Raw genomic sequence first — 72,089 nt, 5'->3', positions numbered from 1 at the left:
CCTCTGCTCACGTGTACCGCACACACGATCATCGCCAAACACAAGCAGATAGGGTGAGCTTAATAAAATCAACACACAAACATATTGATATACATAGATGTAGTCATTTATAAATTTTATGCAAACATCCAAATAAAATCTCTCACTCTATTCCAGATCACATGGCCACAAACAGATCATTCGTGTTTTACCTCTTTTAGTAATTACCCCAAGGTAATTTGCTGCCAAACCTATCGGCCACAACCGATAGAGCACGTGCGGGAAACCATTGCTACGGATCATACACCGTAACGCCAGGTGGAGTTCCCAAATACAAACATAGTTCGTAACGTTCCAAAACTACCAAACTCGTTAGCTATTTACTGAGGAGGGCAATTTATCTGGACTCATCCGTACTGGCCACAACCAGCACACTTACATCGGCAACACTCGCCAACCCTAGCTCAACTCAAGGGTTCCTCGTGTTCATCCGCCATCCCGAGCTCAACTCGAGGGATGCCATTCCGAGCTCAACTCGAGGAATGCTACGTGCTTAACCCCTATCCCGAGCTCAACTCAAGGAACCCAACAATCTTACCTTTGAAGCATCACCAAAAGCCTTATAGATCACGCCTAAAAATTCCAACAACTAGGACTTACAGCAGCCAAATCGCCTAGCGAGGGACACGTACCGCTAGGTGCTATCAGCGTCCAAACTGCTTGGCGGGGGACACGTACCGCCAGGCACCAAGCGCCTCAAAGCTCTCAAACTCAGCCACCACCGCCTGGCGGGTCAGCCTCCACCGCCAGGCGCTAGCGCTCCAGTACCCACTATTTTTGTCTTTATCGCCTGGCGGGTCGACCCTCGCCGCCAAGCGCCACGAACTCCCAGTCCCTCCTGCACTGACTCTATCACCTGGCGGGTTGCACATTGCCACCAGGCGCCATGACAGTAATTACACAATGGCCATTTTGAATATACTCAAGCATCATTCAGATTGTCCAACTATATTGCCACTATTCTAGGGTATCACTAACTGTAATTTTCTACCTACAATGTCTTCCTTCATCTTAGTATCACAAACGTGAATTCACTCTCTAATTATGACCATAGAGACACCACCAAGCATTCACACTCATTCTGTCTTTTTAGAATTTCCAATTACCCCAACCATGACAGCATTATAACCAAGTTTCCCTACGTTAACATTCTAGTACTCTAGACTCCTTACCCTTCCAATTGGTCCAATTAATTTACCCAACCATTCAAACTACTACTTGGACTCAAGCATAACCTATCCAATCAAAGTAACCATTTTATACTTCAGCCATGCCATCCTTAAAGTACCAGGTTTCTAATCCATTATGGACTCCTCAATTTATTTCATTCATCAATCTCTCTTTTCACTAATATAGCCAACCCATAATAATGCTACTTTTACCTATGATACTCTATCACATAATAGGAACCCGAATGATCACCAAAATTCCAAATCATCAATTTCCAGCAGTCAAGCACACCTTACTGGTTTTGCAATGGCGCCTGGCGGCAAACCCTGTGCCGCTAGGCAGTTCACGTAATTTTGGGTATGAATCCCAGCTTCTCAGTGCCTACAACTCAAATCCATTCACACCACCCTGGTTTTAAACACTTTCACAATCCTTATCATACGATTCTCATTTCGAGTACCTTCGTTCTCCCTTTTTAGTATCACTAACTACCAATTTATCATTAGGATAAGAATCCCCAAATTTTCAGCCTTACAAAAATATCTTTCCATTGTTCCATTCAATCATGCCATCAATTAAGTAAATTCGTATACTATTTACCACCACAACATCATTTAACAAGTTCCCTTATCTTTCCCTCTGATCAGATTTTCCCCAGAACCCAAAAAACACAAAAATTGAGCCAACATGACTCGTGTCGCCTGGCGGGTATTCATCACCGTCGGACAACTCATCCAGAATCCAGAAAACTTGGTTTTCCAACACGCGTCGCCTGGCGGTTGGGAGTGTACCGCCAGGCGGTTCCTCTTCAGGAACCCAGAAATAGGCAAACAGATATTCAGCTCCAATTCTCTACTCAAACCTCATCACTCTCTAATTTTCGTGCAACCCTCAATACCTCTAATGTTCAGACTCCAAAACCCTCCTCTCTCTCACAATTAGCCTTTTATTATTGCCCTTAATGCTTGTTTAATTACCAAAAACGAAAAATAAACTTAATGGTAATGTTTATTACCATTCATTGATCCTTTATGGTCTATTTTCCAGCCACTTCCAGGCTTCCAAGCTGCCCATTCATCTAGGGTTTCCACCAACTTTTCATATTCCAGCCAAAGCCAAAAATATCAAAAATAAGGTTTAATTTGGGTTCTTCAAGGTTTAAACCCACACCCATGCACATGCCAAGCCAATGCCAAACCATCATACCAATTCATGTTTCTTGCTAACTAATACAATTCAAGCATTATCTCATAAGAAACATGATCAAACATATTATTAAAACAATAATAATTAAATAACACACAATTGGCATACATAGGACTCAAACCCAAGTCCTCTCACACAATCAAAGTACTCTCAACCATTTGAGCTAGTACTTTTCCACATCATACCAATCAGAATTTAATGTCATAAAGGCTTCTACTACCCACATTTATTAATTAATTATTTATTTAATTAATTAAATTTTGCGGGTCTTATAGCACTTACTACCCTGATCTGGTACGAGCCTTCTACTTCAACTACAAATTTAGAGATGGAGTGGGTTTTACAAAAGTGAAAGGCGTCGACATCATTCTGGATGATGATATTTGGGAAAATGTTGCTCAATTTCCCATTCATGATGGCACATCTCCAATCTTCACTGCTGGCATTGAAGGATTCAACAGAATATTCGCCTATAGAATCATTTATGCGAAGATCGGATCAAGAAATAGGCCGACAATTGCTAGCAGGACCTCTCAAAGTTGATGAGCGTTTACTTCACTATCTTATTGTCTGGATTTTATGTCCACGTGGTACAAATCATGCACAGTGCAGTGAAGTTGATCTCATGATTATCTATGCTATGCTCAATGACATTCCTATCCATTGGCCAAGCATTATTCTTGACACAATGCTCAAGGCCAAGCGATTGCCTCAATATCCACTCCCGTATTCTTTGCTAATCTCTCGTATTTGTAAGTACAAAGGTATAAATGTCTCTGATGAACAATCTCATAACACCACTGATGCAAACAAAATTGCGGAAAATTCCTTGAAGCAAATGAAATTTATTCCTTTTGGGAATACTTACATTCACAAGGATGATATGCCTCCCTCGGACCATGAAAAAGAAGAGAATCCTCCCACTGCTCATATCCCTCCTATTGACACCAATATTGGCTCATCAAGTGAGGTTGGTGGCTCATCCTCTTCTTTAGAGGATCACATTTTAAACCTAAACCAGAGACTTGAAGAATTCTTTCTCATCTCCACTACCCGACATGAAGAAGTCACTAGCTTAATTAGAGGACTAGATTCTAGGATTTCTAATCTAGAACATAAGTTTGACAAATATGATGAAGATGATGACATGAGTCAAGAATTTTAAATGTCTACATCATTGTTATTATTTTTATTGCTATTGTAAAGTGTTTACCATTGTTATTATTTCTTAATAAAAGTCCATTTTATTTACCATTGTCTAATTGAGGGGGAGCTTTTCTCTTAAACTTTTTTTCAAATGATCAAAACAGGGGGAGAAAAAGTTTAAAAGTTTAAACCAAACAGTGCTACTAACAAATCTATTTGTGAGATTTTTTATTGCAGATACTTTAAACATATTGTTTTGATCATCATCAAAAAGGGGGAGATTGTTGGCAAAAGCAAATACAAGTCTAATGTTGAAGCAAGATTTTGATGATGATAAAAGAACCTAAAAGCCATCTGGAAGTCAATTTGAAGAACATGTATTTTTATGTTTAAAGCTATCTTGTAAATAGTAATTAGATTAGTTAGAATCAACATGTTGAAGAGATTAACAACTGGACGTAGGATCTTTTGATTTGAACCAGTATAAATTAATATTTGTACTATTGTGTTTAAAGAAATTAATATTTGATTTAATCGATAAAATTTGGAAAAATTTTAAATTATTAATTTTATTGCTTAAAACCAATTCACTCCTCCTCTTGATTTTTGTCCAAACACTAAAACATTCTGATGTACGATACCAACACTAACAAATTTATAAATTAGCTTGTAGAATGTATGAGCAAATAAGGGAACATGAAACTTTTATAAAAGGCACATCAAGGTGAGGATTAGGAAAGTAAAACTGAGTCACTATATTTGGTGATGATTATGATTCACAGAAAAAAAGGAAGCTTTGGTTTGTGGAGGTTTGATGCAATGGTGTGATGTTATCTACTAAAATGGTTTGATGCAATGGTCTATAAAGAGAGGAAATATCTGATGAAATATACATTATTATAATCTAAGTTCCAATCACTAAATTATCTAAAGATAACAAAGATATGAATTCGAAACACGTTTTTTAATTTATTAACATTGAAAAAAAATGAAAATTATGAATAAAAAATTCAATGCAAAATATGGGCAAATGGGGGAACAAACCGCTTCTGTAAAAGGCATAACAAGGTAAGTATTAGGAAAGTAAAACTGAGTCATTGTCATTCGATGATGATTCACAAACAAAGAAACTTTGATACAGTGGTCTACAAATATGATTCACGGATAGTTTCTTTGGTAGTGAGGATAAAAAAAACTTAAACTTTGGTTTGTAGATGGATGATTTGATGCAATGATCTACATAGAGAGAAAATATCTAATGAAATATATATTATTATAATCTAAGTTCTAATAAGTAAATTATCTAAAGTTAAAAAAGATATAAACTCGGTAAACATTTTTTAATTTATTAACATTGAGAAAAGGGCTATGAATTTAAGTGCTTAACAAATTAGCATTAACATATCAAAATATTAATTAAAAGGTTAAAAAAGAATTAAATGTGATCATTTACCAAATTAACTAAAGTTAAATAAAGATATGATTTGTTAATATTTTTTAAAATTAATTAGAATTGAAAAAAATATTATTATAAACAATTAAATTAAATATATGATACATGTTGTGATAGTTAACTAAATTATCTAAAATAAAGAAAGATATGATTTGAATATACTTTTTTTAATTTATTAACATTGAAAAAAAAAGGGAATTATGAATAAAAAATTCAATGAAAAAATGTATCAAAGAAATATAGGATATATGCCATAAAACATAAAACATACCGTAATGTCGAATTGAAACATGAAACATTCTTTCTATTTCTTTTACATTCCAAGGAGTTTCTTAAAACGATAAAGACCACCTAAGATGCAAAATAACAAAAGACATACTAAATAAAACATATTAAAAAACAATACTTAAACATATTACAATTACTTATCATTGATAAAAACATCAATTTCGACATGCCAACACACCTTCTGTGCATGAAAAACAATACATTTTCCTCCTTCAGTTGATAAGCACTACAAAACATCTTCCAACCAGCTCCAATTTTAGTGGACCTCCTCGAGGAATTTTGGATGAGTATCTTGCACTTAACCTTCTTTTGGCTACAATTGGTAGATCTTGACAAATTTCACAAACATATATAATAAGATAATGAAAATGAAATCAAAATTTATTGATATTAAGCCAGATTCAATGTCAGAAAAAGTCATTTAAAATAGCGTTACCATACATTGCACTTCAGTGAGTGTAATCCAAAATACAAAAAGTATTGTTTGTCTCGCCTTTTCAAGGTAGAACCTCTTTATATGTGAGTCCTTGCATTGGCCTAGAAGAACTATTATTTGGAAGAAAATAGCCGCCACGTATCTGAAGAAAAAAAAAGTGACAACAAAATAGTCAAATGTAAAAGAAATACAAATGAATATAAAATGTTTTGAAAAACAATGAAATAGAAAAAGAAACCTAAATATGATATGTTGATCTCTTGAGATGTTAAAAATTTCTCTAAGGTCCCACCAACCTTCTGTAAGTTTGGGATGATACACATCTTTGTTGTACATATCCACAACTTTGTTACCTGGATCATTTGTCAAAAACCATTCTTTTGGGAGTCTTTTGAAAGTGAAGCAAAAACCATATCGACAACACCTTCATTCTCCATCTTTCAAAAATAATTCAACAAATATTTAGCCAGAAAAAGGAAAGGGAAAGAAGAAATGTTGCAAACAAAGAAGAAATCACAACTCTAACAAATAAATAACAATGGAAAGGGAAAGAACAACAAACATTTTTGTGTGATTAGGAAAAATAAGAGTAAATTTCAAATGTAGCACAAGTGTCATTACAATAATAAATATACTTAAAGTAGTAATTGAAAAATTGATATTTTAATTGATTTTGAGATGAATTCTTCTCCTTGTGGTACATGTCGAGATTTTTTTGTTTGTATTTCGTATTTTGTATTTTTTATAGATTATATACATATAAAATTTTATATGAAGGCAGAACATAAAATTAATCACCAAATTACTATATATATATATATATATATATATATATATATAATAAAATTACATTTATAACAAATTATAAAGTTACTTTTGATAACACAGTTTTTTGTTATCAATTTCTATATAACACTTACATGAAATTAATATTGTAAGATCCACTTATTATTTTGCCCTAATTTTTAAGGCCTGCCCGAATCAGTTGGGCCTAAGGCTGGCCCATAGGGTGCCCAAAGCCCCTAAATCAGTCTAACACTCTTACTCTCTACTCACTTTCAGAAAATCAGCTTCTCAAACCCTCTCTTAGAACAACAGTAGTGCTCGTCTAGGGTTTAAACCCCATTCATCATCAAGCTAACTCAGTCTCGTTTTCTAAGTCACGTAAGTGGTTTCTATCCTTGCTTTTCCTCTCTGGTTTAGTTCTTCGTAATTACTGTTAGGGTTCCCTGTAATAACCTCGTGCTCCATCTATAATAGTGTTTCCAGCTCGCAAATATGCTCTGAGAGCTATCATACTCACTTGCTTGGGTGTCGTAGTTTTCTGCTAGCATTTTTGGGTAAGGGAAGCTAGGGCTTTTTCTGTTTTTGAGTTTTAAAGTACATTGCTGGTTTTATTCGACTTTATTTCGTGCATATGGTGATCAAACGATGTTTAACATGATATGATTGTGTATTGTGTATTGTGTATTGTGTATTGTGTATTGTGTATTGTGCATTGTTCTAGATGAATCTGTATATTGGCCTGCACGAAAAGTGGAGGAAATATGATAATCTCGCCCAAGTGAGTGGAGCTCGCCTAAGCGAGAGTATCAGAAAACCCTCCCACGTGTTGCGCGAGCTATCGCTTAGGCGACAAGCTCCAGTCTTGAGCGAGAAGCCATCTCGCTCAGGCGAGGAGGTCTCGCCTAAGCAAGAGAACGTGACAACACCATTGTTCCTCTTTCGAGCTCTCGCCTAAGCCAAAGGAGCTCGCTTGAGCGAGGTCTTTCAGCTTGAGTGAGAATTGGGCGAGAATGTGCCTAGGTCCTATTTTCTCCTCTATTCTTGGATGTTTGCAGATGTTTGACTAAGTTTATTATGTTTAAGCATGGAATGAGTGATTTCTGCATGTATTGGATGGTTTATGGGCTGCCATTGATGAGTATGGCATGATCTTGGCATAACATGAATGGGATGATTGGTTAAAAATGTTAACATGGAATTGGCATGTATAATGGCTTTATTTTGGTTGGAAAAACATGATATTGGTGTGGTTAGGACGTAATTCCACGATGGTTGCGTGGTGGTACCTCGTTGGTCCGAACGTAATTCCACGATGGTTGCATGGTGGTGCCTTATGGTTAGAACGTAATTCCATGACTCCTGTTAGTGGGAGTCCATGGTGGTGCCTCATACTTAGGACGTAATTTCACGAAGTTCGTGGTGGTACCTCATTATATAATTTAGTGAGAATTCAAGGTAAGGATTGCATCCTGACACTCTAAAGAGTCAATTAGTCTCATGTAAAGTGTATTGACTCAAGTGGTGAGAGTAGCAGGAGGCCTTAGATCTTTGAAGGCTAACCTTGTGAGTGGTAGGGTGAAACCCATTGGCAATTGGCTCTGCAGAGCAGTAGAGGCCACCATAAGTGCAAGCATCCGATGAATCTGACTAATTATATGTATCCGGATAAGTCGTATCTTGAGTCTTAGTGTATTGTTTGCGAGTCATTACATGATTGGTTGATGTATGTATCTTCGATTATGAATTCATGTCCAATTGTATGATAAAACGTTTTTCTACTCTAACTTATCCTTTCTGCTTGTTTGTATGTTATGTGTGTAGCTCTTTTTGCGATGATCATCAATTTATTGATAGGAGCAGATGAGAGGACTCCTCGTGGTCGTCAGGGTGATGGAGGCTCCGCTGCTTAGCTTTGGGTTGGATTCTCTTGTCCAAGTTTCTTTTAGGGTTGTAGCCTATGTATTTGTCTGCCTCTTGGACAATTATTTTGGATATTGTCGACCCTTGTACTTTGTTTTGTATTGGCATCATGGTGTGCTCCAATATTTCATTTTAAGTACCTTGAATATTTGTAAGGAGTGACGTTATACTCCATACTTTTGTTTCTTATATTATTTTGTGTCACATTAAATTTAATTAAGCTTATTATTTAAATGGGGTGTGACAAATATCTTCAAGATATCGTGAATTTAACTAGTATTGGCAATATTTACTAAAGTTATAAAATAAAAAAGATATAACATATTTTAATATTAGTGTGTTCAAATATTAAAATAACAGCGATCACATTTAAACACTTATTTAGATCTTAAAACTTTTTTCATTTATTTTTTTTTTTTATTTCAAAAACTCAAATAATAGTACTTTACACTTGGATACTCTGTTTTATACATTTAAGTTTCCAGTTAGGTAAACAATTCCTAACTTTGATGCTGGTTCACCAGCCTCTGTATTCCTCTGTTCCAGCAGAATCTAATGGCACAATTTTTTAATTATATAAAATAGCCTGCAACCATCGATTGGTAATGAATGTTTTAACCAACAAAAGTTTTTTTCTTTGATTTCAGAAAATATAATTTTACGTCCCTGCTCTTCTATGAAAAAGTTTAAACAAATAGACTCAATGAGTGAAATGATACCTTCCCATTTTTTTAAATAAATAATATCTTATAAGTTGGTTTTTGGACTTTTTTTTTTTCCTTTTTCTTTTCTCTCTACTTTATTTTTTTATATGGGTTGAGACAATTTTATTGTCTCTTTTTAATTGATTTGCTATTGCTGTTAAAAAAAATAAAGTATAAGTTGCTCTTAAAAATACAACATGATGATGTAGTCGTTGACAAATCTTGATCATGTTTTTTTTTATTCAACAAGAATTCTCATTGTCAACACTCAATCTCGTAGATAACAAAAAAATTAATAATTAATTAAAAAAAAGAACGAAAAAATATATTATTAATTTGAGAGTGAATATATATATATATATATATATATATATATATTTATTTCGTTTTTACCTTTTTTTTATTTTTATTTTTTTGTTTTATTTTCATTTTATTCCACCGTATTCTTTTTTATTTCTATTTACTTTTACCTTTACTTTGTTTTTTTTATTTTATTTTTCTCTTTTCCTTTTTTTGTTTTATTTTATTTTTCCTTTTCTTTCTTTTTTTTTCTTTCTTTCTCATTCTTAAACGGTTTTTTTTAAGAAAAAAAGGAAAACAAAAAAAAGGAAATTAAGGTGGCTGAGGTTATTAAGTGGTTGGACTTAAGTAGACTAGCTTCTCCATTATTTGGGTGACGATTAGGCATGTAGAGTCTATACCTGCAGTGAGTTTTATACGCAAAAATGGAAATTGTATTGTTTGGAGTGGTAGGGTGGCTGAGGTGTAGGAAGCAACTGCCCTTTAGCACAAGGCCCAAAACGCTACAACAGGAGTAGATGGATTACAAAAAAATTAAGAACAACAGAAAAAAAAGGAGGAATTGAGAAAACAAATAGGAGGAGAGTCGTTTAAAAAGGGGGACAACTTTCTAACACAGGCGGCTCACTCGCACGAGAGGATTTTACCGTTTCAAAATACAGTTGATAACACACAATAACAAGCAACAAAGGGAATGACGAGAAAATTCCATGAGGAGAAAAAAAAAGAACAAGGTAAAGAGGAAAAAAGAGTGGAAACAGCTCGGGCAAGAGGAACCGCAGACTTGAACAAGGGAACTTAAGACCACCAGCACAGGTTAGTACTGGACTTTCAATGTTTTTTGACTAAGCACATTATCTGATATGTTCCATTTAAAATCCTTGAATGCCATGTATGAACATGATATGATGTATTTGTGTGCGTTCTCTACATTATCTATTTATCCATGCGCATGCATATATTGCCCACAGTTGTTACTTAAGTGTTGGGAAACATAATATGTTTGAACACCACCTTCATACTTTACACACTTCCTTCTCTTTCTTCACATGTGCACGCATAATCCTCAAACCAATTTCATCCACCACTTCGTCGTGATCAACCCAAAGCTCAACGTACACTAGTTTCATTTTCCTATCCCAAGTTCACCATTCTTCACAAAATTCACACTGACTCTCTGCTATCCCTCGTCTCAGACAAAGCATACCACACCATTTTCCATCTCCACAAAATCAACCCTTTTCAGCAACTTCATCACTGCCAATTTCTCCCTCACCCTGCATACGCATCACGTCTTCTGCAAAACGAAAACAAAAACCAACCAGATCACCACTCTTCTAAGCTCACTCGACATCCATCAACCAATACACACAAAACCAAATTCAACTACATCCCTGCCAAAACCACCAAACCGTCACCCCCATCTTCCACAAGGTTCACCGTCAACAACCTTTATTCACCCCTCTTCAACACGCATTATCATCTTCAACATCCCACGCATCCAACAGATAGTAGTGAAACTGGGGGAGGGATAGGAACAAGGAACTTGCACACAGAAAATACACAAACATCAGATTCCCCATAATCACTTTCTTCACCACTAATTTCAACCAACAAAATCAGAGCAGAGAACAGAGAGAAGAATGAGGAACCCAACAACGGTGGCTCGGGCGAGATGGGAAAGACAGTGTGACAGCGCTTCCGATATGGGCGACGTCGTCCACAATGCTCTTGGCCGGCCATGGCGAGGAAGAAGCTACGCACGAGTGCCTGCCGACAGCTCCGTCAACGGTGGTCGCCGTCGTCGTCGGCGTCTAAGTTTGTGCAGACACGTGTCTCAGGGGCTGAAGTCGTGTTATTGGTGTCGAGAAGAAGGATTTGTCATAGTAGAGAGAAAAGGCTTTAATTTTTAGGTTTTAGGGGTTTTACGGGTTTGTGTTTGCTCAGCACACCTCTTTATTTACTACACGCACCCCATATCATTTTATTTTTTGCACCTCTGTCTCACTTCCCGCACCCCACTTATTTACTTCGTACACCTCCCACATGTGATAGTCCTGCACCCCATGTTTTTGTCCATTGTTTTTGGCCTATTGTTGTGTTTACTTTGTGCACCCCTACTAATCACTCATGTACCTTCATATTTTGTTTTCCACTTTTATCCTTCTTAAATAATTACATCCTTTTCTTTTTTAGTTATTTTATTTTATTTTATTAAAAAAAATATATTTGAAAATTATAAAAATTACAAATATAGAAAAAATAAAAAAATGTTCTCTTTCATTCTTATTGTGTCTGTCCAACCGCTCGCGTAATGTGACACTTTCGTCCAAATAATCCAAAAAATATTAAAAATAATTTTCTTTCTCTTTTAGTGTCTATATGACCGCTCGCGTCGTGTGACACATGTTTTCAAGTAAATTAAAAAATACAAAAAACAATTAAATTTTCAAAATATAAAAATATCAACATTTTCAAACAAAATAAAAGTTTAAAGAACTACTGAACCCTGATTTTTCATGTTGAATGAGAATACGTAGGACCAAGGTCAATCCTTGTCGAGCCCAAAAAATCAAAAAATATTTTTGTTTCTTTTTACTAGTATTTGTCTTATTATTTTTGGGGAAAATTAACATTTTAAAAACCACATCGACTTTGCATTTTTAATTAAAGGTTTCGACCTCGGGCGGGAGTTGTAGGGTAACACCTTCCCTACGCGTAACCGACTTCCGGATCCAAAATCTGGTTTTTCGTAGACTTGTTTTATTTTCATGGTTTTCCATAGTTTTCCAGAACAACTATGGTGGCGACTCCAAATCTCTTGTTAAACCCATTTTCTTTTTGGTACGTCATCCCGTCGCGATTTTGGTTGCGACACTCATACTTTGGCTTACTTTCCCTTTTTGACACATGATATGATGGTTTTGGTATTTGATCTCAATCTTCCTCAAATTCTTGTAGGATTGCGACCATGGTCGGAGTTCTAAAGTGTGTGCTCATTGTGATCGCCCTAGTTACACTATCGAAACATGTTATAAGAAACATGGACTTCCTCCTCACATGTAGAATTCTCATTCTACTCAAAATGTTCAATAACTTGAAGATATTAATGAAGGTGCTGATACTGTCACTATCTTTTCTCAAGCAAGAATAACTATGAATCGGACCCCTGAGCAACATCATATCTTAATGACTCTTGTGTAACAATCATTGACACAAGAGCTTTTATTAATGTTTGTAACAATTTTTCCTTGTTTCAAAGTCATAAACAGATTGCTCTTATCCATGTGAAACTTCCTAAAGGTATTGAGATTCAAACCAATATTTTTGGTATAGTTTTTTTATCTCTAAATCTCTCTTTCACACCAATGTGCTTTATATTCCTAATTTCACTTTGAATCTTATTTCAATTTCTCAACTCATTCATTCATTCCTTACCATGTAATTTTTCCTTTTTCATTCATGGTTATCGGATTTTGGATTAAAGCTCTATGAGGATGGTTGGTGTTGTTAAAGTTCAACATGACCTTTACACAATGGAGTCTTGTCCCAAAACCATTTATGCAACGGTGGAACATTGTTGTGACATAGGGGAGCCATAGCTCCCCCAAAAATGTTTTAAAATTATTTTTTATATATATTTATATAGTTTTTTAAAATATATTTATATATTATTATATTATTTATATTAAGTTTATATTATGGAAAATTATAATAAAAATTAAAATAAAGATAAAATAAAAAAATTTAATGGAGACATTGGTTTATAAAAGAGAGTAAGGTTTTTTTTTTCTAGCTATAAGATTTTTTCACTATGTAAGTTATTATGAAAGTGTGCAAGGAGAAAGAAATGTTAAGATTTATGATTGGAGAACAAAGGTTGAGAAACACGTAGATTGAAATTGAAGTATACATTCTCGCATGATCTCTCACAGGTCAAGGTTAGTATCTTATTATGACTGATGTATGTTAGATTTATGATTCTTTTTAGGATGTTTCTCCCAAATTAGTATAAACCCTAATTATGATTTTAGGGATTCTTTTATGAAATTAGTATGAACCCTAATTATAATTTTTCCCAAATTAGTATAATCATTACTTATGAAATTTATGGATTTTGTGTTTTTCACTATGTATGAAATGTTTTAAAGTTTTGAATTTATACAATGTTGCCTATTTAATTAGAGTGGTATGAGTTTTGTTATGTTTTGCAATGTGATAATTGTGATTTGTGAAGATAAATTTTATCCTTTTCTAAATAGGTGAGAGGTGATAAATTTATATTAGAAAGATTACGATAAAAAGTAAAAGAATTGATTCTTTTTTCAAAGAGGAAGGGTTGTGATAAACATGAAAAAAAAATGCATTTGGTTAACTAGACTTAAGAGATTTCATGAGAACCAAGAATTCATGACAATGAAAACAAATCTCTAAAGTTCCTAGAGTAGCATATAATAAATTTAAAAATTCATTAGAACGCGATTCGTGAAAAGCATCCTCAATTTGTCAATGCCCACTAAATCAAATTGATGAGCTACGAATAGTTTATCTAAAATGGAATAGTTTATCTAAAATGGTATTCGTGGTTTGGTATCATAATATAATAGTGAATGATAGTCATATTTTTCTTTTGGATTCTATTATTATGTGTGTTTGTTTTAAGTAAAGGAAAGGAAGAGAGAAAATGAAAGTTTTTTTTAACTAAAAAAATAATTATATATAAAAAATTTAATTTTGCACTCCTATATTTTTTGTCCAAGTTTCGCCACTGCATTTATGCATGGTCACAAATATTTTCTTACTATAGTAGAACACATTAGTCACCACTTGGACCTATTTTATACAATTACAATAAAAATAAAAAAATTGGTTTTTTAGTTCAGTCTTTTGTTACTCTTATTGAAATAGTTTGTAAACCAATTAAATTTATTTGGACATACAATAGTCCTGAATTTAAACCTTCTAAGTTTTATGATGAAAAATGGATCATTCATCATAAAACTTGTTTGGAAACACCGTAACAAAAATGTCTAGTTGACTGCAAACATCAACATATTTTAAGTATTACTAGGTCAATGTTGTATCATTTTGGTTTGCCACACTATATTTTGAGTTATGTTGCTTATTTAGTTGTTCATCTAGTTAATGTAACACCTTCTTCATTACTTGACGACAAGTCACCTTATTATGTGCTACATAATACAATTCTTGATATTTTACATTTACATGTATCTTAGGAGTCTAGATTTTGCCTCCATTATTGCTTCTAAAGAAAAAAAAAGATTCCAAAGCACAAAAATGTATTTTTCTTGGCTATCAAAAAGGTGTTAAAAGCTTTGTTATACAAGATTTAAAAAATAAGGAAGTTTTTCCTATTAAGAGATGTTCAATTTCATGAATAATGATAAATGTATGTATGTAAAACAGTCGGTGTTTATGCTATTTCTTTCTTATATGTAGATGACATATTAATATTTTGTAGCAATATTAATAATATAAAAGATATGAAATATTTGTTGTCTAAAAATTTTCATATGAAGGACCTCGATCCTAAAATGTTATTATGAGTATTAAGCTTTTAAAAAAAAGATGATTACATTATTTTAACTCAATCTCATTATGTAGAAAAACTTTAAAGAAGTTCAATTATTTTGATTCAATTTTAACGTCTTATGACTAGTCTATTAAATAAAAGAAAAAAAATTAGGTAAAGACATTTCTTCTCATAAATATTCTCAATTTATTGGTTCATTAATACATTTGAAAATTTTCTCCTTATTGGATACAGTTGGTAGATTGGGAAAATATTGAAAGTTAGTATATAAAATTTTCTTATTGGACTACACTAGGATTCAATATATAAAATTTTCTATCATTATTAAAGGATGCAATCGTAATGTAATTTGGATTTCTAATTCTGATAACACAAAATCAATTACAAGTTATGTTTTTACTTTAGTTGAAGATGCAATATCATAGAAATATGATAAACAAACTATTACTTCATGATCTTCCATAGAATGTTGAGACAAAATTTCTCAAGAATTTTTTATATGATTTACAATTATTAAATAAGCATACAATGTATTATGAAAGTCAAGTTGATATATATAAAGTTTCAACAAAAAAATTAAATGAAAAAAGAAGGCATTTGAGAGTGAGACACAATTATATTAGAAAATTAATTATTTATGGTCTTATTCTCTTGACGGATCAACAAACAATTGAGTAGTTGAGGGAAATGGAACTAAAAGTCATAAATTAGTTGCAACAGTTGACATTCATCTCCACACCAATCCCGTGAAATGAAATTCAATAGGTAATAAACAAAATTGTTGACTAAAGTATATCAATGGATTTGAAAATATGTTATGTCCCATAATGACAAGGTGTACAATAACGTGTGGGAACAATATAATTGTGGTATGTGCATTATTATTATTTTTTAAAATAACTCCTAATAAATCCAATGATAATTATTGTAGAAGTGTGAGTCACAAATCACTCTTTAAGAGTATAAGTAGTGAATGTTATATGGAGGCATTGTGAGACATGAGTAAGTCTCTAAGTGACACTCATGAAACAAAAATAAACTCATAAGACTTTAATGTGCTAGAATCTAAAATTAATATCAATATTGTATGTATTATTTAATAAATCTAAAACCCACAAAAAGAGGACGTAGCTCAAGATTATTAAATCTTCACCTTTTTCATGTGAAAATTTATATGCATTATGTAACGTCCCATTTAATTATTACGTGAAATTAAAGGAAATGTCACACAAAATATTACTGTAGCGTAGTCCTGGGGTCCTTAATGCAACCCCTACAACTTGGGCACACCACGATGCCAACGGAACCAATAATACAAGTCTAGCAAAAGAGAAAAGAGTAGCAAGGCGTAAAAATAATACATGGGCCATAGCCCTAACGAAAACCATGAAGGAAAGAAATAAGAAGTCCAGCCCAGATGGCTAAGCAGCGGAACCGCCATTTCCTTGCTGACCGCGGGAATCTCGCCCATCTGCTCCCATCAATTAAATTGATGATCATCGCAAGAAAGAATAGCCACATACAAGACAACCATACAACAAACAGGGTAAGCTAAAGCCAAAAATATTCTCATCATACAGTCAAATATATATTCACCATTCAATATCCATACAATAACCAAGCATGTCATGACTTTCAATCGATACACTACGACTCGACTCGACTCATCCGGATACGTATAACTTGGTCGGATTCAGCGGATGCTCGCACTTGTGGTGGATACCTCTGCTCACCCCTGAGCTGCTCACCCCCGAGCTATATGTCACAAGTGTTACAATGAATCAATTTCCCTCACCACAAGGTTAGCCCTTAATGAGTTTCAGGCCTCCTGCTACTCTCACCACAGGAGTCAGTCCGCTCTAGGTGAGACTAACTAACTCCTTAGAGCGTCAGGATGCAACCTTACCTTGAATCCTTACCTAGTTATACAGATGGGGCACCACCATGGACACCCACTAACAGGGGCCGTGGAATTACGTCCCGACCACTGAAGCGCGACCCCGAATGTCTCACCTAGAGACCCTAAGGAATTATGCACTAACACATACAAAACATAATCACGCAGCCAAAATAATATTCACCATGCATGTATACATTAATTGTACCAACCTTTAAAGCCAACGCCTTTCATGTTCCAGGCCCAACTCATTTCATCTCATCATGAACCATCCATGTACCAAGGGTTTCCAAATCATATCGTTATCATGCCTCTTTCATACCAACCATTTCATTACAATCTCATGCGAAACTCATGTCAACCCATTATTCATAATTCATGACTTGCATCACTCAATCATACTCATTAATATCAAACCTTTAGCACAATACTCAAAACCAAGCAAGCATTATCCATACAAAGCCAAGAAAACAATCTCACATTGCATTGTCTCGCCCAGCACCTCGCTCAGGCTGGAGGGTCTCACTCAGGCGAGACGTTCTCGCCCAGGCGAGCCCCCTTCGCCTAGGCGAGGGCTCGAAAAGGCAGCAGGAGCACACGCGGGATCTCGCTTAGGCGAGACCCCTCTCGCCTGGGCGAGATGCTCGCTCGCTCAAAAAGCCGAGTTGGTCGCCTGGGCGACCTTTCGCGCAAAACTCCTAGGCGAGCTCCCTATTCATCTCGCCTAGGCGAGACTGGCTCGCTTAGGCGAGATTAACAGGTCTCGCCACTGTTCTCCTGTAACAGTCACCTGTTCGCACCCAAAAGGACAGTACATGGCAGTTCACACATTCAACCCAATCATATAGTGCATACAACATCTAACAAACCCTAACCCAGCCATAAAACAATCAGAACTCAGACTCTAACTTCCCCGTACCTGGAAAAAGTCTAGCGAAGACCCCGACTGTACGACCACGAGTACGGCAGCTCCAAGGATGAACTACAGGCTGCGGTGAGAGTGGAACAGAACCAGACAAATGGGGTTAACCAAGGCTCTTACAACAGATTACGAAAAGCTTATAAAAAGGGAACTAGCATGAACTCGAAGGTCACTTACATGGAGTAACGGAACTTCCTGGCTCAAAGTAACAGCGGAGGCAAAACCCTAACAGAGGGGTTGACGGCTGCAGGTCTTAGGTTTTCTGAAAAGAGGGGAAAAGTGAGACTTAGGGCAACGAAGAGTGATTTTATCTACTGGACCAGCCCTTAGGCCCACTCGTAAAGGCAGCCCCTTACATTTTTAGGCCAGAAGAATTGGAACATTTTTAATGGGCCTTGCACATTAGATATAAGACTTAAATTCGAAAGATCCTTTATTCTAAATTACAATATTTTGTTTTAAAATAATTTTTTTTTAAATTTAAATTATGTGAGAAATCGTTGAATATATATATATTAATTTTATGGATTTCCATTTTCTAACATTATTACATTTATTTTCTTTTAATCATATGTATTACACTTACTACTATTTACTACTTATTGTAAATACAACATATGCATATGAGAAGAAACAACCAATAAATACAACAATTCATATAGAAGTATTATTGGTTCTTTTAAAACATTGGGTGTTTATTAGGTTAAGATATTATTTAGCACACTCAATCAATACGATGAATTATTATATATTAGTAGAGATATGATGAATTATTATATTTTAAAAGTGGAGTCATATTATTTGGTCTCGTCGTGTGTAATGAAAATATTTTACTCCTAAATTTAAAATTTATTTAATATTAAACAATATTCTATAGTTGAAAATATCAATTTATAATATTTTTTAATTAACGTTATTAGAAAGTATTTCTCAGTCAAAATACTTGAAAGAAAATTGTAATTCATGTTGACAAGAAAATTTTCATTAAAATCTATCAATATACTTTTTAGTTAATCATAATTACTTTGACTCGTCAATTAATAGAAACAAGTTGCATCCTACTTTAATAGTTATGAAGACAATTGTCCCTACCAGAATTTATTTTTACTTAATATATACATAAATGTATAATAAGGTATTATTATACGATAGAAACTATAAATTATTTATTATTTTTAATGGTAAAAGTTAAAATAGCATATTATATATTTAATTAAATATTTACTCGTAAATTAATTTTAATACCATAAAAATTTATACATATTTCAAATGAGTAGAAGAAACTTGTATTTTTCACAAACTTACATATTTTACGTCATGAAATTATATTTCAATCAACATGTATAATGTTTTTGGGTAAATATAATCAACTACTTTAACTTTTATTCCTTTATTCCTTTACTTGTTTGGATTTTAAAACTTCATAGGATTACTTTTTTTAAGGTACTTAATAAAAATCTTGAGATTACTTTCCACCGACTTTTCAATAGTTATCAGCTTAAAATTTCTACCATAAATATCAATAAAAAAAAGTAACACCGATACATCAAGAAAAGCATTGATTAATATTGATTAAAAATAAGCTTCACCTGGATCAGGAAAAAATTAACTAAAACCTTAACTGAAAAATTATAACCTATATCATCCAAGAACATTTCCAATAATGTGGATAAATACCCCGGTTAAACTAATAACATCCCAACAAGATCAAATGAAAAAATAAAGTAGAAAGAAAGCATAGACGTAAAAATAATGAAAATAGAAATTTTTTAAAATTTTTATCTGTTAAAATAGAATTTAAAATTCTATTTACTGTCACAAATTGTTAAAATTTTGATTTCTTCTAAAATAATTTATCCAAACATGTTTTTGCTATAAAACATTTCATATCCTCTATGAAAAGAAATTATCCTCCAAAAAATTCTCCATCTAACTAAACATACTATAAAAGAAAACTTTATAACCATAAATCTGTTGTGAATAATTATACTTCTAAGCTTGACTGGACCTTAGATCCCAGACATGAGCAGGATTCCGATCATTGTGAATCGAATGACTTGAAAATGTATTTCACGAAAACGGAGTTAATCCCACATTCCTCCTTTCCCACGAAGAATACCTTTTGCCCAAGAATCAGCCCAATTACAGAACATTAATAATCCAAAAGTGAGGCAACGAATTACCAGAACTACATGTAACTAAGTGAAAAATTACTCTACATTGCAAGAAATAGGTATCCATTGGGAGCTCTCTGCAATAGAAGATAGGCCTCAGACCATGTTGGGTCTTTGGGGCAATAGTAGATTATAAAACTTATCATGCAAGAAGAAATTCTTTCCCTTGTTATCAACGGCCTTTTTCCACCCACACCATCCCCCATTCACTATTTTCTTTAGATCATCCGAACCTGTATAGTGGGGATCAAGTATTAAAAATGCACAGTCTCCACTTGATTCATTATAATCTACTCCCAAGAGTGTATATGCTAGTACACCACCACCTGCACTTAGAAACAAAATCATTATGAGAAATATAGTTACTCTTAGCCTCCCTGCCAAAAATTTCTAACAGCAGTACATAAATAAAACCTCACTGACTTGAATATGTAAATGAAAATATACTGCAGAGTTTAGAATTTCTATCCACCATACACAGAAGGTCAGACCAGATAAGCATAGAGAACCAAACCTTGATTCAAATCAAACTAACTGTATTTTGTAAGAATTTAAGTGAAATGGTATTTGGTTCAGTGAACTGGTGTATGAATGAAATACAAGCCTCTCTGTATTAATTGATTCAAACCTAGACACATTCTCACCAGTCTGTTCAATCCACTCTGACTCCTTTCTATTCCCCTCAATCGATATTATTGAGCTACAGAGCTAGTCAATGACAGCACCAGTCCCTCTGCCATCATTGAAGTCCTCATCATGTACTCGGGTCTATAGTCGTAGGCCCAAGAATAAGAAGCAGGATTGATTATTAATAGTATTTTGTTAGTTAGGATAGAATTGGAGGGGTATTAGGGGAATGCTTGATTCTGTTATATTTCCTTTTGTAACTGATTCTGTTAGAAAAGAGTGGGGTTGGTTATATTTTCCCTTTGTAAGAATATGGAGAATTATCGGGTGAACCCTCGCAATAGATATTTGGGTAGAGAGATTCATCTCTTGCATGCACCTCTGATACATACTGTATCATTGGAGCTCTCATTGAGAGAAGCTTGTCATTTGACGTACAAATACAAGAATGACTTCACATTGTCTTGACATCGATAAAACTGACCTCACAGCTATTAAGCTCAAGCTCCAGTCTCATGGAGCCTCCATTACTACCAAAAGTAGACCTCAAGTGGGGCTTCAACCAAATTCAAATGCCAAACGTGGACGTTCCCAAGACCTCTTTTCGAACTCATGAAGGACACTATAAATACCTTGTTATGCCTTCTGGGCTAGTTAATGCTTCAACCACATTCCGATCAACTCTGAACATGGTATTTTGTTTTACACGGTCTAGATCGGAGCATACATTTGTCCCATTTGCATGAAGTCTTGTGCTTGCTGGAAACACAATCCTTTGTAGCAAATGGGAAGAAATGTTCATTTGGCTTGTCCTCTACAAACTATCTAGGACATGTGGTCATTGCTCATGACCTTATCTTTAGTCGATGTGGGACTTCTAACAGAGTTCAAAAGAATTCTGGCAAGATCTAAACTGTTGTAGAGCAGCCACTCCCCACTGCTACTAAGGATGTGCAAGAATTCTTACAGCTTGCTAGTTATTATCGTAGGTTCATCCACGACTCTGAAAAAAATCACCTAACCTCTTACTGTTTTAACTAGAAGGATGAGTTTTCATCACCAGAGGCAGTGTTTGCTGTGCAAGATGGTGAAGACTCGACCCATTCTGCACAATGGCTTGTCCTTCAGAAGTCAACATGTTAAGGAAGCCACATGAGAGTCTGCAGCAACCACTCGTTCCAAGTTTCAAGATTTTAGCTTTGAGGACAAGGCTAATTCGGTTGGACAGGCTATTAATAGAAACCATTCCTCCAGGTGGAATAAGCCCATTCAGGTCTATAGTCATAGGCCCAAGAATAAGTTGGAGTTGGGATAATATAAGAGGGGTATTTGGGGAATGGTTGATTCTATCATATTTCCCTTCGTAAATGATTCTGTCAGAAGGGAGCGGGACTGGTTATATATTTTCCCTTTGTAAAATATGGAGGATTATTGGGTGAATCCTTGGAACAGATATTTGGGCAGAGAGATCCCTATCTTGCTTGGGAGAGCCCTGCTCTTTGGAAACTTCCCTTAGCTTTAGAATCTATTATTGTAATTCTCTAATTGCATGCACCTCTGATACATACCATATCAACACCATTCTCCACATCATTAACAAGTACAAGGATGAGGCAGCGTGCAGCACCCCTTTTTCATTTGTCTCTGCCAGGGCGAAAACATTGTCATGTTTACACCTGCCTATTCACTGGGACGATTCAATGAGTACCAGGCTGCAGTAGTGTCAACTGCTCTCATGCACTATACTATAGCTACTGTACTTTTGTGCCTGTAAGGAAGATTCTAACTTGAGGAACAAGGAATAGATAGGGTTCCACATTGCTGAGCTATTATTTTGCAGAACACGGCAGCTTCACAGGGCAAAAAGTGTCCAAACATAGTAAGGATTCTGACCAATTTTAAGAGAGAGCACATTCATTCATCTGTTTATAATGTTAGTGAAATAGGATTACTGACAAACTGTTACAAAAAACTAATCCAGGTTCTTCAACTGTTTTAAAATGTTTGGTTCACAGTATGGTCAGTTCTTTGGACAAGGCTATATCATATAGGGAAATGCCATATATAAATGGAAAATAAAAGAAAAAAGTGACATAATTTACTGACCAATCATAACTGGTGTATTTTGGTTCTCAAAGTGCACTGCTAGCTCTCTACATTTTTCCGGCAGCTCAGATCCAGATCTAACATTGATGACTTTGCATGTAACCTGTTAAATCACCCAATAAAAATATTGAGAACTCAATTAGACTCGCAAGAAATACATATTTCATGCACTTTGTTCAGTAATGGATAAAGAATTTAGACTCGAGTCTTCTTTGAGGGCTCAACATATATTGTTCTCATTTTAGTCAAAGAACCATAAGCACAATGTCCAGTCGGACTTTGGGCCCAAAAGCCTAGCTGCATCTAGATACAGTTTAATAATAAATATAAACTTGATCATTAAGAAATCCTAAGCTGAGCAACACTTACACCCAAAAGTTTGTCCAAAACAAAGCTCAATTCAATTGCACCGATCCATTCTCTTGATCCAATAAAAGAAGGGTCTTTATCACCAATCTCAACAAGTGTTTGCTGTATTTCCCTGAGAAAGTTGTAGGTTTGACCAGTTCAATCATGATCTTGCACAATGACAAAACAAGATTTTGCTCGGCACAAGTGAACTTCAGCAAGACTTACTGATTCATCAAATTTCCCATTTAAATGAAAAACAAAATGACTCTTTATATAACCAATTAAATAATACATTGCACAATAAAAATAAAAATGTCACAAAATTTTGAACCTGAAGTGACAAATAATGAAAGAAATTATATATTCCCTTGAAATAAAATTCACGATCAGACGAGAGTAAAATGTAAATACCTATGAGAAGGAACTTCTATGGACGTGTAGTTTTGAAGTCTGAACCATGAAATAATAGTCTGGAGAGAGCGGTATGCACAACCCCATCCCTAGGAAAATCAATTTTAGGGATTTAGTTAATGATATTACAAGAAAATTGAGATATTTTGTTCTAATGATATCTGCAATTTGCAAGTATGTAAACATAATGATGTTTTGTCATGTCCTTCCTTGACTAGACAAGAAGTCACACGCAGTAACTGGTGCATAACCGCACATAGCTTGATTAGTTTTAAGCCAAATAAAACAAGACTTAGTAAGCATGATTAGTCTTCTGTTGAACTAAGTAACAGTTTTAGGGATTTAGTTAATGATATTACAAGAAAATTGAGATATTTTGTTCTAATGATATCCGCAATTTGCAAGTATGTAAACATAATGATGTTTTGTCATGTCCTTCCTGGACTAGACAAGAAGTCACACGCAGTACCTGGTGCATAAGCGCACATAGCTTGATTAGTCTTAAGCAAAATAAAACAAGACTTAGTAAGCATGATTAGTCTTCTGTTGAACTAAGTAACAAAGTTCTTCTTTCGTATGTTATAAGATGACTGGCTCTCTGCCAGATCAGCATAGTAGTTTCTGAGTTAGTTAAGCTGTTGTTAATTGTTGCCAGCTCAGTAAAGTTAGTTCTCAGTTAGTAAAGCTGTTGCTAACTATTGCCAGCTCAACAAAATTTGTTAGAGCATCTCCACCCGATAACCTTTCTTTTTTCTTGAAATAGAGGAAAGGATTACCAACTCAAGGAAAGACAAAAAAAGCCAAGTTTATGTTTCCACAATTTGCATTCCTTGTGCAGCTACACATGAGATGGCCTTAGTTTTCCTTTTGTTGTCTCCTTTCAGTTTTTATCAGCAAAGAAAAATGGTATATTAATGTTGCTGGATATTGATAATATTGAATGAAAACTGTTAAACTATAGGAGAGAGAGACATTGAGAAGAAAACATGTTTCTGATACAGCACAAATGCTTTATTTATATTGAGAAAACAATATCAAATACAATAAATATAGAGATTTGATATCCTCTATTAATAAAAAAATGATACGGGAATAAATAAAAGTTCCTAGTATTATTAAGGATCTGCACCTTATTTCTATAATTATAACACTCCTCAGTTGGAGCACATAAATCGTTTGTGTCCAACTTGCTACAGATATGATTGATCCTTGGTTCTCTTAGTGACTTGGTGAATATGTTGTTGAAAGGGGAGCTTGTTCAACTCAAGTGAAGATGGTTTTGATGATGTCCAAGGCTATGCATCATGTGCATCACTGGTTTAGGATTAGTCTTGATTTTCTAGTTTGTGCATTAGATGTTGTAGATCAAGAATTACATGTAAAACAAGCTTGAATTGGATTAAATCAGCTATCAAACTTTTGAATGTGTCAAAAGCAGAACTCGTAAATGGATTAAATACTTACCTAATAGATTATATGAAGGCACTGCACTGATGCAGTGAAAATACACTCAAGATAATCTATTAGGTAAATACCTAATCCATTAATTACTGCAACAGAACTTTGGTATAAAAACAGTTTTGAAATCAGTTTTAAAAGAGAGAGAAAAAATAACTGAATTACATAGAAACGAACTGAGAGACTTCTTTTTCTGAGATCAAGATACACAGAGTTCTTGTGCTTTATTGGGAGATCATTCAATGGGACATTCAAGAAGATTGATGGTGGATTCAACCTTGATGGGTCAAGCTTAGATCTAGGATCAAGTGACAAATCTGCATATCCACTAGATGTATTCGTTCCTTGCTTCTTTCTTATTGTATTTTTGTTCATAGTTGATTCATTGTGTAAAGTGAAGATCTAGGTGCAATTGTGTGGACGCATTGCATCTAGGGGGAGTTCTTGATTTGTAGATCAAGCTCCTTAGTCTTTAGGGTCTTGAATTATATAGATGCTCTTGTAATTCTTATAATTCTATTGATTTAGTGGAATCCTCCTAAGTGGGTTACTTAGGAGAAAACTGGATGTAGATTCATTTTGAATCGAACCAGTATAAAAATTGTTGTGTTCTTTGTTTCTCTCATCTTTTATGCCTTTCTTAATTGTTTTAATCAGTCCATTAATACAGAACTGGAAAACTGGTTGTTTGGGGTCATAAAGATTAAAGAAACATTCAAGATTCATTTAAAATCAGTAAAAGATTCAATAACCACTTCACCCCCTCTCTTGGTTGGGTTATATTAGATAGATTTGTTTTAACATATGTCAGCCAAGGGTTCACTAGAGCTGAGAAATCTAGTAGAGATGTATCTAAAGTCCAGCTTTGACCATGTTAAATAACAATCTACCTCTATATATTTGATCCTCAAACTACCTTTTTCAAAACTATGCTGGCCGGATAGACCTAATATCTCATGATTTTTTTTTCATGAGTAAACCTTTCTCTCAGGTTCGAGTGCACTGTTCTGGCAATCATTGGTGAGCACATGGCTGGGATGTGTCAAGCCAATCTATCCAACCATAAACCTCCTCTGATGCAACCCTAACCCTAAGGTAGGGCTCCATCCGTGTTCACTTAAATGGTTCAATCTAATTTTCTCTCTCCTAATTATTTTATTTTATTCTAGATTGCAAGAAAAAAAATGTGTCTTCCAGCAACCAACCAACATTCATAACAGATTTCCCATCTTTTCTATTTAAGAAGATGGCGAGTCTAACTATTTAACTTGGGCTCCAATCTCACTACAATTGCTAAATTTGTTCCTACAGAAGAATTTGAACAAGGAATGAAGATTCATAACATGTTACCCCATACGAAAGAAGGAGGCATTAAGTTGAAACCATGTGTTTCTAAAACAATACAGATGCTTTATTTATATTGAGAAAAATAAATAAAGGAAATTTGATATTCTCTAATAATAAAGATATGATGTTGGCATATATAAAAATATTCCTAATATTACATATATAATCTAGATATTCCTAATTATTAAGGATCTGAGTCTTATTTCTATAATTATAACAAAAACGATTTACATACATATTTTCCTTTTATGCATAACTAGTTGGTTACATGACATTCAATACCCTATTGCACATAAACGTAAAGTAAGCAGCTTTTTGTGTCTCTGTTTATAGAATCCAAGCACCCATAACACCCTATCCCAACGAATCACAATTACATACAAGAGAACCTGAAAGGAAACCAGCAAGGAAATGCCAAGAATCCAACATTCCGAATTTCTCATTCATAGTTTCATAGACTATTATAAACAAGCACCAAACTATTAATAGACTAGTTCAATTTTGTTTTTTATTATTATTTTTTGCACATAAATAATTTCAGACCATAATTTGGTTTCAAATAATTTCTCCCCTATCGCTATCCAAACCATAATTTTCAACTCCTTAAACAAGATTAGGTTAATCAGATAATATCAAACCAGTCAGCAATAAAGAAAATGTTTGTGTCCACACAGATGTGTAATTTAAATTGAGCACAAGAAAAAGATGACATGTATTTAATGAACATGTAACAACCATTACTGCATTTTAATGTCACTCTATACATGCTGGAAAAGCTCCAAAAATTTCTATGGTTGTTTGTAAACAACCCTCGGTTGGTTATGTTAAATGCAACGTGATGGGGCAACTCATGGGAATACTGTATTTGCAGCTGAGCTGCTATTTTTGGAGGTACCAAAGGGGAATAAATAGGTGGCTTCTCTTCATATCGCGGTATTGATGGTACTCTAAAGGCTGAAATTATTGGTGCTATCCTTGGCATAGAATTAGCTGTGGTTCAGGGTTGGACTTCTTTATGACTTCAAAGTGATTCCATATTAGTGGTTGCATCCAGCACTAATCCTAATATTGTTCTTTGGTGCTTTCAAGGAAGATGGAACTGTTCCTTGGCCATCAGGTATTGTTTAAATTTTAAAATCTCTCGTATTTTTAAAGTAGGTAACAAATGTGTTAATAGATTAGCTAGTTTGTCGGTGAATTTGAAACAAGAGTTTCTTTGGTTTGAAAATATGCCTACTTGTTTGAAGCTAGATATTTTAGAAATAGGTTTGGTTTACCCAAATTTAGATATTATTGATTGCATGGGCTTGGGTTTGTCCTCGCATGTTATTTTGTATCCTTGCTTTTTCTTTCGCTTTTTTAATAATATATCATCATGGAGCATATGATTGTTGAGGTATGAAGTGTCAACCTAATTGGAATATCGTATTCTCATAATGGTGTTATCTTGATTGATGCCTTCACTTAAAAAAAAAAAACCACTACTGAGCAGAAGAATTGCAATTACCGAATCATTATATCCTTCGTGAAGATAATGGAAGTATTCATAGGAACCTTGAACAAGGGAAACAGTTCCCCCAGTAACTGCATAAACCACAACCATTTCAAATGAGACAAAGAAGAAATACATTTAGAATGAGAAACAGACCAGAAGAGCAACTTACCACCGCTACTTGGAATCCCAAAGTGGACATCTCTGAGCAAAGTTGAACCTAGTATTCCCAATAAATATTAAGAAACTTAGAGCATATGACATATTTTAAGGAGTTAGTATAAGAAAATACAACCTGAAAAGAGGCAGTTGCAATCTTAATCCTTAGAGCATCAATACAACAACATAAAGAGCAACTCATTCAAGTGTATATATTACCTTTCTGCAGAGAGACCATATCATTGCTCTTCAATTTCGAAAAATCCAAGGCGTTAGAAATTCTTAAAAGGGGACGATCATAGGGTAATCCCAACCTTGAGTGCAGGGATCTCCTAACTTCAACTGCATAAATCATGAACACCTCATAAATAACTAATACTAACATGCGCAGGTCATAAATGATAAAGTAGATTGGAAAAACCCTAATGTTATAGTATAGTTTTTTCTATACTTTCAAATGACAAGTATATTGTAAAAGAATTATCCTATCTATTTTAGAGTTCAACAGCATACCTTGCTTCAGTTCTGTCTCCCCAAAACTTAGTTCATAGAAAACAGTTATTGGATGCAGAATACCAGGAGGACTAAAGTGATAAGATTTTAGCTGACAAATAAATAAATTGCTAGTCAATCAAAAGAACAATGAGTACTAAGCACAGTGAAAATATATCTTTATTATGAAACAACAATAACTAAATTAAATAATAAAATTTCACAGAAATAAAATCAATTTCTTTTGTCACTAATAATCATTAATAATCATTATGGTGTTTTGCAAAACAAGGTAATATTTTTTTCATACCACACTTTCACTATGAGAAAATATGCAAATTATATCATTAGTATCTCACATCAATGTATATTAATTTCTAATTTTTTCATTTGCAAAATCAATCCTTAGTACCTATCAAAGGTGATGAGTCTGGTTCTTTCTAACCATTAAATCTAGAAATATTCATCCTGGTGCATTACAGCCCATATTGAATTGAAATTATCACTTTCACAGGTGAGTTGTAGTATACAAAGAAATAATGCACATATTTGAGAGTATATTACTATATTTTCAAGAGAAAAGCAAAAAAATTCATTTGAAACTGTAATGATAGGATTGGGGAATGACAATAAGTCATTGTACATGCATTAACTATAGAAGGATGATCTTCTAGAGAATTGGAATCACCGTGGAATTTAGAACCATAGAAAGCTTATGTAACTGGAAAAATGAATCCATATTCTCACCTGGGGATGTCGGGCCAAAAGGTTGGGCAACATTAACTTCTGCACTATATTTAACTGGTCAACTAAACCAGGTACGATTAAACTTGAAACTGCATATTTTAGTGGAAGCTCCCTGGAAGAATAGCAGAGTACATCTAGCTTAATATCCACAACAAGGAGTCTAGCTTCATCCTCAACTGAAAGCAATTATTCCACTTCAAATAAGAAAAGCTACAAACAAAAAGTAAATCATATTTTTCAATGAGAATATACTGGACATCAAATACAATCCACTAATCTTGACCTGGAGAGTATTCTGCAACAGGCACAGTAGAAGCTGATGATGTCCCGAAGCTATTAAATAGAACACTAACTTGAATAGTATCTGCATTCTAAGAAGATAAAAATTTCACAAAATGGGCAATGGTAGTCATTTGACTATTCATTAAGTACATGACAAAGGGAAAAAAATAAAGACAGATAAAAAGAAAAATCACAAATACTATCAGAAAATATATGAAAAAACCAAAAAGTTGAAAAGAAAATGGGAGAAGATAAAAAACAATTATAACACTTGTTACCTTTGCAGAAAAAACTGGTGAGCCTGCTTTACTGCCAATGGAAAAGTATGAACATGATAGTGAGCTTGCATCGAAGCCATCATCATCCTCAGCCAAAGTCTTGATCTTGGAGAGGTCTGCATAAAAGTCTAATTGTACACCTCTAATTATGACAGGAAGAGGTATATCCTGAGAGGTTTTCTTTGTTGTTTCTAACATGTACACAGCCTGAGGGTCTTTTAACTTGGCAATAACAGCTTCAGCAGTCTGTACATATGCCTTCTCAACATCTGCAGAACAAATTTGTCCAGAATTTATGGCATTTAGAACAAAGTGATAGTGATGATAGATGTATCTTGGATAATTCCCAACTATCTAGACGTTTTCCTGTGAATCTGAACACTAAAACGTACCCAAATTCTATTACATCACTTCTTGACTCATAGCAGTTATGTCAAATTCATATTTCTACTGTGAATCTCTAATTTCACTGTCCACTGTTCCTCTGTAACCCAATATTTTTTGGTTTCTTTAAAATATTGTTGTATAGAATCTTGAGCTCAAATTAAAGTCTTTCCAACTAGAAATTTCATTGTAGATCACAGCTAGAGTCCTGTGTTGAACAACTTCCATCAACAAAGGTAAAACTTTGCAACTCTCTTGCGGCCTTTACTTTTCTCAACACAAGACAGTTAGCGGAATTTGAACGTGGTATTCTGCCCAATCACTACATTGCACCTCTGTATTCTTCACTTTTCTCACAAAGCCTCCTGCTTTTTTCTTAGGTCTAATCCCTACCGTTGTCAATCATAGACTAATCCCCAAAGGTGTAGAGTGCTATTTATAGGACAACTCCTCTACCTACATATGCTTCTCAAATCAAACGATTAGAGATCAAACCCGTCACATGCTTAAAGAGGATAGCGGTATGTAAACTTAAGGGCCCGAACTACTCGCACCTTGTGAATAATCCCCACTTTGTTTAATAATAGGGCTATGAGAAATGGTTTGTAAACATAAGGACATCTAAGGAGACGTCAAGAAGAACTCGGGAGGACTCTATTTAGACTTATCCGACTAGACCAATCATTCATGCATCTATTTGGTTAAGGACATGTTTAAACGAGCTTCTGTATGTATAAGCATTTCTAGAGGAAAAAAAAATAAGAAAAAAAAAATGAAAAATGAACTTTGTCATAATCTAAAATTAGCTTATTTATAAGTTAAAAAAAAAAATTGGATAAGACAATTTTAGCTAATGAAAAAACTAATTTCAGTTTTTTTCTATTTTTATTTTTTGTAAGTGTTTAGTTCAAACATTAAACTTCAAAGTGGCATATAATCTTCTTATAAGCTCCTCTTAAACCCGAATGCAAACCTAAAGTGAAATCAGGAACTTACAAAGTACAACATTGTGACTCTGATTAATAATAACGAAAGTTAAATCTAAAAGGACTATTCAGTTGCAGCAGAGATTATGTTTCTGCAAATATCAACCTCTTTCACTGAACCAGAGAAAGAGCACGAGAATAAGGAATACCTACCGGTTGGATTTTTGAGAGCATAATAGAGTGGCAACTTAATCGGAAGCTCACAGCGAAGCAGGCAACCATTCTCCCACAAACACTTCTCCGAATCCCGTTCCTCTATTACCGATGGAACAGCCTCAAGGCTCGTTGCATTCCCACTCTCAGAGACAAAAAACCGCAGGTCGCCAGAATCTGAACCGCAAACAGCTCCAATCACCGGGCGATCTGTTCCTTCCCCATAGAGAAGTTTCCGCAATGAACGTGCGGCGTCCACGGCCGCACGAGCGTCGGATTCCTTGCCGGAGGCTACGGCTCCGATGAGTTCAAAGCCTCTAGGGAGTAGTGTGCTCAGGTCCTCCGATTCCTTGGGTAAATCGGGCGAGGAGGAGGAGGGGAGAGAGTGGATACATCGGAGAAAGGAAGCGACGGTGAGCGGCGGGAGGAACGGGGATCCAACGAGCCAGAAATGGATTCCAGGGTCGGATCCTTTGGTGGTGAGTTGCTTCGGGCGGCATAGCAGTCTGACAGCACGGTGATTATCATCAGCCATCGAAATTGTCTTTGTTTTCTGCCTCCAATTCCAATTCCAATTCAACGAAACGATGGAATTGGGGGAAACGGCTTCTCTTTTCACTTGAAACGGTACGAACAAGGATGAGTCTTCATGGTCAGTTATGTTTTGTTGGCTTAAGGGCGGACCTTGGATTAATAAAAAGAAATAGAGTTTTAAATAAATAATGAAGAATAATAGAAAAAAATATACTTTTAATTTAAAAATTAATTTCATTAATTTTTGTTCATATCTAAAACAATTAAATATGTCTAATGGTTATACGTGTATTTATTAAAAAACTAATATTAATAAACAATAAATTTGAAATAAATAAAAATTTAAAATTTATAAAATAAAATCAAAAGGTGAAAGATTGCATATTAACTTATAATTTTACCTTTAACATAGTTTACTAAATAAAAGTTATACACGTAATCAATTACAGAGTTTAAACAAAATTAATCAAATTAAATTTTTTGTATCAAAATTGTAAAAAAATTAATTTTTTATTTTAGATTTAACTATAAAGTAAAATTCTCTAAATATATTTTTGAAAATAATTATAAATATGAGTACTATTTATTAAGTGACAAAAATAACTAAAAAAATAAAACAATGAGTCAAATTAGTCATTCATATATAACATTCATAATTTTATTTATTTATTTTCTTCTAAGTAAATTTAGTTAGTATTTAATGTGGTTCTTTAATTTTATTTTATTTTTTGTCCTCAATTTTCATTCTTCATTTATTTATAAGGAACAAATGTAATTCATTATATTAATAGGGTGATAACACCGTTTGATAAATTATAATGTATTATTATTTCAAACTTTTTTTTTTTTAAGTTTTTTGTTTAAGTTCTCTTTTTTTCTTTTTTCACCTTATATCATCTCGTTACCTTCTTGATCATCCATTCTTTTCCACTATTACTTTTATTGTCTTAAGAGTTTGGAGATCATTGTCTAGTTGGTGATGTATTTTTTGGTGGAGAATTACACCAATTAGAGCATAATTATATTTACTTTATGATTTAAACATTTTTTTTCTCTTAATCGAGTGAGGTGTGGTTGTGTACGCAGGGTAAAGAAAAGAAATTCTAAGAGTGTGTTTACATGTAATGATTTTATAAATATGATGATTTGCGAAGACGAATTTCATATTTTTATTCGTATTTGCATGAAAGAATTTGAATAGATATGAAGAGATGAATTTGAGAGTGATCAGCCAAATCTTATCTCTTAAAAAATGTGAAGATTTATAATGATATATGTTAATTTTACCATTATAACCTTATGAGTGCCTTCAATTGCCATTAAATCCAAGGCATTTTAAATGAAGTTGTGAGGTTGGGAGGTGGTACTCTTTCTCTAATAGTGCTCTCTTTTGTTTTGGTGGTCGTGTTGTAGGTGAATAATAAAACTTGCATCGAGAGCATTGTGAGAGTTGTAGAAGTGATGAAGTTTGTGTTGCCTTATCTCCTATCCATGTAAACAAATGTCCTATTGAGGTTACGTGGGTGTGGGAGGGGAGGAATCAGTTATTCGATTCCTTTAGTATCTATAACAATCAATATACAAAGATGATTCCTCTTTTATATTCACATTTCAAAATACCAATTTTACCCTTTAAAATATAATTATTTATAATTTTTTTTTAAATTGACCATTACTTTTACAAATATTTTTATATAAAATCGTTTATCTCTGCTCTTCTTTTTTTCTCTATTTATCAACCATTATTCTCTCATCTTTTCTTATATATTTCACTTTATTTTTAATAAATATAATTTTATTTTATATATTAACTTAATAATATTACATTATCATCACCTACTAATATAATCACGTATATTTAAAAAATGCATACACACAGGCGCGACAGTGCATGTGTGTACGCTAGTATATTATAATTAGAATTATATATATATATATATATATATATATATATATATATATAATAATATGACAATATATTATATATAATAATATATATTTATATATAATAATTAATAATATATATATATATAATAATTAATAATATTAATATATGTATATAATAATAATAATTAAATATAACAATAAAATATATATATATATATATATATATATATATTTATATATAATAATTAATAATAGTAATAATATATATACTAACTAATAATAATAAAATTATATATAAATAATAATTATATATTAATAAATGTATATAATAATAATTAAATATAACAATATAATATATATATATATATATATATATATATATATATATAATTAATAATAATAATATTAATTATTATAAAATTAGTAATAATAATTTATGTAAATAATATTTGTATTAGATAACTATTTTTAAAATTTAATATGTTTAATTCATCTAAAAATCATTTTATATTATTTTTACCAATAAGGTAATTTAGTAATCTTCATATTTTATTTATTATTATTTTTTATCTATCACATCACTAAAATCATTTACTAAATGTTACAAAATTCATCTTTAAATCAATTTACTTTACTTTCCAAATCCACCCAAAAAAACATACATATTCATTCACTCAAATCCACCCAAATTGATTACCACACCCTCCTCTAAATCTATCTCTTAAAAAAAACATATCCTAAAGAAAGAAAAAAAGTAAAAAAACAAAAAGTGGAGAGTGGAGGGTAGACAAGAAAGGAAGAAAGGGAAAAATAAAATAATATTATTTTAAAGGATAATATATATTTGTTTATAATACAAAATGTTTATATTATCATATAAAACATGATCTTGAAGATTTATTTTATTCTTTTATTCATTTGATTTGTTTTCAAACTAAGTTATAATAACAATTAAAATAATTTTAACTCAATCTTTTAATATCTAATAAATTATTATTTTAGTTTTTAAATAGCGTTGCTTGTCTCTCAAATATAAAATCTTCATATAAATTTTCAAAACAATAATTATGTATAAAGTTAGAATTCTTTTGTTAATCAAACTTAATCCATGATATATGTTCCTAAAAGTTATTTTAAAAATTAATTAATTTTTAAAATAAATCATTATTTTGTTTCAGATGTGTCTTTAAACACAGTTTAACAATCATTAAGAAAATTTTTAATAGTTTTTTTACAAAAATGGGTTGTTTTGACCATTTATTACAAGAATATGTTAATTTACTAATTAATTACATGTAAGGTCAGTTTACTGATTATTTAACTTTTTTATTTATGTACTTTTTTAAAAAATAATTTTTTAATAAATCATTATTTTGTTTCAGATGTGTCTTTAAACATAGTTTAACAATCATTAAGAAAATTTTTAATAACTCTTTTTACAAAAATGGGTTGTTTTGACCATTTATTACAAGAATAGGTTAATTTACTAATTAATTACATATAGGACCAGTTTACTAATGATTTGACTTTTCTATTTATATAAATAATTTTTTAATAATTTGATTCAAAACGTTTTAAATAAAATTTTATTAAAATTTTGATATTTTAAAACTCAATATTTTAAATTGTATTATAAAATTTACAATAATAAAATTTGATTAAAAATGTTTAAAATAAAATTTTATTAAAATTTTGATATTTTAAAGCTCAATATTTTAAACTTTATTATTAAATTTTATTATAAACTTTACAATAATAAAATTTGATTAAAAATATTTTAAATAAAATTTTATTAAAATTTTGATATTTTATTAAAATTTTGATATTTTGAAACTTAATATTTTAAATTTTATTATTACATTTTCTTATAAAATTTACAATAATAAAATTTTATTTAAAATATTTTTAATCATTAATTTTTTTTAAAAAAGTATATTAAATTTTAGAAATTATTATAAAATTTTAAAAAATAGAGAGAAGTCAACTCAGTAGTAAAGTGTCCGTACAATGTAATAAATTAGTAAATTGACTCATTTTTGTAATAAATAGCTCAAAACAACCTATTTTTGTGAAAAAACTAGTCAAATCATTAACAAACTCACCCTGTCATATAATTAATTAGTAAACTGACTCATTTTTGTAATAAATAGGTCAAAGCTGTGAGACCCCTTTTGTTTTCTATTTTACACTCTGTCCTAGGGAGGAATTGGGCTTGGCCTTTTCAAGGGCTCGAGTTCAGTCCATCTTGGAACCCCCAAGACCCCTTTACAATCACTTACTCTTCATTCTGCCACTTTTTACAGAGGATAGTTTCTCCCCCTCCCCTATAGTGCTGCAAGAGCTCTACTAGGGCACCAACTTTTGCCTGAGCTCATATCTCTATGTAAGTAGACCTCGACCTTTCTTTTTCCAACTGTGTTGTGGTGGCCCTGCTTAGGGTTCGTTCTTGTAACTCTATTTTGATTCAGGTATCGATATATTTCAGCTCCTTAATTTGTTCTTGGAGCTGTGGTGCTCTTCCTTAAAGTTCGGTTTTGTTTAGCTAAGTCTCATTAAGGTAAGGGAAGCTAGAGTTTCACGTTATTTCTATTTTATGCGATTAATGTTTTGTGAAATATGAGAAAATATTGAGAAGAACGTTAGTTTTTGGTGTATTTCCAAGTTAGGGGTTCAAATGTTCATGAAACTGTGATATTTGATGTTATTTTTCGTATTTCGGAAGCGTCAAGTGGTCGCTGGGCGACTATGTCTTTTTCTGATATGCACAATTTTAGTAAAATTGACTTTTCCGACTCATTAATCGTTGGATTTAGCTCAAATTTGGACATTTTGTTCATAACATGCTATTTTGTGGTGTGACCGGTTGGATCGTCGATTAAATGTATGTATCTTGAGAAATGTCTCACACATTACTACAGTGATTTTGGTTTTGTGATAATAAATTTTCTTAGGAATTTTGGTGTAAGAATTATGGTTGTGTGTTGTGCTTGATTGTATGGAATTGCAGGTACTTAAATGTTGGTACTCACTTATTTGGGATGAATACTATTTTGTGATATATGTATGTCATGGTATGCATTTATAAAGTATGAGATTAAATGAAATCTTGTTATGTTGAGTATGAAATGGAAAACATGACTTGTTTGGTTGGTGGTGGATTGACATGAGAGTATCCTGAACTCTAATAATCGTTCATGCTCACATAGAGCATAATGATTTATATGGTGAGAGTGGCAGGAGGTCCTAGTCTTGAGACATATTAGGCCCAAGACATTAGAGGATTAACCCTGTGTGTGGTTAGGTGATAACCCCTTGTGTCTAGACTCTGCAAAGTTTAGAAACCAGCACAGGTGCATACTTCCTTTAGAATTCTATATCAAGAGTATGATCCGGATATTGAGTTAGAAAGTGCTTCAATTGTTTGATTTCACATGTTTTGGGTGCTTACTTCTTTGCTTGTCTATAACCTGTTTAATAATCTTCTTGCTCAATAACATGTTAAATATTTTCCTCTAGCTTACCCTTTCTCTTTGTGTCTATTCTCTTCTTTGGCTTTTTCCTTTTGTGATGATCACCAAATCCTTGGTGGGAGCAGATGTGGAGACTCTTGGTGATCGTGATGTTGGCGGAGAGGCTGCGATGTAGTTAGGCTTCCTAGATCCTTTATTGCTCATTGTTGAGCATTTCTTCTTGTGTACTATTGTCTTGTAGTTTCTTGCTTTTTGCAAACATTTCCAATTTAATCTAATTTGTGTTTAGATTCTTTTCATGGCATTGTGTTGTGTCTTTGAGCTTCCATTCCAGTATAATTTAAGATAATTGTAGAAGGTTAATTCTAATATACTTTATATCGGTGCTCTATTTTATACTATAAACATGAGACGTTCTATAGATTATAATTATTCTACTAAATTACGTTACAAAAAAGCGACCCATTTTTGTAAATGAGTCTTTTTAATATAATTTCAATATATTTATTATTGAAAAGATAACTTATATTTCAATATTAATTTTGTTTTAAATTATTCTTTTCATTCTTAATTTTATCTTTTTATATTTAATTACTTGATTATTTAATAAATTATTAAAAAATAATTTATATTTAAAATATTAATTATTTTTTATACTATTTCTTTTCATTTTTAATTTTATTCCTTTATGAATTTTAATTACTTGATCATTTAATAAATTGAAATTTAAAAAGATATATTTTACTTTCATTTCTTAAAATAACATTATTTAAAAAATAATATATATTAATTATCAATACAAATTATTTACACTATCATATAAAAAATTATATCTCTAAATAGTTATTTTACTTTTTTTATCCATTTAATTTGTTTTTAAACTAATCCACCATGAAAATATAAATATATTTTAACATTAATCTATCATTTAATATACAATAAATTATTATTTTATTTCTTAAATAATACTATTATTTTATGAATTCTAGAACCTTCATATCAATCTTCAAAATCTGACTTAATAATATATAAAGTTTGAATTTTTTATAATCAATTTATTTTATTATAAAGAGATATCTTCTTTTGTGTTAATATTTCATATTTTTATTTTTATCTTTAATTATTTTAAAAATTAATTATTTATAAATAGTTTATCTTTAGCTGTTATTCTATCTTCTTTTGTGTTCGCTAATGCTATAAATTTTTAAAATCATTTGAAAAGTGAGTTAATTTTTAAAATAAATAAATAATTAATTACTTTATTTTATAATGTGTGTCCTTAAACAAATTTTTAATCATCATTAAATTTTTTTCTAACATGTTTTCAATATATTTGTTATTAAAGAATAACTTCTATTTAAAATATTAATTTTTTCTTTTATATTATTTTTTCATTCTTATTTTTATTATTTTCTTTTTCTTTTTTAATTTTATATTTTAATGCTTTCTAATTACTTTGTATTTAATAAAGTTTAATTTGGAAAAATATATTTCACTTTTATTTCTTTAAAAATTATTATTTAAAATTTAATATCTATTTATTAACAATAAAAATTTGTATTGTTTACGTTGTCATAATTTGTCTTTTTAAAAATTTATTTTATTTTTTTATCCATTTCATTTAATTCTAAACTGATGTAACGTAAAAAATAAAAAAATTTCAACTCTATCCTTTAATATCTAATAAATTATTGTTTTAGTTCTTTAGAATGATAATTTTTATATAATTGTGTAAACAAATGTATTATTCATAAATATATATTGTTTTTCAAATGATATTATTTTAATAAATTAAAAAAAATTCTAAATTTTATTTTATTAAAAAATCAAGTAATTATAAGTCATAAAAGGATAAAATAAAAAAATTAGTATAAAAAGTAATACTTTAAAATAAGTTATCCTTTAGTAATTTATTAAATGGCCAATCAACTACAAATTATTAGAGGATAAAATTAAGAATGAAAAAATAGTATAGAAATATATTTCCACTTTAGTATCAATAATATTAAAAATAAAATAAATGAATAAAAGAGTAAAATAAATTCAACTATGTGATGAATTTTATACGTTGAATTGGGGTTAAATCTTCAAATTGTATGATTTGGGTTGTTTGATGAAATTTGGGAATATTGTTTATATGATATTGCAAATGTGATAATTTGCTAGGTGAGACATCAATTGCTGGGTGAGTGGGCTTTCAAGAACCACTCGTTGAGCGAGTGGATAATCTTGCTAAGCAGGATTAATAAGGTTGCTCAGTCTTCCATGTTCACAGTTTTGTATGTTTAAGTAATCTTATAAGTTGTTAAGGAAATTGTCTATATATGTGATTTGTATGAGGATGGTTGGTATTGATCGAAGGAGGATTAGGATTTAGTTTTATTAGTGTATGCATTGATGTGGGAGTCCAAATGTTGGAGGTATACAAGGAGTAAATTCTAGAAAAAAGTATACAAGGAGCTAAATGCACCATTGGTTTTTACTTATACACCAACATTTTCATATGGGCCACTTAAAACCTACTTCTACACCCCTTCCTTTGTCTATTTTCACCCCTCCTACCACTCACTAAATAACCTTTGCCAAATGTTACCACGTGTTAGCATTCTAACACAAAATCAAACTAATCACATGCTGTCACCTTGTCATCTTCAATCTCTCATCCTTCTCCACAAATAAAAACCCTAGACAACCACCATGAAGCCAACGTCGTCGGAGCAATGCTAGAATCTGCAGTTCACATCGCAAGTGCACAACACAGACCTGTGTGACAAAGCTACACCAGATCAGAACCACGTACCTTACTTACGTGTTTCCCACTCTTTCCAACCAAAGTTGAGACAACCACATTCAAACCACCATGAATCAACGTTGTAGCACCACCAAATGCGTCATAGAATATGCCACTACAAATATGTATAAAATGTAAAACGCAACACATTTGTCCTTGTACATCATGTAACATCTTGGTCGGATATTACTAATTTAAAATAGAATAAAATAATATAGCAAAACAAAATTGCATTTATTATAATGTCTCTTTCCTAAGACGACGTGGGAAAATTTCAAACTTTAATACGCACAAAGATTCAATATATAAGTTTGACTCAAAGTCTACATCTCCAAAAACTAAATATAAAACTGGGTTACAAAATAGTATAAATAAGCTGTAAAATCCCATGCTGCTCTTTGGCACTACTCCTCACCAACTCCAACTGCAACACCATCTGCTCCCGTGTAACGAATTATACGATCATCGCTAAACACAAGTAAATAGGTGAATTAACAGTATAAATATATACACAATTCAAATACACACACACACACACACACACACACACACACTTATCAGAGAAACTTTATCTTCTAATTCCATAACACATGGACACCACCATGTTATCCACGTTCTACATCTTCAGATCACCTTTGGATATCCTTTGCGCCACAAGCCACAACTCATGGTTCTACCATCTACAAGTCATAGCTCATAGAAACACGTGCAAGAATATCATGCTACAGACCACACTCTATAATGCTAGGTGGAATTCCCAATACGAACAACAATTTGTACTCTCGACACAAGATTATCACATCATTGGCCACAACTTATGATTTCTCAATCGAGTGGAGACCTTCCGTACGAGCCACAACTCACACACTCATACTCGTACCACCCACCATTCCGAGCCACAACTCAAGGATTGCCACATGTTTACCCTCCAGTTTGAGCCATAACTCAATGAATGCCATTTTGAGCCATAACTCAAAGAATGCTCTAGCAAGATCCATCCTTAAGGTACCACCCAAAGCCTTGTGGACCACACAAATCCAAAGAAAACAAACCACTGCCCATGCATCATCTAGAGCTGTCAAAATGGGTTGGAACCCACGAGCCAAACCGGCTCACCACGGGTTCGGGTCGGGATGGGTTGAAATTTTTTTACAAATTTCAATACTGGTTGATTTTTGACCTAAATCATCTAGAACCTGGCTCACCCGGGTTGAACCTGTGGTGAGCCGGGTTGGCTCACCAACCCACAAATAAAGGATCACATAAGTGTTTTTTTGTAAGTTGGCTTTGCATTTGGGTCATGTTAGGTTGATTTTTTAGCTAACACATAGATAATTTGTATTTTTGTGATTTTGATTTGTATTTTGACTATATTAAAGTTTATTTAGATTTTAATTAGAATTATAATCTAGTTTTGATTGAAAAAAATAAAAAATTGTATTTTTGTTAATTAAGTGAGCTAGTGAGCCAACTCGTTTAACCTACCAACTCGCGGTGGGTCGGGCGGGATTCGAAGTTTTTTAGCTTGCTAATAAGTGACCCAGGTTGGGTTGGCTCACTAAGTGATCCGGGTTGGGTTGGCTCACTAAGTGATCAACCTGTGGTGGGTCGAGCCAGGTTGGGCTGGGTTGGGTCAGGTTACCCATTTTGATAGCTCTAGCGTCATCGCCTGACACTACATGAGCATCGTTAAGAGAAAACCAATTGCAGACCGCTTGGCGGAACCCATCTATTGTCAGGTGCTAAGTGCCTTAGAAGTCCCTAGTTCTATAGGTATCGTTTGGCGCGACCAATGCCACCGCAACGCGCCACGCGTTCCTAGTGCCACTATCCACACAGTTGTCACCTAGCGGAATCGTCCCCACCGCCAGGTGCTAAACGCTCCAATAACTCTCTGGATTTGTAGCTATCATTTGGCGGTCCAGACCTTACCGTCAGGTGCTACACCAGTACAATGAGTTGTACTGATTTTTTACAGTCCTGCTCAGTTTTTACCACACTTATTCCATACTAATACTTGTCCTTAGTATCACAATCCAAGCTAGTTATTGTAAACACCAATTCCAATCATAATCCATCTCATGAGCACTAATTCGCTAGGTGTTATCACATATGCACAATCTCAAGAATTCACATTTATTATTTCAACTGACCATTACTATATTCCCCTTTAATCATAAATATAGCCCTAATTCAACCTTACTAAATTATCCTTTCAGTCCCATGCCACATCATACCACACTTTAGCACTTTAATTGCACTTTTTGCTAAGCTTAGGCAATTCAACAACGATCCTAAATGACTAAGTCTTTTTCTACTGCCAACTTCATTCATCACTCTAGTTTAGATACTACATTGCACTATATTTACTATCACAATTCCTCTAAATCCTAAGTCAACCCGTAATTTAATTCGTACTAGTATGCATTCCTTTATTGTTTTAGGCCCTCATCTAAAAGTCCACAAATCCCCTTTTATAAAGGCATTTTAACCAACAGAATCCCTACTCTACAACTGCACCTCTCAGCCACGTAATGCAGAATTCACTATGTTGGCGCTTGGTGGCCAGATCAATATCGTTAGGCGGTGCATACCATTTTGTGAAAAATCCTAGAATTTATCAGCACTTACGAAGCCCCCAAAATTCCCCAACTGCGATGATAGGTATATCTCCAAGATTCCACAACCAATCAGGTTTCCAATGGTACCTAATACCAATTTAAGTGCGCACATACAATTTCCTTAAGATAATTCAAGCATCCATTATTCCTGTGCTAAAATTTCAATTCTTGTCAAACCCTAAATTGTGTTTATACCTATCTCATTTAATTATCTCAATTGAGGCCATATTTCAACAATTACTAACCTCCATTGCCCATCCAACAAATATAATTCCCTTTTTCCCGATCAAATCCAAAAATCTCCAAATTCAGCCAATTCTGCTCGTGTCGCTTGACGGATCATGCAAAAACCCAGAAATTGGGTGTCCTAGATTGTGTCACCTGGTAGGCAGTTCATCTCGCCAAGCGATTCATGGCAAAAATCCAAAAAAGGCATAAATACATGTGTCGCCTGACGGGTCTTCAAGCGGTTCATGATAGAAATCCAGAAACTCATCACAGTTCAAGCAATCAATCATGTACTGTATATTTATACAAAATTCACGAGTTCAACACCCCATAACCTGGACTCCTTGCTCAATTTTCAAAACCTTAATCTTTTGGTGTTAGCAACGTGTCCCCTCTTTGACTCCTTGTAATTTCTTCTTCAATGTGCTTCCAAATTTCCTCTCAACTCTCTTTTCAGTGCCAGTTGTTTGCTTGTATGACTAAAAGTTCTTTCCTCTCCTTATTTCCACTCCTATACTCACTTTACAACCCCTTTTTAATTGCTTTGATGGCTAAAACGAAAATTCCATTAAAAATTGTTTTAATGGTTAATAAATGGCCATTCTAAGACGGGTTTTCCAACCACTTACAACTGCCCTCTTAGACGGCTAGGGTTTTCTGCTCTTTCATATTCATGCCAAAAAGAAACTTATTTCGCATAAGCGAAGGTTAGAATACACAACCACCCAATTGTCAAGTCAATGCACAACCAATCAACCAATTCATGTTTCGTGATAATTCCTATACATCTAAGATTATGATCATGCATATTATTAAAAATAATGAACAATTAAATTAACACACCAATGACACACACAAGACTTGAACCCAATTCCTTACACACATGGTTTTTGAACCTATGGTAGTAGAAAATCTTTTGGAATATAGGCTTGACTAGTGTAATGGGCCTATATAGAGTGTATAGAGTAATGATGTTGAGTTTGAGAATGAGAATGTGGAAGATGAGGAAGGGTAAGGGAATGCAGAGGCTAATGACACTATTGTAGGTGATGTAGATACTTTAGTACCTAAAGAACTTGTCAATGTGCATGTTGAATGTGATGTAGAAAATGAATAGTTATGTGAAGTTAATGTGGAAGTTGATGTGCAATGTGATAAAGATGTGATTAAGGCAAGAAGAACTTCCAAGACAAAGAGAAAAAGAAGTACATAGGAACAAGAAACACCTGCGAAAGATTATGAACCAGATTGTGAGAAAGCTTTGCAATCTTTAGGTGATTATGATAACCCCATTGATTACATAAATGTAAATGATAGAGTACTATCAAATATTGAGTGGAACTAGGAAGATTTGGACAATAGGGAAGATAATGACAAATATGATGATCGACAAGGAAGTTTTGGTAAATTTAGTACTTTTAGAATGTAAAAAAATATGGCGAATTACAAGTGGAATTAGGAACCTTTTTTATAGATAAGGAACAATTTAAGGATACCATAAGAACATACATTCTCTCTCGTAAAAATTTGAAAATTTGAAGAGTGTTAACAGAAGGTTGGGACTAGATGCAACTGGACACAAGGAAGTTCTAAGTGGTTTGTGTATTGTTAGTAATTGACATCAATCAAATGTTGACAACTAGTGGAAGTTTGGGACATATGTAGTTGTAATAAAGAATTCAAAATTGATTTACTCAATATAAAATGGTTAAGTGGTAAGTTGGAGTCAGAGAAAATTCAAAGGCCAAGATTGTTGACATACATAATAAAGTTGTGAAGAAAAGAAACACAAGTATTACAAAGTTTAAGGCTCATGGGGCAGTATAATTGACACATAAACATGTGCATGGTTCTTTTCAATACCAATACAAAAGAATTTATAATTATGCACATGAGTTATTGAGATCAAATCTTGGGTCAACAATGAAAGTAAAATCCAAAGAAAGTGATGGTCCGCCAATATTCAAGAGGTTTTATGTTTATTTTAAGGTCTACAGAAATAGATTTTGTGATGTCAGTCCATCATTGGTTTGGATGGTTGATTCTTAAAAGGGTAGTATGAGGTGAAATTTTAACTACAGTGGGAAGGGTCCTAATGACCAAATGCTTCCACTAGCTTATGCATTAGTTGAGGAGAGAACAAGGAATCATTGTCATAATTCTTTGAACCATGAATTGAAGGTAAGCGGTTACAACGATGTATGCCTCATACACATTTATATCTGACCAACAAAAGGTATGTGTTATATTTTGTATAAATCCATATCATATCCTATATGTCTTGCATTTCATATGTTTTGTTTTTCATTTTAAAGGGTTTCTTGCCAACAATACAAGAACTTTTACCTGAAGTTGATCAACGATTTTGCATCCCTTACATCTATATCCTAACTTTAGGAAGAAATTTCCAGAAAAAAACCAAAGAGTACGATATGGAAGGTAACAACAAGCACATATTTACAATCATAGGAGAAGGCATATTAAGGAGGTCATTGTTGAGGATTTTAAATACCTGTTAATAAATTTCTCAAGGCATGTCTTGGAAACTAAAAGACTACATTTCATTATCATTGTCATTAAATTAGGTGCAAAATAATATTTAGTTTTAACATTAAGTTCCCTATCAAGGTCCCCCTTGGTCCTGGTTGAACATGCTTCTAAGTTGCCTACCAAGGTCCCCATTGGTTCTGGTTGACATGTTTCTAAGTTTCCTACTAAGGTTCTCTTTGGTCCTGGTTGAACGTGCTTCTAAGTTCCTACCAAGGTCCCCCTTGGTCTTGGTTGAACATTCTTTTAAATTCCCTAACAAGGTCCACCTTAGTTATGGTTGAACTGGTCGAACCTTCATTAAATGTTTCCTATTGAATCCAATCTCTATCCTGGTTGAACCTTAATTACCTTTTGCTGACATCTTGACAGTCTTGTAACGTTCCAATCAAGCCTCTTTGTCTTTTTCCTCCTCGAGACTTAGGGGGCTTATATTCTTGTGGGATGAGATAGCCAAAGAGTATGAAATTATCTTTCCATTACTATGCATTATGTCGGCCCATTGTGGCATAAATCATCTTCGTATTTCAAGACTCTCATTTGGATCATTGGGTCTTGAGGGCTACATGTATTGAGTCTTGGTAAAATTGGTACTCCTCTATGCACTTGTCGAGTATGACCTCAACCAAGGTAGACTTGATACTTCTTTATGTCCTTGTCAAGTACATCCTTAACCAAGGTTGGCATGTTATTTATTTTTTCCAAGTCCTTGTCGATTATGTGCTTGACCAAGATATACTTGGTACTCATCTACATGTTTGTTAGATATGACCTCAACCAAGGTAGGCATGATACTCCTCTACGTCCCTATCGAGTATTACCTCGACCAAGGTAGACCTGATATTCCTCTACGTCCCTATTGAGTACATCCTTGACCAAGGTTAACAAGTTATTTATTTTTTCCAAGTCCTTGTCGAGTATGTCCTCGAACAAGGTAGACTTGGTACTCCACTACGTCCTTGTCAAGTATGACCTTGACCAAGGTAGACCTGATACTCCTCTACATCCTTGTCGAGTATATCTTTGACCAAGGTTGACATTATTTATTTATTCCAAATCCCTGTCGAGTATGTCCTCGACCTCAACTAAGGTTGACTAAGTTAGGAGTACATATAGAAAATAATTTCGAGGATACTCCTCCCGACCACAACACACATTATCCACCGACTATACTCGGTCCAAAGATATGTTATCATCCAAACAATCCCTTTCTAAAATCCGATAAGCCTCAACAACCACATGTACTTAGAAAAATATTATCGCACAACACCATCGACCCACTTGTAACCCGGACGTAAAAGAACATCCTCCAAGACTTCCTCTACCGAGATAGCCTAGGAAGTACTAGAACAACTGCTAAACACAACGAAGGACTCAAAAATCTAAATGGGCCTTCTTGGTCGAAGTACTACAATTAAAGCAAGACAAAGACGAAGGCATACCTAGGGATGGCAACGGAGGGCGGGGACATGTTTCACTATCCCATACCCATCCTTAGAGAAATAATCCATCTCCATCTCCATCCCTATTGGAGAATGGGTATATACTCGTACCTGTATCCATACCCACTTTCTTATTGTTTCAGTGTAAATTAATTAATTTTTATGAAGTTATAATTATATAATTATATACATTTCAAATTAGAATACCAAATACAATTTCATGAGAACCAAAATATTTATTAAACTCGCAAATATTAATGGAACCTAGTTGGTAAAATTTAGAAATATTTAAAAAAAAAATAGGAAAGGAAAATAAATATTCAAATTAAAAATTATTTTACATGCCTATTTACTTCAATCTTTTAAATGCTAATGAAATCTCTTTTTTTATATACTAATAACACTTGATCAAAATTATAGAAAGAACATTTATTCAATTTGCAAACATTAATGAAACCTAGTTGATAAAATGTAAAAATATTTTAAAAAAATATGAAAGGAAACTTAATATTTAAATTAAAAATTATTTTAAATGTCTATTACTTCAATATTTTAAATTCTAATGAAATCTCTTTTGTTTATATACTAATAACACTTGATCAAAATCATACAAAAAACAAAGATTAAACTAATAATAATAAAATTTTAACATAGATCTTTCACCTTTGAAACTTCAATATATGTTGCATGGTGATAAAAAAGATTCATGACAATTATATTAAATTATTATATTATAATAATAAAATTTATTTATGAAATTATAGTAATAAAATTACACATATGATAATGAGTTAGAAAATACAAGTAATTATATAATAAATATCAAAATAGTATTCTATATTATAAAAATAAACAACAAATAAAAAGATCTGTTTAAATAACATTCATAACCATCCATTATAAAACCAAAAGAACAATGTTTAAAATCACCCATCAGGGTTTACAACTATTTCTAAAAGCAATAAAGAAAACATAAGAATTCCCCAAGTCTAACCCCTCTCCGCGACTAAGCGCCACCTGAGCCACCTGCATCAACAACATCTGCTCTCGTGTATCGCGTACACGACCATCGCCACACACACGCAGATAGGGTGAGCTTAACAAATAAATCACATATATAAAGTTACAGAAATATAAGCATACAAACACATGAGACTATACATGACATAAACATCTCACATTGTTCCATTCTTTAATTCCTACCATCTGACCCCCGATCAGATTATTCGTGTTCTACATTGTCTAATGATTACTTCAAGGTGACATGCTGCCATACCTATCGGCCACAACCGATAGAGCACGTGCGGGAAACCATGCTACGTATCATACCCCGTAATGCCAGGTAGAGTTCCCATATACAAACATAGTTCGTATCGTCCCAAGACTACCAAACTCGTCAGCCAACAACTGAGGAGGGCAATCTATCTGGACCCATCCGTACTGGCCACAACCAGCACACTCATACCGGCAACACTTGCCAACCCGAGCCACAACTCAAAGGTTCCTCGTGTTCATCCGCCATCCCGAGCCACAACTCAAGAGATGCTATTCCGAGCCACAACTCAAGGAATACCACATGCTTAACCCCTATCCCGAGCCACAACTCAAGGGATACGTTCCGAGCCACAACTCAAGGAACCCCAACAAACCCACCTTTAAAGCACTGCTAGATGCCTTGTAGATCACAAATACACAACCCAAAGTTCAAAGCTGCAACAATACAAATCGCCTGACGAGGAACACGTGCCGCTAGGCGCTGCCAGCTCCCAGACTGCCTGGCGGGTGTCGCGTACCGCCAGGCGCACAACGCCTCAAAATTCATCTCGCAGCAGGTACCGCCTGGCGGTATTACCCTCACCGCCAGGCGCCTGCCACCTAGTTGCCCTCTATTGCCAGGCTATCGCCTGGCGGACCCAATCGCGTCACCAGGTGCTCGCGAACCAGGTACCCTCTATTCCAACCCCTTTCGCCTGGCGGTTTCTAGCTCACCGCCAGGCGACACACCAATAATCTCACTCAATTGGTTTTCCCTCTTTTCTGCATTGGCTCTGTGACAGATCGCATTCTATGTTAATGTGACTAATAGTGAACTTTCCCAAAAATCAACTTCACTCATAAACAAGTCATCTATACCAAAGGTGTCATTACCACATGAAATCTCCAACCTAAGATTGCAACCAATTGTAATGAAGTAAGTACAATCTTACTAATCCCCTAAACATTATTAGTTCTACACGCCTGTTTTAACCTCATTATTCCATTATATAGCTAAGTTTATATCAGATTTCTTTTCTTTACCAATCCCCGTTTAGAACCAATGTACTACATTCTACCCACTTGAGCTCAACCTCAATCAACCATACAATTCCGCATTTTCTTCTAACATCATGTCTAACCTCGCACGAATCATACAACATCCCATAGCCACTCAAGCTCTAGGCCTTACCGTACCTGAGAAATATTTTTCATCTCCTTCAACTCCTCTATTTCATACTCCAACTTTCACATAACCTTGCCAAAATTTGCTTATCCCATTACTGCACCCAACTCAATCCTCCTCTCGAGTCAAATCCTCTCCAAAATCACAACACTATCAAGATCCCCCCTCTAGCACACCTCACAGCAACGCGTTTCCCTCTCCCTGCATTGGCGCCTGGCGGTAAGTCCCGCGCCGCCAAGCGGTGCATCAGTTCTGGAAATTCCAGATTTACGCACTGCACCAACGAGAGATCAATTCTCTTCCCAGTTCTCACGAATTTTCTCGCCCAATAGTCAGTTATACGAACTGCACCTAAAACATAAAGTTTTCGTAGAGTTGCCCCACCAGTGGTCTCACAGTATCAAAACCCCACTTCTCAACCTAAGTACCTAATTGTACTGTTGCATTCGATTTAATCCCAATTACACTGCATTCGACAATTTTTACAACATCTAATTATCCCACAAGTATCATCACAACGTTTTCTCTGATTGCAAGATTTCCCAGAACTCCAAAATCATCAGAATCGAGACATTTTGCTCGCGTCGCCTAGCGGCTGGATCAGCACCGCCAGGCCCTTCATCCAAATCCAGAAATTGGTAAAAAGTCTCATGCGTCGCCTGGCAGCTAGGAGTGTGCCGCCAGGTGGTTCCCTTCCCAGAACCACAAAACCAGCATAAATAGATGAGCCGCCTAGCGGTGATTCTTCACCCGCCAGGCGGTTTCTGGAAATTTTCCAGAAATGCATAAATTCAAGCATACAACAGTAGATAGGCATTCAATTATCATACATCACATGTTATTATTCTTTTAAAATAAAACCGCGAAGTCTAGCTCCCCTAACTTGGTTTTTCCTTCGCTTAACCTTGATGATTAGAATTCTTCCCTACGCCAATGGTTTCCTTAGCCTTCACACAACTCAGCCCCCAAAAATCCCTCTCAACCTCACAAGCTCTCAGATTTTCGTGCTCTCTCTCTGGGTATGTTTTCCAGCTTGCAAAACCTTAGCTATTAACCTAGTTTTACCTTTTAAAGTGTGCCTAAAAACTAACTAAATGCCCTAGAACGAAAATTTATTATTAAGTGAGGTTTAATGTCATTCACTAACTCCTTAAGGCTATTTTCCAGCCACCCCCCACTAGAGTTTCCTTTCCACCTTTCCATATTCAAGTCAAAGCCAAAAATGCCAAAAATATAAAGTTTAATGTAAGTTCTTCAAGGCTTGAACCCATAACCATGCAATCACCAAATCAATATCACACCATTTAACCAATTCATAGTTCATGCTAGAAATCACAATTCAATCCTCATAACATACTAGAACATGTTTTTCATAGATTTAAATAATAAAACAATAACACCAAAAGTTAGCATGCATAAGACTCGAACCCAAGTCCTCTCACATAATAAAAGTGCTTTCAACCACATGAGCTAGCACTTTTCCACATCATACCAACCATAATTTAATGTCATAATTATTTCCCCTCCCGCATTTATTAATTAATTATTTATTTAATTAATTAAATTCTACGGGTCTTACAGAGACGAGTATGGGGACAGGTACATGGCATATATGTACATCCCCATCCTCATTTCCAATTGAAAAAGTTGGATATTCCTATACTCATACCTAGTCAATGTAGGGATTCCTTATTAAAACGGGAATGGGTTTAGGGCAATACCTACGAGGGCATGTTTATTTGCCATCTCAAGGCATACCTGACACAATCGTGAAATCACTTAGGGCTTTTCGATTATCGAAGCAGAATGAATATGTCCCCTCAGAAAATAAGAAGCCTATTTATAAATGTGGAACTAGGGTTTCAACCGCCTCTAGTGTAATCCCCAATCGCTAGATCCATTCGGATCCAAGGGTCACAACAAGCGATCATTCCCCATTCCAATGCAAAATATCACTTCATGTTTGAGCCAGACCCACTCTAACCTTTTGTATTTTAGCCTTTTCATCCCTTTTGTAGGTCTTTGAAGCGGGGGGCTACTATACTGATATAGCCTAGGAGGCCCCAACACCAATATAAATGAATTTTTATTGCATTATTCCTATTAGAAGACTCTCAACCCAAAGGCCTCGACTTTGGGGGATTGATGTACTGGTTGGATAAGGACACCTAGGCCAATACCTATGTCACCTCGACCATTTTCACTTAAAGACCATTGGACTCTTAACTAGAATCCACAAACCTTGGGGGCTAATATACTAGTGAGCCAAGAAAGAAGACACTTCACCCTACATGTCCACATGAGTCAAGGAGGAGGACGCCCAACCTACACTTCAGTATAGTGGTTGGACGAGGCCTCCTAGGTAAATACTTGGGACACCTCGACCAATGCACATTGAAGACCCAAGGACGAGTACACCTCGACCTGTACCAAGAAGCCAGGGACACATATGTCAATGTTGCGGTGTGGATGCACCTAGGCAAAAGGACAAACCATAGAATGATTAAAGACACATGGGCACATTAAAGAAACCCTAATACGAGTTAATCCTACAAACCCTAGGCCCAACAAGAAGGGTCCATCCAAGTAGTATAAATAGCATTGTTCATGAGGAAACTAACTTTAGCGTCGGAGTTCCTTTTGTAGGCTCTTTCGTAGAGGTCACCCCATCCTCGTTGGAAGAGAACATCTCGATAGGAGTAGTGAAGAAAGCTTGTGATCAAGAGGATAAGAAGAGGGGTCAACTGAAGAGCATGAAGGGAAAATCATACAAAAAAGATGAATGTAATTCATACAAAGTAATTCATAAACCTAATACACTGGAGCTACCTGATACCTCTCGGCCTAAGTAGAAGATGAATGTACCTCTGGGTATATTTCGGCCCCAGCAGGAACATATACTATTTATATTAAAAATATTACACTTGATTAGTTTTAATTGATTCATTGTTGTGCTAAAACCTGTTGTATTGCGTTTCAAATCTGCCGGTGTGTAGCCAAGGATGTTTTATTTCTTAGCAGTCAAGCATTCACTCAAAAGCGTTATTACAGTGCTTGAGTTTTAAAGGATTTAATTATAGTGACGGTGTAAAGGGAAAACAAGTTGGTATTTAAGATTCTATTAGATAACTAAATATACATGCATAACTTTTAAAATGGCAAATGAAAAGGTTAGCAAAATAGCTTAATGGTTATAAGATCCGAATGCCTTCCATCTGAAATGTCTTATGTGTGAATCCTGTTCTTTTGCTTGTTGTCTAATTGTACATGCCTTTATAATATCTGAATTGTTTATTGAGTTATAATATGAGTTTAGCCGTCAATACTGCGCAGCTGGTATAATTCGATAGATTGTAGCAATATTAGTTGGAACCCAAAGTCAAGTCCTTGGATTGGTCATGAATACCAGGAAGTTTCTTCCATAAAAGAACACAATGATGGTGCAGTCAATATAACTGTGCAGTTAAAAATGATCTCCTTATTTATGTTAGGACAAAACTTAGATAGAAAAATTTATAGAGAACAAAGAGATGGGAAATACTGTCATTTTATATGAAAAGTTTTACAAGTCGATTGAATAGTGTAGATGTTTAGACGGCAAGAAAAGAAAATGAAAGGACCGGAGACAAACTTTTTTTTCTGGTCATTATTATTGGAAAACATACTATTTATCGGTTACTTTTGTGCTAATTTTGGATCAGTGATATTATTTAGACCTTTATTCCTTTCTGTCCTCATCTTGTATAACCAGGTTTGCAAGTACTAATTGAAGAGAAGTTCTAGAATATGTCTAGAGAGAAGAAGAGGGACAGAAATACAATGCAGAGAATAATAATAATTCCTACTGCCCGAAAGAGAAACACACTATAGCTTCTAAAGGCCAAAACGAATTAAATGGTTAATTCTGATAATGATGATGCAAATAGTTATGACTGAAAATCAGATTACTGTGTGGTTGGTGGCAATCAACTAGAGAGAAGCATGCATAAATTGAGAAGAAGACCAAGATCAAGTCATACAGATCTTGCAGGTATCTTCACCAAACTGCTACAACATTCAGATCTTGCAGGTCATTCAGATCAACCTTTTGAGACCGGCCACATTTTTGTGAACTCTCCGTCATCATGCATTCCAGATGTTAACAAGAAAGCCAAGCCAGTAATAAACTTGACAGCAGGAGGTGACTTTAATTTCTTCTTCAGGTGAGTGCAGAATTGAAAATCTGAAAGAAGACAAATTAATAGAGTTTGTCATGACAAAGACATTCCCTATGTTTATTTTTTTCATGTGAGGTGTTTTAGAAATGATACATTAATGGTAAATGCAGTCAATTATATTATAATTTTAAGAGTGACTTTAAAAGTGGATTGAGTTGCGTGTAAACTTTTCTTAAAATTACACTTAGGATATTTTTATTGTTAAAGTTAAAAGTATTAGTTAGGAAAGTCACCAAACACATAAGTTTCACGAGTATCGCATCTCAAATAATATTTTATTTATTTATTTATTTTTGTTAAATTAGACTATAAATTACTTATTAATTTTAGATATATTTCCATTTTATTTTCATTATATGTTAAAAATTTGATTTCTTTTGTTAAAAGAATTTCCATATAACTAAAGTTCAAGTAACTAAAACCTAGTCAGAATTGATTAGAGGTGTTCTTGACTAAGATTGAAGAAATGATCTCGTTCTTGGATTTATAAAAGTTCAATTAATTGATTTGAATTTAAAATTCAAAACAATATAATTAGATACAGAACTAATTTATTACTCAATGTACAATTTCGTGCAAGTGATTTTAAAAAGATTATAAAATAAATAAAAATATAATTAATTTTAGAACTAATAAAAAATAAAAAAATAAAAAAATAAAAAAATGAAATATCCTTTTAATTAACAATAAATGTTTAGTATTTAGTTTTATAAAAATAAGAAAATTTGAAAAAATAAATATATCAGATAAATTTAGAAGTTTTTGAAATGTTTTTAAAAATATAAAGAAAATAAAATAATATTAACATTTTAAAAATATAAGTGTGATTTATTAAAAATATAAAATATAAAATATAAAATCTAGGTAGTGTTAATGTAGCTACCTACAAATGCACATATTTTCTAGAAACAATAGAATATATTTATTATATAATTTAAATTTATTAAAATATAATTAAAATTAAAATTAAATATATTATTTTGTAAAATTAAATATAAATATATTATTTTGTAAAATTTAATAGTAATAGTATTTTATTTTTATTGTGAAAATTTAAATAAATTATTTATGCATTTTTCAATAAAATTTTTATTTTATAATTATAAATATTTTTTTAAACACTAATTATAAATAAATTAAAACTGATTTGAATATTTTATAAATAATTAAAATATATAAAATTACATAAAAAAATTATGTTGACTTTTTCATAAAATAATAATATGGTAAAAGATTTATGAGTCCATATTTGTGTATTAAATAATAAAATTTAAATTAAAGTTATTGTAAAATAATAAATTTTATACATTATAAAAATTATTTTTTACATATTGACCTAATAAAAATTATTAAAAAATAATACATTATAAATATTATGTTTTAAAAATTTGTCGATGTTTAAAAAAAGTGTTGAACTATAGCCGACATCAAAATTTAATTAAGGATTTCTTAATTCTAACTATATGTTGACATCAAAATTTAATTTGGAATTTAGTTTCAAAAGATAGATATAAATATGAAACAAATAATGAATGATATGTATTCTTTATTTTATAAAATTTAAAATTGTAATTAAGTAAAAAAAAAATTACTATTTCGTTATTTTCCATAACATTCGTCACATAAGTTAAATTTCGGAAAATAAAACAATTGTTACAATTACACTATAGTGTTATGAATTAATGGTCTCAAAAACATATTTTGTACCATAAGTGACACAAATAATGTGAAAAAAGAGAAAAGAAAAATGTGAAAATAATGACAAACAAGATAATATAAGTTATTATTATGGTGGTAAATGTCATTTTGAGTTGTATTTGTCGTACACTAAAGGATCTTTAAAAGTAATGAGAAGAACAGATAAACGCATCTGGCTTATGAAGATGGTGAATTATGACTATATGGATACTACTCATCTTGTTATTTTCTTTCATAAACCAAATGAAAGCATTGATCATCTCATTAGTGATGAAAGTGTTAAAAAATATATTTTCTCATATTATGTTCTTAATTTTAAGACTGTTTTATATTTGTTTCATGTTGCTTTTTTATATATATATATATATATATATATATATATATATATATATATATATATATATATATATATATAAGTTTTTCTCTATCAATAAAATTCTCTAAATATTTTATTCTTACATAGTAATATCTAATGTTGATATTTATGTTTATATGAAGAAGGAATGTTGGCGCTAGTACCAATGATGATGATACATGTTTTATTGATAGTGCAACAACTTGTACAATTCTCAAGATTCTCAAGAAGTAATAAATTTTTCTCTTATTTGGTAATGCGAGACGTCAATGTTAGTATTATTTATAGTACTCCAAATTTATTTGAAGGCATTGGAAGAGCTATTATACTTCTACCAAGAAGTTAAATAGAAACTTATTAAGTTTCAAGGATATTTGTCTAAATGAATATCATATTGAGACAAAGAATGAAAAAAATATGAAACATCTTTATATTTCTACGACTGAGTTGAAAAAAAAAATGTATTGGAGAAATTATCAACATTTTCTCATGGTTTGTACTACACATATATTAGTATACTTGAAATGCATGTCATGGTAAACCAAAAGTTTACAAATCAAAATGAATGTCTTGTTTTGCGTGATCAGTTTGAGGATTTGTAATACACATATATTAGTACAATTAAAATGCATGTCATGGTAAACCACAAGTTTATGAATCAAAATGAATTCCCTGTTTGGTATGAACAATTGGGTCATCTTGGAACTATTATGATGCGAAAAAAGGTTGAAAAAATCAAGTGGACAACCACTTAAGAGTAAAAAAACATCTTTAGACCAATGAGTTCTCGTGTGCTATACGTTCATAAAGGAAAGTTGATAATAAGACCATCATTAGAAAAATTAGAAATGAGTCAATCTCATTTTCAGAATGAATACATGGTGATATTTGTGGTCCAATACACCCACCATGTTGATCATTTAAATATTTCGTTGTTTTAATTGATGCATAAACTAGATGACCACATATTTGTTTATTATTAACTCGCAATCAAGTATTTGCAAAGTTATTAGTACAGTTAAGGGCTCACTTCCCAGATTATCCGATTAAGAAAATTTGTTTGATAATACTAGTGGAATTGAAGTTGAACATCCAATAGCACATGTTCATATTAAAAGTAGACTTGCGAAATCATTACTAAAGCGTCTAAAGTTTGTTGCAAGAACATTACTTATGAGAGCTAGTCTTCCAATGGTTACTTAGGGATTTGCAATTTTGCATGTTCCATTATTGACTCGCATCAAGCTAACATGTTATCACAAATACTCTATTATGCAGTTGATTTTTGGTCAGTGACCTAATATTCTCAAGTAAGAATATTTGGGTGTGGTGTATATATTCCAATTTCCCCACCAAAAGGGACTATGATGGGTCCTCAAAAGATGATTGAGAATATATGTAGGATATGATTCTTCTTCAATAATAAAATATCTTGAACCACCAACAAGAGACTTATTTACTTTGACTTTTCGACTGTCACTTTGATGAATAAGTTTTTTCAACATTAGAGGGAGAAAGAAAACATTGGAAAATGATATTGGTTGGAATGAATCATCATTATCTTATCTTTATCCTCGTATAAAAGAATGTGAACCAAAAGTTCAAAAGATAATTCATTTACAAAATTAGTCAATTAATTACCAGATGTTCTTACTGACAGAAAGGGTAATCAAATCATATATGATAGCTGCTAATGCTCCAAATATATTTGATATTAATTCATAACACGCCTGAAGCGTGGTAGGTCTGTTGGTTCCGAAGACATGCTTGAAGCGTGATAAACATACTGGTTCCAAAAATAAAAACGCTTGAATGAGAAAATAAGCTAAAATGCTAGATGACCTAATCAAAAAGGTGAAAATCTTAAAAGATTTATTTGACATAATAAATAATTCGGTTCTAGAAGAAATTTAGGTACTTGAAATTGTTGAAAATGATGAGATATCAATAGATTATATCATGAATCAAATAATATGAAACCAAAATGAAGTCAACATTGATAAAACTTTTACATATAATGTACCGATGAATGTTATGAATGACAATATGGATCAATAACCAATGATCATTGAAGATTGTCGACAAAGAAAATGATTGGCCAAAATGAAAATATGCAAAGAAGCAAATTTGCTTGCTAAATGAAAGGTTTCTAAACCTATAGTTTACACAACCGAGGGTGTGAAACTCGTTAGGTACATATGGATTTTTGCGCAAAAAAAAAAAAAAGAATGATGAAATTGTTAGATAAAAAGCATGATTGGTTGCTCAAGGTTTTTAACACAAAACCTAATATTTAATTGTGAAAAGACATATTCACTAGTATTGGATGCAACAACATTGACATATTTGATTATCATAGTTGCAGAACAACGTCTGCATTTACATCTAATGGATGATGTTACAACCTATATGAAAATCCCTGAAGTATTTAATTTGTCCAACAAGAAAAATTCTAAAGAGGGTTATTCAATAAAATTGAACAAACTCTTTTATTGATTAAAGTAATCAGGACGTGTGTGGTATAATTGTATTATTGAGTACTTGTTAAAAGAAGGATACATAAATGATCCTATTTGTCCTTGTATTTATATGAAAATATTAGAAAATGAATTTTTTCATAACTCTTGTTTATGTAGATGACATAGACATCATTGGAACTCCTAATGAGCTCACAAAGGCAATTGATTACTTAAAGAAAGATTTAAAGATGAAGAATCTTTGAAGGACAAAGTTTTGTTTGAGATTATAAATTGAGTATTTAAATAAATGTGTTTTTATTCATCAAGAGGCTTATGTAATTAAGGTGCTTAAAATGTTCTAAATGGACAAGTCACGTCCATTATGCACTCCAATAGTTGTGAGGCCGTTGGATGTTGATAAAGACTCTACTTATACCTATAAAAAATGATGAAGATCTTCTTGATCCAGAAGCACCATATCTTAGTGTCATAGAAACACTAATGTATCTTGCTAATTATACTTGACATGATATTGCATTTGTTGTAAATCTATTAAGCAAGATATAGTTCTTCAACTACAAGAAGAAAGGAGTAAAACATATACTTCGTTGCCTTAAGGGTACTACGAATATGAGCTTATTTTATCCAAATGATCCATAATCAGATCTAATGGGTTATGCATATGCATGTTATTTTACATATCCTCACAATGTCACAATGATTGATCATAAACAAGATATTTGCTCACATATGGTAGCATAATGATTTCATGATGGTATGTGAAACAAACTATAGCAACAACATCGTCTAATCATACATAATTTTTATTATTACATGTGGTAAGTTGTGGATGTGTTTGGTTAAGGTCTACAATTCAACATGTGCAAGAAACTTGTGACCATCCCCGACAAAGATGAAATCAATAACTATATATAAAGACAATAGTGTATTGTTCAATTGAAAGGATGATATAAATATCCAAAAGATTCATTCATGTGAAAATCTGGTAGGTCTATTTATAAAGTCTTTTCCAAGAAGAACTTTTGAGAAAATGATTCACAAGTTTGGACTCTGTCATCTTAATGATGTAAGTTTACATGAGGGGGAGAAATAGAATATATGATGAACAATACTGTATTAAAAAATACAGAATTTCGTACTCTTTTTCCTTCACTAGATTTTTTATCCTAAAGGGTTTTTCCTAGTAAGGTTTTAACGATGCACATTCTCTTATCAATGGACACCCAAGGGGGAGTGTTACGAATTAATGGTCATCTATTGATTTGATACATTCACTCATATGATATGATTGATACTCATATGATTCATTACTCTTTATACAAATATTTGTATTAACTATTTGATTTGTATCCTTTATGGGTTATATGTCGTATGTATAAATATGACTATTCTTATCAGTAATACGACACAAAAAAGTTACTCTTCATTCTGCCTTCTTCCTTCATTTGTCTCTCTATTATTAGCTTTACTTTATAACATATAACAATTTGCAACCCATATCCTTATTAGAACAGTTATTAAACTATTACAATTATTGAAAATAAAGCTTCCCGTCCCATATATCCAAAATAAAAAGGCATGAACTCAAAAAAATAAATTCATAATTAAAAAAAATTAAAATAGTTAATGGAGTCTCTTCAGTTATCTTTAACAAATTGTTACTTTTTATTTTTTCAAATTTGATTATGGGGTGTGTCCAATTCCTTTCTCTCTTTCTATTTTCTTTTTCATGCTTTCCAAACTTCTTTCCTCAAATTTAATAGATTTCTCTCTTTACTTTAAAGCTTAGACTTTTGTTTATGCTTTTTCTCTTTAAGTTTCCATCCTTTCTTTTCCAAGACTTACTCTTGTTTTCCAATTTGTCCTCCATGTAATTGATTTCAACTTTTTTTTTCTTGACCAACTTATCCTTCAATCCATCTTCCGAAGATTTTCTTTTCTCATTCAATTCCACCTTAAATTTGTCTTTCTTCATATCAACAATAATATTGTGTTCATAAAGAAGATTATGCCTTTCAACCTACAAAGATCCAAGTTGTGGTTAGTAGAAGAAAGAAAAAGTGTAGGATTATTAGTATAAATCATTTGATAGAAAAAGCATTATCAAAACATCATGAAATAACTTAAAATAACTAGAAACTCAACTTTTGAAATAACTAGAAACTGAAAAAATCATGAAAAAAGTAAATCAATAAAATCTCCTACAAAGCCTTCTTAAGCCTTGAATCACAAATATCAAAATATGGGTAAGATATGATTAAAGAATACAACTACAAACTATCCCTTAATAAAGATCATACAAAAGTCATTACTTTTATTTACATGTTTTGTCATATGTAAAATCGGTTAAAACTTACATCAAGAACACACTCTTTCTCTTTTGGCAGCGTTTGCATCGATTCAACAACTCAATGGGCAATGTCTCTAGAAACCTATACAAAAATCCTTCCACACCTTCCGCATATGATTCAAAACCTTGTGTCTTTTTTATGACCCTAAAGCAACACAATTCTTTGTGTTAGAATTTTGTGTTTAAGAGTTGGGTCTACTTGTGAGGCAGTTGTAGTATGATCTAGTGGTATCTACTCCGACTTCAGGTTTAGTCAAGACATTTGAGTTGTGCGCTAGATCTCCTGTTGCTGTAGAGGGACGTATGTTCAAGCTCAACCTTATATGCCTTCCTCTATAGGGGTTGGATGTGATCTTAGGAATGAATTGGTTGTCTACCAATCACATTCTTATTGATTGCATGGAAAAGAAGTTGTTTGTTTCCTAATGTGGTTAAGTCAGAGTTGTTGTCTTCTCATCAAGTTGGAAAGGAAGCCAAGGAGGGTCACAATGCTTTATCATCTTAACTCAGTTTTTTGGTTGAAAAGGATGATTGTGGATCAAAGATGCATGTTGTGAGCGAATTTGAAGACATTTTTTCGGATGAAGTGTCAGGGTCTCCTCCGAAATGAGAAGTGGAGTTTTCAATTGATCTGGTGCTAGGAACATGACTAATATCAGTAGCTTCGTACTATATGGCCTTCACAAAGTTGGCTGAGCTATAGAAATAGATAAGGTTGTTGGAGAAATAGTTTATAAGGCCAAGAGTAACACCATGCGGAGCATCAAAGTTGTTCGTGGAAAAGAATGATGCACTACTAGAATTTCTCATATTTTATAGAAATGTTACTGCAAATTTATTAAAAAAATTGTAAAAAAAGTCTTTTATGTCATTTTTTGTTGTACGAACTTTGATCAGTAAATAATATATTCATGGGTAATTAATTATCGTGAAATGTAAAAATTCGCAGAAAATTTCCTGCAAAACTTTTATGAAAAATATTCATAACAAATTTTCTTACAAAAAAATTACAACAACTTTATATGTGAAAAAATCATTTTAAAAAACAATAGGTATCTTTTCCTGCAAATTGAAATGTTGTAATTAATTTTCTTTTGCATGTTTTAAGTTCGCAAATAATATTTTATAAAAAAAATTCGCAAATAATGTTTATTGTGAAAATGAATTTATAAATATACTTTTTATACTAATAATTTTGCAAAGAATTCCGAAAGAATGTTTTTTAATAATTTCAAAAAATATATAATTACTCTTCGAGGCTTAATGTTTTTTTTTATATTTTTATATACTTTTAAATGTAATTTTATCTAATTTTAAATTCTATATATACTGATAAATTATATATTTTAGCATTTTAATTAAATAAAATATTTGTTAGTGATACTTTAAATAAACACGGCAAATTTAATTAAATAAATTATTTTTTCTATGGTTAATTGAAACCTAACAATATGTGTGAGATAAATAATTAAAACACATGTAAGTTTTGTCGATTAGAATGAAAAACCAAAAGTTGTACATTATTATAAAGACATCTTGAATAAAAAAAATATATTTATATCTAAATGTTGTACATTTTCTATCAAAATATTAAAGAAATTTACTACTCATCAAAATACTAATATAATTATTTGATTTTGTCTATAAACTAGCAAACAACCCAAAAGTGTATTGGTAAAAAAAACATTTTGAACCCATTTTGTTTTGGTACCACCAAATTCAACATTATATGCCATGCAATGTTGTACAAACTAAAAATTAATCTCGAATTGACAATGTTAAATAACAAGCCAATTGATAAGGATATAGTATTTGTGAAACATACACATCTCATAGATTATGTATCCAAAATTTAAAAATAAGATCATTGTAAAAGCTAACAAATCACGAACAACAAAACACTTCATAAGAAGTGTATATTCACTGACCTTAAGGACTTATCCATGGTGTATTGTGCAAGTCCCCCAAGATACAACAAGAACTTCCCGAATTTTGCCGAGGATATTAGAACTAACAAGATACTCTTAGACGAATGAATAATTAGACCCAAAATAAAGAGAGGAAAGAAGAACTAAGAGAATAGAAGATATAGAAGAGAAGAATGAAAATTCAAGTGGTGTATTTTGGAGGAGGCAAATGACATCTATTTATAGATGGAGGAGGAGCCTACTAATGGTACAAAACCCATGGCCAGCTAAGAAAGCAACAATAACAATCTTAGAACCAAATAAAAACGGTTTGTTAATGAATGAACACATCCAAATTGAAAATGCAAAGATTTGATGACTACATCAACGTAAAAAAACCTATTTTCCTTTTCTTAGGATCGGGTAACATTACTTTTGCTAGGCACTCCCACACCCTTAAATATTTAAGATTAGGTTGATAACCTCTCCACAACTCATTTGGAGTTTTACCCATTTTCGTATGAGGTATTCTATTTTGTAAAATAAAGTAGTAAGAAGGGCTTCTCCCCAAAGGTTATCAAGTGCATTAGAACTAATAAGCATGACATTCATCATTTCCTTAAGAGTTCTATTTTTCCTCTCAGCTACTCCATTAGACTCGTGTGAATATGGTGGGGTTAGTTCATGAATAATTCCTTCTTTTACACAAAAGTCATTAAATAAAACATATTCACCACCTTTATCTGATCAAATCCTCTTAATTTTCTTATTCAATTAATTTTCTACTTCCGCTTCATAAGTTAAAAACACATCAAAGGCTTCACCCTTACGTTTGATTAAGTACACTTTGGTGTATCTAGAACAATCATCTATAAAGGTTACAAAATAATTTTTACCACCTCTTGACATGGTTTGTTTTAAATCAGTTAGATCAGTATGAATTAATCCTAACAATTTAGTTTGACGTTCTATAGGATAACATTTTTTCTTAGTTATTTTGGATTCTACATATACATCACATTTACCACTTTGTTTATCATGCATATTAATCAATCCTAGTCGTTGCAATTTCATAACATATAAGGAATTCACATGTCCTAATCTAGCATGCCACATATCATATGAGTCAACGATATAAGCAGAACAACATGATTCATTTACAATTTCTGAAATATTGAGTACAAAGAGACCTTTATCACAATATCCCTTCCCCACAAAACATTATTTTTTGTTATTACAATCTCATAAGATTCAAATGACACTTTAACCTCCACTTTTCATAGTAGTGCTACAGAGATTAGATTAACTTTGATAGAGGGCACATGTAGCACATCACTCAAGGCTAGAGTCTTTCCAAATGTGAGTTTGAAAAGAACCTTTCCTTTTCCTAGGACAGGAGTTGTCCTGGAATCACCAAGATAAACATGTTCTTCTCCATCTTCTACACCGGTGTAGGAGGTAGAAGCATTTCTGTTTGCACATATGTGCCCGGTAGCACTAGAGTCTACAACCTACTTGTTCACATTGGTCATTAGATTTACTTATGAAACGACCGCAACTATAGTATCTTCCCCTTGGGTTATATTTGCCCTTGGAGGATTGTCGTTTCTTGCTCTACGCATGCACTAGGGTGCATGATGGCTTGACTTCCCACATACGAAGCAATTACCTTTTTTCTTAAAGGTGGGGTTAGATCCATTGAGACATGAATTTCGAAAGTTATTTTTCCATTTGTGATCAGGTTTGTTCTCGTACCTTTTTGGAGCAGGTTTGTCTTCTACCACGTTTGCCTTTGTAGATAATGCTTTGGCCCTTGTAGTAACACTCTCCTTCCCATTGGTATCTTCTATTATGATGTGTCTAATGATCTCTTGAAGCGTCATTTGCTTGTGCTTATGTTTCAGGTGTTGTTTATAGTTAGTTCAGGATGACAACAATTTCTCGATCAAAAGTTTGAAACAAACTCATCAAGCATAAGTATGTTCTCTGCTTTGATATCTTCAAGTAGCTTGTGATATTCGTTGATTTGAATCTTGATGTATTTATCTTCTATCATCACCCAACGGTAGTAACTCGCTATGACAACAAACCTTTGTCGAACGACATCCTCAATAGTATATTTGAGAATCAACGAATCCCAAATATCTTTCGCTTCCTTATATGAGCAGTACACATTGAACAAATAATTAGACAAGACGCTAAGTAAGGTGTGCCGGCATACCTTGTTTGCATTAGTCCAATCTTCAATTTGTTTTGTTGGAGTACTAGATTCGTCAGGTTTTGAAGTCAAAAGAGTAGTAACTACTTCGTACATGTCTAAAAGGTTAGACACACGTTCTTGCCAACGTCGAAAGTTATGTCCAGAAAATACCTCAATTTTTTATACATTTAGAATTGGTTTCGCAAAGACGGTCTTAGTTTCGGAAATGTTTTGATTCTTTAGAGTAGAGTTGTTGTTGTCAGCCATAAGTCCTTAAGATTATTCTAAAAGTTGACAAATCATGAACAATAAAGCCTTCCTGAGGCGTGTATATTCATTGTCCTTAAGGACTTATCCGCGATGTACTACGCAAGTCCCTTAGGATATAATAGGAACTTCTCGGATTTCCCCAAGGGTATTAGAACTAGCAAGATACTCTTAGATGACTAAATAATTAGACCCAAAATAGAGAGTGGAAAGAAGAACTAAGAGAACAAAAGATATACAAGAAAAGAATGAAAGTTCAATTGGTGTGTTTTGGAAGAGGCAAATGACTTCTATTTATAGATGGAGTAGGAGCCTACTTATAGTACAAAAACCCATGGCCAACTGAGAAAGCAATGGTAACAATCTTAAAACCAAATAAAAATGGTCTGTGAATGAATGGCCATATCCAAACTAAAAATGCAAAGATTTTATGACTATAACAACGTAATTTTTTTTTGAAATGTTATAATGTTTAAAACGTTTATTTTACAACAAAGAGCATACAATATATATTAGTTACTTGGGTATCTCAACATCAGGAACCACAAACCAAATCAAAAGATAAAATATTGAGAGTAGATTCTCACATATCAAACTAAAGTACATGGTGCTAGAAATCAACTATCCCTATAAAAATTTATACCTTCTAGTTCCTAAAACCATATAGCTGATAATGTTAATTTTTACCATTATCCAAGCTATATTTTATTAGCAAAATCATCTCTTCCAAAGCTTTTAACCTACTTAATCCTCAATTTTACCTTACTTTTGTAAATAAATACATTTTCGGTTACATTGATCTAAATATACCACTAATCCTCATTTTTGTGTCCTTTTTGTAGATGGGAAGCTTTGTTCCAAAAGTTCAAACAAACGAGTAACCCGGAACAACAAGAAGAAGAGCAAAAATGTCAACAAGAAGCGCCTAGCAACACAAAGGTAGCGCCAGGTGCAAGAGGCCATCACTGCCAGGTGCCAAACAAGCGCCAGCCAGGTGCCACTGTCGCTCATCGCCTCGCGGGACCTGGATACTGCCAGGCGATAGCTGGAAAGTTTGGCTACTGTTTTGCAGCTACCTCCTGGCGATGAGAAGCTTCCGCTAGACACCAGTCTCGCTGATGCGGCAAGTTGGCTCTTTTTCTTTTGTTTTTGCGAGGGGAACTCATCTTGGACACTTTGGAGCTCGAGCAACACGTTTTGGAGCGCTTGGGGGTTTGCTAGGGCTAATGGGAACTACCCTTTCTTCCTCTTTGTATCTCCTCCCTCTTCCACTTCCATTTTGTTAGCTTGAGCTCTCCATGACAATGGAGAGCTAAACCCATTTTTGTTGGGGTTAGATGTAGCCACTGAACTTTCATGTATTTTTGAATGGTTTGAATATATATATATATATATATATATATATATATATATATATATATATATATATATATATATATATATATATATATATATATATATATATATATATATATATATATATATATATGCTTCCATTGATTGCTAGTATCTTTGTTTATGTATTTAAAGCTTGCTTTGTTTTAACCATTCATTGCATGATATTTGGGTCATTAGGTATTGGAAAATATCTTTTGAAACCTAGAATTGGAACAAGATACCTAAGGGAACTTGTATCTAAGAATGGAACTTGACCCATTAGTTGTCTTAAACCCTAATTTGTAAAGTGGGTTTGTTTATTTAGGGATTCAAGGAATTGACTCTAAATAAGGAAACCTAGGCTCATTCAACTAAGGGATTAGGGTTTGAGTAGACTTGTGGGTTGACATTAGTAATTAATGGAGAAGAGTTTTATTGTTTAATATACATGAGAGTGAAGTAGGTGAAGTCTAACTCCAACAATATCAATCCATTGCATTTCTAGTCTTTACCATTTTCTAGAGTCTTCAAATATCCAACTTCAATTTTACTTGTTTATGAAATATTTACTTTCTTGCATACAAAAACCCAAATTATGGATTTATTCATTAGTTTAAATTAGTCACTAATTACACAATTATTTAGTATACACGAGTCTCTTGGGAAACGATATCCTAGTCTTACCGGTTATTACTTGTGCGACTTGGTACACTTGCCAAAGTCCTAACAATAGCTTGTGTTCCAAAAAGGTAAGGGACTTGTGCACCTATCACGAGTCGAGTCATCCAAAACCAATAAATGTAAAAGGAATCACTGTTAACAAAAAGCATAAATACGTATAAACAATATAGATTTGATCAAATTCACACCTCAATTATCTACTTGAAGTCATGAGCAACTAAGTCTTTTGAACCTACAACAACCTGTCGCATGTTTAAGCATTTCTCCCTATGAAAAATAGTTGAAAATGAGATTTAAGTCTTGTACAATACCTAAGAAGAATCAATTTGGCCTTGGCATCAAGGCAGCAAGAGCGAGTTCCAGGATGGGCAAGCCCCTTTCTCGGTACAACTTCTAATTGTTAAATGTAAAACAAAGTTTCTTCTACAATGGGTAGCATTCAAAACAACTTTGGAAATAACAACATGATAAGGAAGCAGAGAATCCCATGTACACTCATGACTTTGGTAATAACCCTTACCTATGCAGTGTAAACTTATAATTAATTTACTAGAAACAACAGAAACAATTGTCATCCTTAAATTATTTAGATATTACTGATTTAGATAATTGATATCGCTGTCGTTAGGCGATCAAATTACCACTACTTTAGCAACTTCAGTATTGCAGTTTGTAGTGAAGAAAATAGTTAGGGTTAAGATAACCCTGAGTCGTCTCACAACGAATACGGAATTGATCCCAAATATTTGATTCTCAAAAATGCAATTTAAAACTAGCAACTATAAAAATAGTGGGGTTTTGATATGCAAAGAAAATGACACGGAAGATTGTAAACACAGTAATAGTAAATAGGTCAATTCCACTGCTTTTTCTAAATAAGATTCTTCATTGGTTATCTAGAGATTATTGTTAAATTAATTATTGTTGTTGATTTACAAATAAATCAATGTAAAGACTCAATTCATTTGTTGGCATCCTCACTTTTAATCAAAGTACAGTCTCAATTAAAAGTGAGAATTGTTTAGATTGTCCATAGTAAATTTAATCAAAGTACAGTCTCAATTAATTTTACTATGCCTAATCATGTCTATTCCTTTGTTTCTTTACCAAATAAAAAACTTAATTAATCAAAGTAAAGTCTTGACTAATTTTAGTTAAAGTAATTACCATTAATCAAATTAAAGTCTCAATTATTGGCAAAAACTTATTTAATCAAATGAAAGTTTCTAAACAAAATCAAAGTAAAGTCTCAATTTAATTTAAAAACCTTTTAACTCATATGATTAGCATGCATGTAGATTTAAAATCATTATTTTCTATTCGATTAAGAAGCAAAGGACATAGATAAACAAAAACCACAACAATAATCAAAATAACAAAACATATAAATTCATCTAACCTCAGAATCCATTTAAGAAATTACAGTGGAATCAACCCTTAAAAGCTTAGCCCTCCATGGCTTTGATGGAATACATGATGATATGAAAGAAAGAAAATAAAAGAAAGAATGAGAGATGTGGTGGAGACGGTATCTGTCAAAACCAGAGAGTTCTAAGTGTCTAAGCTGTGTGTTGTAAAATTGTTCAGTTGTGAATTGTGTCCCGCTTCTACTCCCTTAAGTCTCTTTATATAGGCTTCCACTGGACTTTGGGCTTTATCTGTCAGTTGCTAAAATCTTTTATTTTTATTTAATTAATTAGCAACTTAATTTCTGTCCAATTTCCAATTCTGCCCCTCTTATTTAAGCATTTTTACCAAATTGACCAGAATTTGACCAGAATTGACTGCTGACTTTGACTAGTTGACCAGAGTTGACCAGTTGACCAGTTTGACTGTCCTATCAGACGCTGACACGTGGTAGTGCAGATTCTCTCTCCAGAATTAGGGTTTCTCTCACACTTTGGCTGCGAAGGTGCTATGACGGCGGCTGCTGCCGTTTTCCGGCGAGGACGCGGTGGTGGAGGCGTGAACAGTGGCTGCTGTAGTTGCGTGAAGGTTGCGGGAAAGACAGAGGCGGCACCGTGGCGCGGTGGTGTGAGAATGATGGCGCGCTGTTGCAGTTCTGTGTGGAGATGGTGGTGGCGAGAACGGTGGCGCCTCCGTTGCTGCGCGAATGGAGTTTGCGACACGGTGGTGCTGCTGCAGTGGTGGCTGACGCGCTCGCGGGAAGAAGAACTCGCGGTGGTGGTGTTCTGGTTCGCGGAGGTGTGGTGAGCGGAGGTGTGGCAGTTCTGTTGCAGCGGCGTGGTGGTCGTGGTGGATGCGCGCTGCACGAGTGAAGTGGCGCGGAGGCGAGAAGATGGTGTGTGCTGCAGAATCATGGTGGTCGCGGACGAAGATGGTGGCTGCCGTGGTTTCTGGTGCGTCGCCGGCGAGGTGAGGAGGTGCGGCGGCGGCTGCCGTGGAGGGTGGAAGGAGAGGAGAAAATTAGGGTTAGGGTTTTGGGAGATGAAGATGATGACGTGGCAGAATCTGATTGGTTAATTTGGTGAGGTGGAGATTATGACACGTGGCTTGTTCTGGTTGGCTAATTTTAAGAGGTGAGGATTGCCACATGGCATGATCTGGTTTAGTGGAGTTTAAGTGGTAGGAAGGGTGCAACTTAGTGAAAACTGGGATGCAGAACAGGCTTTTGTTTGGTGGTCTACTTTAGAAGGGGTGTGCAAGTAAAAACTGGGGGTGCATTTAGCTCCTGATTTATTCTTTTTCAGAATTTCTTGATTTTGGACTTATTTTGTAACTTTGAATATTTTAAAATCACACTATTAATTGACCAAAAATAAATTCCAGCTGCATTAACAAACGTTAGAATATCCAATAATATTTTATGCAACTAAAATCAATTTTTACGCCACTTTTACCAAACTTACTCAATAAATCCAATAATCACAAATCCTAATTAAATCAATCTTTAAGCACAGAAAAATCAATTAAATCCCCAAATTTAAATATTAAATGAGGGCAAAAATTTGAACTCATCAATAATGGAAGTACAATAGTAACATTTCACACTTGCTTTTTTATCTTTATTTTGATACCAGAGATAGAATAAGCAATATATAATAACCTTATACAACAATGCAACTATTAGTAAGAAAATGGCATACTGAATGGACAATGTACTATACTACGCGGATAGGACCGACAAGAATGAATACCCAATCCTAACCGCCAACTAATAGTCCTATTTAGATTAGCTCATTGATCAACTATATAGAAAGATAATACATATAAAGCGGCTAAGGTTACATAACGGTAAAGGCCGCCTACTCTAAACTTTGGAAATAATATCTACATTTGTAGATCAATTCATAAGCCTGATACGTGGGCCATGGTCAGGCCCACATGAGCCCAAAATAGACCTAGCGAGCCCAATAGAAGCCCAATCTATGAGCTAGGTAATTTGTGATTAATATTCTATAAATACAGGTGGACCACAACAATTAGTGGTACGTAATTCATTAATACTTAAAACTAAGATTTGACTTTAAAGAGCTCTTGCTAACTTGATCGTTGGAGTACTTTTTGCAGGTAACCTCTTGTTGGAGTTCCTTTTGCAAGTAACCTCTGAAATGTTCTACTTGGTAGAAGCATACAAAGACAAGCTAAATAAAGTGGAACAATATCCGCCTAAGGGATTCCCAAGTTGGGGTAAGATAGGATTCAAGCTTCATGATATCATATTATTGTCCTTGTAGTAACAGACGATAACCAAAGCCTTATATTCCTTTAATTCTAATTAATGTACCCATTATTTTGGCCTTTGCTTTGTCCCACACTTTGAACAAAATATGTGAATATATTCTATAGATTTTCTATAAAGGAAAGCTATATTATATATGTTGATCTATCTAAAACCAAAGAGTTAAAAAGGAACTAGCTAACTAGGGATATAGGAGATATAAACATTAGTTCATACTTCAAAGACCAAATCAATAATCCATATATATATATATATATATATATATATATATATGCTTCCAGCTTTCTACATATGCTTTTCTAACTCACTAAATCAATGGTAAAAGCAATTCAAGTTAGGACCATATGAGACCCAAAAAAATGTCACAATATATCTGGTATAACCATATTCTATCACCTAATGCTGGAGTAGGACCTTTCCCATATTCAAGTCCACCATTGGTGATGTTGGTATTTACACTAAAACTTGGGGCTGTATTAGCTGCCTTGTTAGCAGCAAATGGGATCCACCTATTAGTGATGACATCATGGCAAAATGGTTTATTACCTTGTGGAGTCATCCACAACCATGGAGTTGTCTTGAATGATACCACTGCATCTCTTGCCACCAAGTCTGGATTGTTTATCAAGTCCACTTCTAGGGCTCTTCCAACTTGATTATAGTTGTAGATGTTATTCCTCAAACAACATAAAAAATCAGTACCACATTAATTCCATTACTTTAAATGAAAAATGTTGTCCTATTTTTATGTATTAATTCAATGTACTTATTGGGTCAATTGAATTGGCCCTCGACCATAGTACGATTTTCCCACGGGACGTGGTGCATTCCCATCACAAATACTATAAATATATCTCATATGCTCACCAACTTTTCATTATGAAGTGGACTTAAAAAATATAAAATATAAAAGTTATATTTAATCAAATCCAACGTTAGTGTCTTTGGAATAAAATAAAATAAAAGAAAATGGGCAAATTTGTATGTCATTGATAAGTGTCTAGTTTTAGTAAAATTGTGTATCATTTATACACTTATCTTTAGTAATTTCAATGTAAAAATCACTAAGACAACCCCTTTTGCATTAAAATAAAAAATGAGGAGTGAAAAAGTTATGCAAAGTGGAATTTAATGTATTTGTGTTGTTTTTGTAGAAAAGATCAAGGAAATTAAGAAGTCAGTGCTAAGACCTAAAGTTGTAGCTCAACCAGAAATGATGAAATAACAAGATTCAAAATATGAGCCTACAACTAAGCAACAATATTGATGCTAAGCCCATTTTAGGATATCTTCACTACAAGGAAACTTCAAGCACCGGAATGGCATCTAAGCTTCAAGACAAAACACCAAGGGAAAGCTCCATTGTTGATCACTAACTTGACTGCCCAAACTTGGGAACAAACCCACTCATGAAGGAAACCTCCATGGTTGAGCAGCACTTAGAATTTCTATAAATACAAGGCATGTCTTTGTTATTTTCATGCTGATTTTGTAAATCATTCTATTGAGATCCTTTATAGATTTTTTTTTTTCAATGAACAATTTGTCGACTTTATCGATTGAATTAAAATTGTTGCTTCAGAAATCATTGAATTATTCTTCCAAATTGTTGAATATTTTTTGGTT

General features: G+C 33.1%; 1 protein-coding gene across 1 annotated transcript; it reads right to left on the bottom strand.

Annotated features, from left to right (window-relative positions):
- Positions 1 to 19,751: 19,751 nt before the first annotated feature.
- LOC114164161 (probable Ufm1-specific protease) lies at positions 19,752 to 31,942 on the bottom strand. Its single transcript, XM_028048709.1, has 12 exons — positions 31,269 to 31,942; positions 29,746 to 30,014; positions 29,469 to 29,556; positions 29,186 to 29,361; positions 28,460 to 28,550; positions 28,166 to 28,288; positions 27,960 to 28,007; positions 27,803 to 27,879; positions 23,491 to 23,579; positions 23,098 to 23,209; positions 22,729 to 22,831; positions 19,752 to 20,321 (listed from the first exon to the last, which is right to left on the bottom strand). The coding sequence occupies exons 1-12, from the start codon at positions 31,801 to 31,803 to the stop codon at positions 20,092 to 20,094; spliced, it is 1,941 nt and encodes a 646-aa protein (XP_027904510.1). The 5' UTR covers positions 31,804 to 31,942; the 3' UTR covers positions 19,752 to 20,091.
- Between the last annotated feature and the right edge of the window lie 40,147 nt (positions 31,943 to 72,089).

The sequence above is a fragment of the Vigna unguiculata genome, chromosome 9 (assembly GCF_004118075.2).
Source record: "Vigna unguiculata cultivar IT97K-499-35 chromosome 9, ASM411807v1, whole genome shotgun sequence".
NCBI lineage: Eukaryota > Viridiplantae > Streptophyta > Magnoliopsida > Fabales > Fabaceae > Vigna > Vigna unguiculata.
This window is presented reverse-complemented; position numbering and strand designations above follow the sequence as displayed.

Coding starts and splice junctions, on each gene's coding strand:
- LOC114164161 (XM_028048709.1), bottom strand. CDS start 31,803: ATGGCTGATGATAATCACCGTGCTGTCAGACTGCTATGCCGCCCGAAG. Junction 28,008..28,165: donor TATGGTCTCTCTGCAGAAAG/GTAATATATACA, acceptor TGGGAATACTAG/GTTCAACTTTGCTCAGAGAT. Junction 27,880..27,959: donor TGGGATTCCAAGTAGCGGTG/GTAAGTTGCTCT, acceptor TGGTTTATGCAG/TTACTGGGGGAACTGTTTCC.